The following is a 72089-nucleotide window of genomic DNA, read 5'->3' as shown; positions in this document are numbered from 1 at the left end:
TTTTCTGGAACTGTTTTTCAGTTTTTAGAATCAACTTCTCCATTAAAAATGTTCCATAGTATTTCATTACTCTACTTTTTCTGAAGTCCTACACAGTTACCAGGTCACTGCTTTCTGTTGCTGTTTTTTTTACTAGGCACTGTTTCAGATGCACTCCTCTTTCTTCTCCAGGACAACTATGACGTTGATCTTTCTAAGTCTAAAACCAACTGCATGCAGGGATGGACCCTTTTTATATCCACTCTAGCAAGTAATAATTTCAAACCTCAATGTTCAGGTACTGCATCAACAGACCAGGCTGCTGGCAGAAGGGAATTGTTATTCTATATCATGTTCAACTCAAACTGAATTTTATGTCAGGGTTCTGCTTATCTCCCATTCTGCTGTGGTGTTGCTGCACTTAAGCAATTGCAGTGCAGTCTGTTTTCTTGTTTGTGACACCTAATTATCTCATTTTAATATTTATTAAATATCATTAAGGATATTCATAAACCAGATTGTCCTATGAATTGTGACATACATCCAAAGTGCAACATATTTCCTTTTATTTTCTGGAAATCATCAAAGCTTCCATATATTTGTAAAACCAATAACCTTCTCGGGTGTTGTGAGGTGACCTGACATCTCATAGAGGCTAGATAACATAGTGAAAGGAGCAAGATGACAAAATGTTGTCAGGGAAACTGAGGATGCTTGTCCCTGGCATCTCTGCCTTACAAAGAGCTGAACATCATCAGTTGTAATGCTGAGGAAAATAACCTACACTGAGTACAGCAACTACTTTTGGGGGCATGGGGCAGGGGGGGAAGACAGCATACCTCTCTGGTTTAATGTATGTGGAAGAGCTGCTGCTTAGCTTCTTGGCAATCTAAGCACATCTGTTGCAGTGGAGCCAGGTAGGCTGCTGAAGAATGGGAAAGCAGCAAGGGCACATTCCTACCACTGAATTCAGTACCAGTAAAAGGGAAATCCCTGTGGCTGGCTATGAGAAATCCACATGGGATTAATGAAATTATCATGCTATCTGAATTTTCTATATGAAAGAAACTGATTTTCATGTACTTAATTTTTAAAATTCATTACGTCTGTAACTTTTACATATGCATATTCTACTACTAGCTTGGGATTTATGCAGCGGATTCCCAGACCCTTTTCAGTCCATAAATTAACACGCTGGACTGAGTCCAAGCAGGGACTTTTTCTGAGTTCAAGCCCAGTGCCTTAGAGAGCACTCATTAGCTTTCTGGCAGGCATACGTCTGGCCTTACGCTGCACTGCTTCCAGGGGTCATCGCTGCAGGGCAGATCATACAAATACACAAACCCGTGCTTACTTTTCTAAACAGAGGTCTTAAGCACCAGGGTACAGATTATTCTGTGTAATGACTCATGATTCATCACCTCCCCCTTTTAAAACTTAGTATTTGGCAACAAAGACTTGAGTAGCCGCTGTGCTAGATGATGAGTTTGAGGAGGAGCAAGGCTGTATAGATCAGCACAGTGTTCAGCTGGGAAGGGAAGACCTTCTAGAATCACTCCTTTATTTTGTCCAAGCTTTGTTGAATATGTATGGAATATGTATAAAATGGTCTTGATAGCAGGGACCCATGTACAGGACTTCCCTCTCCCAGTGGGGTGTTCTTCACGTTGACTGACCCGGAGTATTTTCTCTTGCTCGCTCTCTTTCCAGTGCCCTGTGTGCCTTACTCTGCGGTGGTAAAGCTTCGGAAGGAGAGGGGCTGAGTACCTCACTCTAGCATAGCAAGTCTCATAGTAGATAGATACTGATATAAAGTTCTTCAGACTGAGGCAAAATCCAGTTCTTTTCTTTCCTTGATGAGGGTAAGTTGCTAGGTAAGAGATGGCTGCCACTGTCATAGACTTCCTTGCCTCCTTCTACAGTTTTTAAAAGAAAAAAAATGTCACTATTCTACCTTAACATCTTCTAGCCGAAACACATTCATACTAATCAGACCTAACATACCAGATGTGTCAGACAGCTTAGGCAGATGAACATGTGGATTTCAAATCAACGATAAGGTAGGTGTCAGTTTACTCAGCTCTGAAGTGTTTCTGGGAATATGAACCCAGATACCTGGAGAACTTCAAAGTAAAAGAGTAAATTACATACAGAACCTGTGTCCTTTTAGCTTTAGGCGATCTGACCATTGAAATGGGGGTTTCTGGATCACAGCTTAGGATTTATGAAGTTAAATTCCATTTAAGTGTCATGTCACATGTGTAAGCCTTTTCCTGGATTTCATCCAGCCTCCTGGCTAGGAAGCTATTTGGCCTAGAGATTTAATGGGTATCTTACTGTGTGAAAGTTATCAGCACCCTGTAAAGCAGAATAAGTAAGCCAAGTTCTCTCAGTTCTACAGAAAAATTCCCTTAACCTCCTGAAGCCCTTTTACATTTACACTGATGTATCTGGGATCAGATTTTTCCCTCAGTTAAGTAATTTACTTTGACAAGCTTATTTATAACATTTCTTCGGTAAATGGCAAGAGAAGAGATAATTACTATATGTGAATGATGTATATTCATGCTTAAAGAAAATGTTAATAGATTATGTTTTGAGACTATAATAAAGCTATAACAAGGAGGAAGAACGTAGCTTGTTATCCTCGAAAGCCAGTCCCAGCATGCTGTGTTTGCATGGCTATGATGTATGTATATGTCAGTGATCTGCCAGATACAAACCGTTACCTCTCTGAGTATGCTTTCAGTGATGCACTCCAAGAAATGGTAGCCCTGATTACATCTTTGTAAAGAAACTATATTTAAGTTATTTGATTTCTGAGAAAGAACAGAGCTCCCTTCTATGCAGTGGGCTGTCTGGAGATTGTTCTAAAAAGAATGTCAGCATAAAAAGCTTCTGACCTCATTCTTATATGGAGTTACAATTAGTACATCTGAACCTCACTATAATGTAGGTGAAAGAGACCAAAAATGAATGGGGAGATTCCCAACTGGTGAACTTGTCCAATGTGACTGAGAGAATTATGGGCGATAGTCAGAAGAAAAGGTAAAAACTTGCTGTTTCGCTAAACTTGTTGAAGACTGGCAGTGCCTTTGTCTGATGCAAAGACTAAATGAATGCTTTTATCATCCATAAAGTTATGCAGCAGTTTGCAGTGGACTGGCAGTCCTGGTAAGATCACACAGAACAATGTGTGACATCTCGAGACATCTGAACTCTCTCTAAATGTACTTGTCTTTTTTTTTTTCTTTTTTTCTTTTTTCTTTTTTATTTTTTTATTTCTTTTTCTTTTTTTTTTTCCCCTGAAGTTGTCAGTGTAAGGTACCCAGAGTAAACGGGAGCAATCTTCTTTCTCAGTAGGGAGCTTTCTCTTCTCCAGGCTGAACAGTCCCAGCTCACTCAGCCTTTCCTCATATGGTATATGCTCCAGTCCCTTTATCATCTTCATGGGACTTCGCTGGTCTATCCCCAGTATGTCCATGTCTCTCTTGTACTGGGGAGCCCAGGACTACATGTAGCACTTCAGATGTGTCTCACCAGTGCTGAGAAGAGAAAGATCACCTCCCTTGACCTGCTGGTGATGCCTATTGCTAAGTAAAAGCTGCAGTTGCCAGGCTATTTTGGGAAGAATTCAGTCTGATGTGTCATATCATCTCAGATGTATTTGGCCTTTTGGGGGTTTAGAAGGAACATGACATTCCTATATCACAGGCAGAGTCAGCTGTGGGGCAGTTACCTTGCCAAGACTGAGGCATCTTTTGACCGACTCAGAATTTCACATGCTGGGGGAACTGTTGATTTGTAAAGTCAAAAATTACTGTGAAGTTTAGCAGCCTTCAATACTTGGCAGGAACTTAGGATGAGGGTAGGAATGATAACTCCGGATACAGGGGCCTAAATTCTGCTCATGTACCATTTTCTATAAGTGAACACTTATTAAAACCCAGTTCTTGATTAGGAGTTCAGTGATACTGGCAAAGTTTAGCTAGCATAGAGATTCCTGAGTTTCATTGTTAACGTTTTAGAAAAGGACAGCAGACAATGCCAGTAATGCAAATGTGCATTACAGTGTCATTAGTTCATTCTCTTTCGTTGGTATTTGGAAAAGGGTAAATGCTATTTTTACCTCTTTAAATGGGAAAGGAATTGATTTCCTTTCTACTAAGACATGGGGAATGTGATACTATTTGTAAAAATATTATCTTATGAAAGGTTAGGATATTTATCTACCCTTGTAACTTTGAGTTTTTCAATCTAGGCATACACTTTGAGTTACAAATCTTGATTTATTAAGGCTTCTGGAAAATTCAACCATGCAAGTTTAGTAAATCATTAGTTAAACATTTTTTTGCAGATCATTTCAAATGAAAAAGTATTGTGTCCTTCTTTAGTGAAATGACAATGAAATATTATCTTTGCCAACTTCGTAAACTTTGCGAGTGTAAAGGACCTCTGAAACCTCTGGTGCTGAGCTGAGGCCAATGTACTTAAAACATGTTTATACAACTCTGTGTTCAGAAATTTGCTCATTCTGTAGGTGAAGTGTCTAATTAGACTGTGATGGGACCACCAATGAATTCTTGGTGGGTGAGTGATAGAGTGTCTAAAATACATAAAACTGTACTTGCAGTGATATTATAACCTAGCTTGATTTTTTTTCCCCAATGACTATTGGATAAACAATCATCATCACATATTATTATAGCAGTTAGGTCCTCTGTCAGTTTGTGGCTTTTCACATGGTACTATGAAAATGCAGTTAAGGCTGTGCTAATGATTAACTTGTGGCTAATAAGCTGTGCTGAAAAATTTTTGAGGAATGAATCAATATAAAATGGAGTTCTTTTTTTTCTTTCTCAAATGAAAAATAAAACATAGTATGTCTAGGATCATAAAAATATTTTATAATAAAATCCTTCATTATTTTCAAATTATTTAATCAAATTTTGTCACTTTTTGTTCTGAAATGTCTTTTTAAAACACAAACTGAAAAGATCTGAAAATGCTGAAATAAACATTTCCTCCGTTTTTAATCAAAAGTATTGTGTGAGCTTGGTATGGATTTATATAGAGGATTAATCAAAATATAATAACAGATTTTGGTTTACTGTATTTGTTATTAATTTGAATACATTTCCCCCTTCCCATTAAACACTATTTTAGCTTAAATTTGGTCCTTTGAAGTTTTAAGTTCAAATCTAATGCAGATTAGCTGATGTGACTACAAATACATGGACAGAAGAGATCACAAGGTTCTTGAAGAATCCACAGCAGTAGGACAAATGAGTCATGAATCTTTTTATATCTCAACACAGTCTTGTATGGAATAATGAGACAGAGCTATTGGTCTGACCATTAGAATGGATCACGTAAGATTTCTGCTTCTTTCTTTAGAAGTTTTCTCTCAAAGTCTTTTTTGCATCCTTACTGTTCTCTGTGCTTTCTTTATCATTGTTATAGTTTCAGTTAAGAAAGTTTAGCTTGATGGGCCCACACGTGAACTAGAAAACATCCAAATTGGTATCAAGGAGATTCAAGTGACATATTTATTTCTTTGCTTTCCTACTTCCATTTGCCTTGACGAGCTGGGAGTGTATCACTTAAACTGACTTTTAAAATATCTCCCTCCTCTTCATCCAGTGAATTGTCAAGTTATTTGAGAAATAAATTGGTAGCCAAAAGTGGACAAATTGTTGTTGTACTCAATGCTGCAATGCCTAAAAGTCTGGTTCCTGGCTGTGGGATGAGAAGCGATGATCCTGGCCCCTACGGGGGAAGGAAGACCCTGTCTGGACCAGGAGGACTGTTTCCTGTTTGCCCTGTGAGAGCCCTAACACACAACCTGTGTTTCGAGCTGGATGCAGGGCTGCTGGTGGTGTGCTGGGTCAGCAAGCTACGCGCTCTGAAAGGCATGGCTAGTCCAGCCTTTGGGTTGGTACCTCCAAAGTTACATGGCCCAGCTGCAGAAAGCCGCTGAGCACTGGAGGCTGGAGGGAGGACTCCGCTGAAGTATTCACCTGCTGCCTTATTCACCGGGTCTCCTCTGGCTCTGCAAGTGCCGCAGCTGAAATCTCTTCCTTGTATTTGAGAAACTCCAGGCTCTTTGAATGATTTATGGGATTATGTGAAGCTATAAATCTTCTGCTACAGCTAAATGCAACAATGATACTGTTTGTATAATAATTTGCGTCAGCTTTGCTTGACCACATCTGTGTCAATGCTGAATTGCTGAACGACTGAGTAACGGCTGTATGGAGAGCGGGACTGAAATAACACTAGGCTCCCTGGCCACAGAAGGGGACTGTCCCAGCTGCTTCCCAAGTAATTACCATAGTTCGTATAAACAGAGCCACAAGAGCTTCAGTTAACCTCTAACAAAGTGACCTCCTTTGAAAAAGCTAAAATAAAAAATCCTAAGACTTACCTGGCAGAAATGTCCACCAGCAATGTCCAGCTGACCTCTCTGTATGGAAGAACATTCCCCTTCACAGGGTGGAATACGTTTCCCTCCTGCCCACCACCACCAGTGTCTGGGCCAGAATGCCAGAAAAACATCAAGAGCTCATTCTCCTTTTTCAGTGGCAAACCTGAACTGAAAATTCTTCAGTGTTTCTGAGGCTCGAATTTTTCTTCTTCACCTCTGAATTTTGGATTGCTGCCAAAAGGGGAAATACTTGACTACCATGAGGTGCTCTATTTAGCTTTTTCCCAGCTGAGAATAGAAGTAAAAGTGCCAGAAAACATATAAGAAGTACTGTACTTGGTGAAATTTACAACCTACTTCTGTAAACTAATAGACACTTGGATAAATATAACATTTGTATGAGCTTTTGTTTTAGAATAAAATATTTGGCCTGTGCTAGGGATGTGTATGATCTAATGGGTGTGTGCTAAGATTAGCCTTTGACAAAACGAACGTATTTTCACATGTTCCATAAGCTACCCATATAATACCTAATTGCAGGAGCAAAACAGTAAGTCTGAGATTGAATCAGTGCAGATTATTTCAAAGGCATATCAAGACAAACTTTTCCGATGTAACACACCATCTTGCTTTTTTTTTTTTTTTCTTTTTGCATGCTATATATGTAAACTATGCAAACTGTTTTAGGAACATTTAGAGAGCTTACAAGAAATGAGTGGCAATGCTATTTTTAATGTGGTTTTCTCCTTATATCCAGAAATTTTGTTACCTAGAAGAAAAAAACATTTTTTTAACATGAGTTGTAATTGACCATGCTCTCAGTTACAGTTCTCTTTGTTATTTACTATGTGCTAAAACATTGCTTCCTCCAGAACTTTTCCAGGATTGAAGTCCTTTTCCAGGATTGGACTGAATTCTATCCAATTAATAGGACTGAAAATTCCCATTTTCTGTTTTGTCCCTTTTTAAAAAGACTTTTGCCAGTACTTCACCCTTCTCCAAAAATTCTTCAAGATAATCTCTTTTTCTTCTGAGATTATGTCAGATTCTTTTATCTCCTAGAATGAAATTCATCAGGTCCAACCAATCTGAAGACATTAGATTTTCAAAGTATTTTTTTGTTCTGCTCTAGAGAAAGACCTTTGCTTTTTGTGACTGGAGTTAATCTAGATAGCAACTAGTCTGACCTGCCCAGGGAGCACCATTGCAAAGGATTACAAAAAGCATCAGGTTGGCTGACAGTTTTCCCTTCCAGTGTAACTGTAGGTTGACACTTCCATTGCTCTGTTTGCTGCTTAGGAACTCAGACATTGTGGAACTCTCACAGTGTTGCTGTCGTTCAGCTTTCTGCCTTGCCTTTTCTGATATATGCTCTGCGTAGTTGGATTGTTTTACAGTACTTGCCAGCAATTTCATCTTGTTTCCACTGTCGCTGTGTTTACTTCTTGTGCTGAAGGGGAATGAAGAGCTTTTATGCAAGTCAAGTTGCTGTCTTACTGCATTTTCTATTTTTTTAAGCATAGAAATATTTTGTACTTGTGTTGTTACCTTTAATTTCCTCTATGGAAGTGCCAGCTCCTTTAGCTTATTTTTCACATCTTTCATGTATCAATACTGTAACTTGTCACTATCCAAAGGATGAGACCAAAGACAATGCTCTCCAGTTATTAAACTTAGACCTGAAGCTCATATGGTCTGTCGAAATGAAGTTATTTTTGTCATTGCTTAATTTGAGAATAGAAACCCAAGGGGAAAAAAAAATATTGATAAACACTTTAAGAGTAAAAATAAAGAAGTTCCTAATCAGGGAAGGATTTTATTGGCAGGAAATAAAAATGGCAAAACCAAGGAAAACGAAATGCAAATTCATTTGCATTTGGGTACAAAAGCAAAACAACATTTCTCAGTAAGGAGTTGTTATGACTTAGTGAACTGTACAACCCAGAACGGGCAGAAGAACAAATATGACAAAGCATTAAATTACACTACTATTAGCTATTATAACATATTCATGCTGCATCTTTAAGACAGCAAACACACGCTGTAAACCAAAACCTACTGAAAACTGCCAGAAGCAGCTGCTCAAAGAGCTGAAAGGTGAATGTATATGAGTAATGAGAGATTTTTAAGGGACGTGGATGGTGTTTCAACAGCAGCTGAAGGTACCCATCACATGGCACAGCAGAGGTGTGTGCTTCTGACAAAGATGTGTGCAGATGTGGTATATCACTTATCCCAGAAGTCGTAAATGTAGAGGTAAGCAAACAGTACCGTGAATATATGACTTATGAGACCTGATGCCTGTGGCTTTCTCCCACATTCTTTCTATCTCTATAATGAAATATCTGAATTCATAACAGAGGAATCACACTGGTTTAGGCCTGCTTGGAGAAGTATTTTTAATCATACACCTTTATGGTTAAAACAGTTAAGACATGTTGTCCTGTCTCTTTGAACTCCTGTGATGAGAATTCTGGCTGAGGAAGACTTAATGATTGATGTAGGTAAAAGTACTAAATAAGAAATAATGAAGGAAAAGTTTGAAGCACTAAGCATCTTTTAGGGCACTGACAGATTTCTGTGTATTTCCTGGAACTGCATAATCGATTTTAGGCACTAAGATCCATGTAGATTCATGCTAATAATTTGTAACAAAAAAAAAAAAAAAAAAAATCACACCAGAACAAATGTACAGCTCATAATCATTTGATGAATCCAAAGTTTTGAGCAGGGAAATATTTAACCAGATATTGTTCTTTGACAATACATAAATAATTCCATAAACTCTTCAATGAAGTTTGATGCCGTGTTTTATTAGTTATATTACTGATTTCAAGTGTGAAACCATTAACTGTAAGTCATTGCTTTGAAATTATTTCTGTGGCATGTAAAATCAGAAAACAAAGTTATCAATTTCGCAAAAGTCCCTAGAGATGGAAAGGGAATCATTACACAGAAAAGTTCTATCAAAGTGGGAAAGTAAAACTGCAGCACATATGACGAAAATCTGTTTGTCTAAAATGCAGGACAAAAATAAAGCTGCGCAAAAACGTCTTGTCATAGAAAGTTTCCATTTCTTTGAGGGGAAAAATGGAATAATTCCGCACAAGTACAAAATATATTGGCTGAGAAATTCCCATGTTGATCTCTCCTGGAAACTGCGTAAAGGTACCTCACACGAGTGTCCTCCTGAGCCAGTCAGAAACATAGATTCATACTACCCACGGAGCATTGCGACAAAACCTGTTTCCATCAGCAGTTTTTGACCACTGCTTGGTGACTCCTTTACTGTGCAATTCACTGCTGTGGGGACACTGTCATCTATAATTAATGGTTCCACCTGCTGTAGGGTTTACTGTCTCCTGCACTGACAAGGAAAAACAGCTCTGGAGTACCACCATTTCTTGCACATCCTAGGGACAGGGTAACGGACAGTTGTGAGAAAGTGGCCCCATGAAGCTCCTGGATCCCAGCTGGCTGTCATATTTTCTAACAGTTCTTCTAATTATTGTTATTATTCAGTTTTATCTTGTGATTTTGTGAAGAAATATTAATTTTGTTGCTAAATATTTATGGTTTATGAAAGGAAAAAATGTAATTCAAAAGAACTGATCTCTTAATCATAAAAAAACTTGCTTAAAGAATATGATCTGATGAAAGAGGGAAAAAATAGCTTGTTTTTTATATAAACATGATAAGAACTTTCTTGGATGAGAATAAATACATGTCCTTTTCCACTACCAAACACTATTCAGGCATTGCAAAATCTCAGAGAGGCCAATTAACTTTAAAGAGGTGCTTTCTCAGGACAGACAGGATGGATGACTATAAATGAGAACTATAAAAGTTAAATGCACAATAGAGGCCAAAGAGCAGATTATTAATATTAAAATATAGACAGATCACTTGTTCAGCACAATTGTCCCGTGTCTTGGAGAAATGGCTTCAACGACATGCAGGAAATTAAATCAATTTGCAACAAAGGGTGCACTTAAAAAAAAAACAAAACAAAAAAGAGAATATCTGGCTGAAGGTGAAAGTATAAGAAACGATTACCAGTAATTTAAATTGATAAAATACTTATTAGTAGCTGAATTTAAAATGACAGCCTTTATATTGAAACAGAAACTTTCAGACTTGTCCTATGAATATATCAGCTCTGATATCTTTATACCCAGTTTTGGTTCAAATAAGTCATTGTGACTTATTTGTCATTGTGACTTATTTTAAAGCTTCCTGCTATTACTGCCTAGGTTAAAAGCTTGAACAACTTGTAAAATATGTGAATCAAACATACATAGCATGTGAATTAAATTGCATCTTTTATAGTGTTTTTTCTTTTTGGAAAGATTGATAGTAGTGGAAACTACTGTGACCAAAACACTGCAGATGTCAGCATTTTTGTTTAAGTCTGTGTATTGGGTATTATCCAACTAATTAGTGCTGTGTCTAAAATCCTCCCCACTAGAAGAACCCTTGACTAGTGAAGTATAGCCTCTCCATTGACTATCACTGCAGCTGTTTTGAGATGAATTGTCAGAATGCTCAAGAAAAAAATTACCTTTATTTTCTCTCACAGAGAATCTGGGCACTCAGATTTCTTTTTTTTTTTTTTTTTTTTTCCCTTTACTTACTCTTAGGATGTGACATATACTCTCTTACTCAATATGAAAAGCATATATGTTAGGCAAGGAGTAGCTTTTATAGTTTTCCTCTTTAACAAGCTAGGACAATGCATGAACCAGACATGGTCATAATTTTTGCACATGTAGTGTATATATAAAGTAGTTGTATCAGTGACCTCTAAGTATTTTTTGAGGCGATGAGGATTTATTATTATTATTACACTGAAGATAATACTCTTTACCAGAAACAAGAAAAACAATGGGGTTTTATTATTATTAATTATGTGTATAGGATTTGCTGGCTACCTTTCTTCATACAATTTCAAATTATAAACACTCCCCAAAACATTTTTACATTTTTACAGCTAGTTAAAAATTGAGACTGCCTAAATGTTTTGGCAATGAAGTCTAAATATTAAAGATTAATTCTGACACTGGATACCTTAAAAGACTTTAATGAAGATAGCCAAATAACGTGCACTCTGTGCATCAGACTTACGTTCATGTCTTTTCCTTTTCTGGGTGAAGAATACTCACTCAGGCCAAGTGAGACAAAGCATATTCCCAATTTAGAAACATGAAATATCCCGTGGATAACTCAAGTGTTTTTGTTGCTTACTGAAAAGGAGATTGAATTCACTATAGAGAGCCTCACTCTTGCGCAGATTTGCACATGACGGAAAGCCTTATTACCAAAGGTTATTGTGCCAAAGCGTTTCTTGTGGTCCAAGCTCTCTGGATCTGCAGGCAGAGTACACACGAGGTGATCACACCAGCACTTCCACACTGGCTTGTGGAAAAAGTCAGAAAGTGTGGGAGAATGTGTACATGAACACATTCATGCCACTCTGCAAGTCACTCAAAACTGCCATTTCAGCTAGCACCATCTATGGTGCATTTTCAGCTGAGACCAACTTGTATGATGAGTCTAAGCTAACTACGAACAAAAAATATAATGATACAAGCAATCTAACAATTTTGAGAATGGGCTGAATTAGAGGGAGCAGAAATCTTTCCCAAAGGAAGCATAAGGAGATATGACTTTAGGGATGAGGACATGCATCACACAATACAACCTGTCATAAGGGATGGGATCAGGGGTATGGTTTCTGTCTCCTTTTTTGCCACAGTATTAAATATCTATTCTGGCAAAAAAACGTAAGGCAAAATATTATGACAGAGTTTTCTGTCAGCATGTTGGAACTGTCCCTGCATGTGAAAATTGTACTGGATCATCTGGGATGCTTGGTCTCTTTACTACGTGTCTGGCTGACTGCATTATGGTGTACCTCGAAGTACCCCTGTAATCATGCAAACATCATGTCTTTATCTCTTCTGGTGCAGACTTGTAGGATTCACCTATCCTTAAATCACCTAATTTCCTCAGCTGGGTTTCACCCTTGAGACCCTTCCTTCCTTGCCTTTGTGGGTAGAGATGGATTTTGACTGTGTGGGGTGGAATTTGTGGTCTTCTCAGAGTTCTGATCTGCTGCTTGTCCACACCAGCTTACCTGATACAACTCATCACCATTCTTGTGCACATGTACCTGGATTTCCTTCTACTGGAAAACCTGAGCTTGTGAGATCATGGTATGTATTCAGATTTTGTCCCAGTTTCAGTAACAGTGTCACAAATGTACCCTCAGGTCTGAAAGTAGAAAGCTCTCCTAGGTTCCCCAGTTCAGGTATATGTATGAAGTTCTCCAAATCAAAGCATTGCTTAATTTTAACAGCAGAAAGAAGGTCTAGTGTAAGAGACAAGTGTTAAAAAATAGCTGGACAAATGTCTATTGTGTTGTAAGCTGTAGTAGATAATGATATTTAACCAGGCAGGTCTCCACAGGGAGCTCTGTGTGACCTTGTGTGATCGCCTGAGCAGCCTTGTGCTGGTTTGTTATCAAGCCTGAGCACCTGTGTTTTCTCAGCCCATAGCTTTCTGACTGTGCTGTTATGTAGTAGCTATAGACAAGTGAACAAACCTGCTTCAGGGAAGCCATGCTGTATGAGGACATGGGTTGTAACCATGCTGTTCAGGGCCAGCTTCCTTTGCAGTGGATTGGCTCATCCACACAGTGCGTGAATCCAAGCTTTCTCTTAACCTTGCAGTTATTTGGTCTGTGCTTTTCAGTCTAAAGTATCAAAACCAACGTGAAGTCGTCTGTGTTGCAACCCAGCAGAGCAACATGAAACTGAGGGCAGGTGCAGAATGTCATGGTGCATGGTATGAAATCATGTAACAAGGACTGAGGATGGAAAGCCCACTGTATGTCGTCTGTCTGTACATAGCACAGAGGGAGCACTCCTTGTATGCCAGCTCAGTAGTGCCCATGGACTGAGGACCCAGAGTGAACTATCAGCTGGTGACAGCCAATTTTTGTTTTGGAGGAAGCTCCAAAGAAACTCTAGAAGTAGACTAACACTTCTATGCAATGGACAATCAGGGAACTTAGAGAGAGCTGCTGAGATAGGGTTTTGATTGCATAGAAATACAAAACAATCAGTTCATAGTCTGCTTACCAGTGGCTCTCCAGTTTTCCGGTAATGATCCCTGTATGTTCTCTCAAGGATGCCTTCTCCTGAAGTATTGCTTGCTTTCTTTTTTTTTTCAGTAACACCATTTGTTCAACCTACATAACCCCACCATAAAATTTCCCATAACAAGGTTGGATCCAGTATTCATAAACTGTTACAGTTCCACATCTATCATATGACAGAAATCTGATGTGTTGACCTTAACCTCTTACAAGTATTTTTGCAAACATAGAAAAGATGTACTGCCAAGTTGCTAAGGATATTTGATGTGATGAAAAGGATGATTGGTTTTGGAGGAAAAATAATGATTGGTTTTGGAGGAAAAATAACCGTAAGGGTGAATTAGTTGTGCCTGTGAGCTCTGATACGTTGTTACCCAAAACAGATACTCTTTCTTCATTAGAAGCAACATCAGTAAATCAGATTCCCCGGTTTCCTGCTGTTTCAGTAAGTCATTCCCTTGAAAAAGCCCCTGGACATGAGTAATCTGCATCAAGCTGTGTTTTGACTAACCACATCTTAGACCATGACCCGAATGTTCTACTTCTCACACTGGTATTTGCATGCCAGTCACTTCTGCAACTTCATATAGGTGACAGTCATAACCACAGACCTTACTTTTTCCTGGATACTGTAAAGACCAAGAGCCATAATCTGTTTACTGTAAAGCAGATGACAGACCTGGATATCTACCTCAGTTTCTAAGTCCAAGAGGAGAGTGACATGAATCCAAACCACGCATCCTGCAGGACCTCCCACCCACACCTCCCTTTTTTGTAGTGAGCAAGTGCTGGGAGCAAGACTGTCTGATATATCAGCCCACTGACACCATGTGTTTAAAAGTTTTATTCAGATTCAGAGTCACAGTTCCTCCTCTTTAGGTAATATAATAAATGAAGATTGAAGAGACAGTATGTGTTGGGTTTGCGTGGCAAGGTTTAGGTAGCGGGGGGGGCTACAGGGGTGGCTTCTGTGAGAAGCTGCTAGAAGCTCCCCCTGTGTCTGACAGAGCCAATGCCAGCCGGCTCTAAGACGGGCCCGCCGCTGGCCAAGGCCAAGCCAATCAGCGCCTCTGTGATAACATATTTAAGAAGTAGAAAAACACTTAGAGAGAGAGAGCTTTTGCAGCCGGAGAGAGGAGTGAGAAGATGTAAGAAACTCTGCAGACACCAAGGTCAGTGCAGATGGAGGGGGAGGAGGTGCTCCAGGCGCTGGAGCAGAGATCCCCCTGCAGCCCATGGTGAAGGCCATGGTGAGGCAGGCTGTCCCCCTGCAGCCCATGGAGGAAGGATGAGGGGGTGTAGAGATTCCACCTGCAGCCCGTGGAGGACCCCACGCCGGAGCAGGTGGAGGCACCTGAAGGAGGCTGCGGCCCGTGGGAAGCCCACGCTGGAGCAAGTTCCTGGCCGGACTAGTGGACCCGTGAAGAGGGGAGCCCATGCCAGGGCAGGTTTGCTGGCAGGACTTGTGGCCCCGTGGGGGACCCCACGCTGGAGCAGTTTGCTCCTGAAGGTCTGCACCCTGTGAAAGAGACTCCATGCTGGAGCAGGGGAACGATGAGAGGAGTCCTCCCCCTGAGGATGAAGAAGCGGCAGAAACACCGTGTGATGAACTGACCGCAACCCCCATTCCCCGTCCCCCTGTGCCGCTGAGGGGGGAGGAGGTTGAAGCCGGGAGTGAAGTTGAGCCTGGGAAGATGAGAGGGGTGGGGGGAAGTGTTTTAAGAGCTGATTTTATTTTCTCATTCCTCTACTCTGTTTTGCCTAGTAATAAATTAGATGAATTCCCTCTCTAAGTTCGGTCTGTTTTGCTCGTGACAACAACTAGCGAGTGATCTCTTCCTGTCCTTATCTCGACCTACAAGCATTTCGTTATGCCTTTTCTCCCCTGTTTGGTGAATGAGGGGAGTGAGAGAGCGGCTCTGGTGGGCACCTGGCCTCCAGCCAGGGTCAACCCACCACACAGTACAAAAAGAAAGGAAAAAGACTATGATGTAATACTGCCTCCACTAAAATTAATGACAAAACTCCCACCAATGTCTGCAGGGGTAGAATTTCTCCTCCCCAATAATATCCACCTACTGTGTCTAATAAAATAGCTGATAAAATCTTTGCCCCAGCCATACTTTTTGCATTTCCCAAATTAAACTTTCGAAGTGACCTATCCTTCTAGTACTGCATGGCTCAGTTAATGAACGCTTCCACTTCAGCCCTGCTTGTCTGTTACTTGCGGCTATAGCCATTGCCCAAAGAAAAATCTCTTACTTTCCTGTAGATTGTTGAAAGTGCCAAAGAGAATATAAAAGCAATAATGGTATCAAAGAGGGAAACCTAAATAATTAAATTACAGAAGATTTACCATACTGAATAGTACAGAGAATCTCTGCCATGTATTAAGGAGGAGGTTAGTTAACCTCATCATGATGTTCTTCTCTGACTTCTATTCTGAGAGTACTTCTAAGGTGCTGGGCTTGTGTATGTCATGCCATCACCCCCATGTTGGGGTGAGCCTGGGTCATGCAGGGATTTGCTCCCCACACTCTAGTTTCCCTGAGAGGACGTGGTGACCAAGGGGGACAGAAGATCCAAGTCAGCTTCTGGTAGCGCCTCATTACCCATGAATGAATGAAAAACCATCCAGGCATGGAAGAGATACAAAAAGCCTGGTTTGTATCTTCAACATTGGTTATTCCTTACGTGGTGATTTTCCACTGCAAAATTATTTTTAATAGCATTCACACAGAAAGCACAAAGAGTTAGATCATAACCTCACAATCTGATTAGATGACAGTGTGTCAGCAATACTAGAAGGTGAGTCATAAATGTCATCAACTAAGCCCTGTCAGGATCCTTCTTGTTGACCTGGAATTTTGGATAGGGAGAAAAAGAAAGATCCAAAAGACCTGTTTAGCACTGGGTCTAGGATCTTAGTGCTGAAGGTGCCATCATTGACTGTGTAGTGCATTTTAATGGCTAAAACAGAATCTACCTTGAACTATCCTTGAACAGGAGGAGGACAGTCCATCACTAGTGGCTTGGTTGGGTTCTTCAGCATTTCGAAGCCACAGGCATACGGGTAGCCTCTTACTCTGGTTGCCTATATAAAATTTAGAGGAGTTTTGTTTTGTTTTTTTTTTTACTTTGTGCTTCAGAATATCTGGTTGTTGTCCTAAGCTCATTTGAAGCACACTATAGAACTGGGCTGCAAATTTTGACATTTGCAGTTCAGTACATGGTTACAAAATGCACAAAAATATCCACATGATAAATTCATTGTGACTGTGTACATGGTCTGCATGGATGGATGAGGCAGACACAATCTAAAGATTCCCAGTGAAGAAATTGCAGATGCATATACTTTGCACGTATGGCTTATTTCTTGTGTGTCTATGATCAGCTAATACAGACTGATTTTCTCTGTTATTTCATTCAGCTGTGCTCCTACTCACAGGCAATTCTGTCTGTGAAACCAAAAGCCTAGGGGCTTTCTGAACTTTGAATCTCAGGGTCTAGATGCCAAGAGCCAAATGACTTGGAAATGTTTTTTTGCTGCCTGATTCTTGGGGGCAGCCCAATATCATATCTTGGCTGTCAGGGGATGAAGACTCTAGGACTTTCAGACCAGTGAGGTTTTCAATGAGTAAGCTGTAAAGAATTCTAAATTTTACAGTCATCTACTGCCATACTTCTACTGACATAACTCTACTTGATCCACGAGGAGTGGCACTGATTACATGACATAGTTCCTCATTGCATTGGTGTTTGAAAAATACGTTTGATTTCAGGACAAGAAGGGAAATACATTGGGGCATTTCCAGCTCATAAGAAATTTTTCACAAATGCAACTGAGTCTTTAAGTATTTTTTAGGACTCTAATTGACCCTACTGGAGTAGAGGTTTTGGACCAGGTGACCTCCAGAGGTCCCTTAAACTAAATCAAAGTCAATAGTTTGTTCAACACCGAAACAGATCTCCAATTATACAGATGTTTCAGGAAAGTATGAGCAAGTTCATTACTGTCACATTAACAGGGATGTTCATTCTTGTTATGGTGAAAACAGCTGTCTTTTCTGCTGAAGGAATACTTGATGGAATATGGCTGTCTAGTCTGATGGCAGCTAAGCCAGAAAGGGGAGCAAAATATGGGAAAAGTAACTCTGAGGAGGGTGTGAGAGAATGACTGTGGGAAGGTACCACTCGCCTGGGCAAAGCATTACGGACTGTAACAGAGGGGAACAATCTCTCTTGGCAAGGAGATCGATAACATGATCTAATAAGACTTTTCCATCTGTAATGTCTCTGATCTGCAGCTGGAGAAATAATAAATACACATTTGATGTACAGCTGTTTTGTTCCAGACTCGCTTCTGTTTGGATTATGGCATGACATCTCCCTGGCTCATGTTTTCAGAGTCCTTTCTGAGGACTGGAGATGGAGGAGAGTACATATTCGGGTATTATCCCAATAGAGTTAGGGCATATTTGGGACATGCATGAAGATCCACTATCTTGGAAATGCTCCTGGGGCTTCTGCAGACTTGTACAGGAGGTGTGTGCCTTGCAGTGGTCACATGCTCTTTTGCCAAGGTCTTGGCACTGCAGAATCAGCCTTTCCGAAGACAACTTCATCCACACCCAATTTCATATGAAAATGCAAAATAAAAAAAAAATACAGCAATATACATCTTATTTTAAAAAGCTCTTTGCCAAGATTCCTCTTTAAAAATTGTACTTACTGTATTTCCTGTCTCTGACTAGCTGGGATCCAGAAATGAGTTATCCTTCTGCCCTCACTGGAGAGAACAGTCTTTCCCGATTAAATCATAGCTGCTTTTTTCTAGAGATGGAACAAGGGGGCCCAGCAGTCTCACTCATCACTCCATCTATATCTTCTACCACCACATGGGTACTTTGTAACCAAGATCCTCATAAAAGGCAGAAACAAGTCCTGCTAAGTCCTCCAGACAAATGGATCTAGCTGTCTGTGCACAGATGGATCTGTCCTTGCCATTGAGAACTGCAGGGTCTGGATTTGCTATAGATCGTGGTGGCAGACTGACAGTGACAGGCAGGCACTTTAACTCTGGAGGACTGCAGGGACACTGGCGACATTAAGAGGTCTCTTAGACCTCATTTGCAATGCAGTCAACAGCCTGAAGAGCCTGAGGTAGGCAAACTTCTGCAATTCATATGTCAAGTCACTCCTGTCTGTGCCCCTGAAAATGTCGCCATGTCTTGCCAGCAGTTTTTGCATTGATGCATTTTTCTCAATTAATAAACATGCTGTTTTAATTCTGTTTAGCATCACATTCACATCACATGGATTCCGTGTGGTCCTGACTCAGGCCACATGTTCCACTGTGGGAAATACAGCTGTTGAAATAACTGTTAAATATTTGGCTGAGAAAAAAAAAATAAAGATAATTGGACTAGTAATTAGAGGGATAAATGTCTGTGATTCAACCCAGATATGATTAAAACAACCCTAAAGATTATCAGCAGGAATTATAATGAAATGCATGATTATAAAACAGGCATGCAGTAAGCAGCGTTCCTCATAGCTTAAACATCCAACACACCATGACCCACAGCATCTTTCATTTCTTAGTGTATATCCCAGGGGTCAGTACTGGGCCCAGTATTGTTCAACATCTGCATTAATGACTTGGACAATGGGACAGAGCATACCCTCAGTAAGTTTGCAGAGACTACAAAATGAGGAGCAGTGATGGATACACTAGATGGCTGTTACGCCACTCAGGAGACAGGCTGGAGAAATTGGCCAACGGGGATCTCATGAAGTTCAACAAAGGGAAAAGCCAAGTCCTGCACCTGGGGAGGAATAATCCTAGGAACCAGTATAGGCTGTGGGCTAACTGAGGGCCACAAAGATGGTCAGAGGGCTGGAGCACCTCACCCATGAGGACAGGCTGAGAGAGTTGGGGTTGTTCAGCCTGGAGAAGAGAAGGTTCCGGGGAGACCTTCTAGCAGCCTTCCAGTACCTGAAGGGGGCCTACAGGGACATGGAGTGATAGGACAAGGGATAATGGCTTTAAACTGAAAGAGGGTAGATTTAGATTAGATGTTAGGAAGAAATTCTTCCCTGTGAGAGTGGTGAGGCACTGGAACAGGTTGCCCGGAGAAATTGTGGATGCCCCATCCCTGGAAGTGTTCAAGGCCAGGTTGGATGGAGCTTTGAGCAGCAGTAGGATGTCCCTGCTCATGGCAAGGGTGGTGGAACTAGATGATCTTTAAGGTCCCTTCCAAGCCAAACCATTCTGTGATTCTATGATTCTATGATTCTAAGTGGCTGCAGAGGAGGACATTGGGTCCTGTTGGACAACACATCAGCCATGGGTCAGCAATGTGCCCTCGTGGAACAAGTGAACCAACAGCCTCCTGGGATGCATTAGGAAAAGCACTGTCAACATGTCAAAGGAGCCGATCCTTCCCCTCTATTCAGCACTGGTTAGGCCACACCTGGAGTACTGTGTCCAGTTTTGGTCTCTCCAGTACAAGAGAGAAATGGAGTGACTGGAGTAGGTATAGCAAGTGGCCACTAAGATGATGAAGGGACTGGAGCATCTGACATGAAGAGAGGCTGAGAGAGCTGGGACTGTTCAGCCTGGAGAAGAGAAGGCTCAGAGGGATCTCAGCAAAGTTCATAAATCCCTGAAGAGAAAGTGTAACAGAGATGGAGCCAGGCTCTTCTCAGAGGTTAGCAGGAACAGGACAAGAGGCACTGGGCGAAAACTGAAATACAAGAAATGCCATTTAAACATAAAAAAAAATCTTTTTTTTTTTATTGTAAAGGTGATCAATAACTGGCAGAGGCTGTCCAGAGAGATTGTGGAGTCTCCATCCTTGAAGACATTCAACACCTGACTGGACACAGACCCAAGCAATTTGCTCCAGCTGCGCTTGCTTAGCCAGGGGGGTTGAAGTAGACGATCTCCAGAGATGTCTCCCATCTTCAAACATTCCATGATTCTGTGATGTCCAGGGGAAGCGAAAAGTTTACATTTTTTTCTACAAATACCCTAAACAGTGTGGTTTGTAGATAAAAGTGATCACCTCTCACACAGGTGAATCTCACACATTTATTACAAGAGAGAATTATTCAAAATTAAAAAGAAAGACAGGCTGGGCAGTTGACAAAAGGATATCTGAAACTAGTATTTTTTCTTTTTTTTTTTTTCCCCCATACATTTGAGTATGCCAACCTATACAAATATTACAGCACCTAATTTACACTGGCTTAGATGAGGTTAAACATGAGGTAAGGTATACAAAAAGAGGGAATTCCAACTACCCTAGTCCATAGCTACATATATAATAAAAATTCTATATGGGAACGAGACAAAGAACTGGACACAATACTCTGCTGATAGAACACTCCATAGCATGATTTTGGCCCACGCCAGCTTGCACTTTTTGGGCCAATCCCATGCATTAATCTATGACTAACAGATTCCAGGAAATGTTCCAACGGACAGTGTAGACAAGGCTGCACAGATTTTGCTTTCTCTCTTCCTCCAGCACTGCCCCAGCAGGCTTTGCACTCCCAGTTAACTCCTGCACACTTTACCACAGTGCATACAATGCAAAACTTCTGTGTCATGTTAAAACAGCATCTTCAAAAGCACTATGTTATTTCACACACTCTAAAGCAGGAAGGAAAAAAAAAAAAGGCATTCCTCCCCAGCCCCTGCCAAGAAAATTAAACTAAAAGGGCACCAGCTGGTTAAAGAAGCTGAGGACAAAGTGCTGTGTAGTGTGGATGCAGACTGCATGTGCTACTGGATCTAAATACATGAGCAAAGTCTTTAGTTCTGTTTTTATTTAAAAATCTGAGCAGGCAAGAGATGCATCAGATCAGAAAGTGATGCAAGAACGCAAAACCCAACACATGAGGATGGGTGAACTTTATGATCTAAAGTGTAAGTGCTGATGCCATTCCTCTGAGTTGCACATTCCATCATAGAGGTTACTTCTGTTTAACAAGCAAGAAATCTGTAAAAGAAAGCTTGAGCTCTGTGGTATTTAAAAGGTGCCAGTTAAAGCAGCATGGAAAGAAACATTTTAATCTAGTATGACATTAGGAATAAATTGCTATGGCTGTAAAAGAGAGTGCAAAGTCTCCTGAATAAAAAGTACTGCTAGCTTTAATCCATACTGTGCTTAGCTCCTAGTGATATAGCGTCTTCCTGACGATCTTTTACTAATTCCTTCTACCATGAGGAATTATCCTCCTCCCCGTGTAGAATCTGTAGCTAGTATTTCCTCTTCTGTGCTAGCAGTTAGACACAAAACATACATATTAGTTAAAAAAAAAGTTAATATACTGATGCGAAAATTTTTGTATATGTCAAAAATAGATTCTTGCTACACTGAAAAAAAAACCCTGGGCAAATGTTGGAAAGCTTTTATATTTTCATACTTGCATTTTCTTGAAATGCTATAAAAACATACATTTGGAGAAAGGTGACAAAGGAGAAGGTGAGCTTTTGAAATCTTCACACTTGTGGCTTACACAGAAGAGAAGCGGAGGCAAACCTTCCGTTAATGATTGAACACGAAGCCATCATGAATTTCAAAAAGACTTTCATTAGAATTACAAAGAGGAGGCCCTATGTGTCTCATGTTATCACCAGGAATTTCTGCAGCTCAAAGGAATCAAGTCTTCTTCTATTTGAGCTGTCCCTAGACTTTGGTATCCCTACTCAGACCCTCCATCTGGGATTGGCATTTAGCAATTCTGAGCTTCAGACTGTAAAAAGAATAAGTCACAATACACATTTATCTCTCAGGACTGCTGCCTCCACCAATTATCTTACTAAAATACTTTGTGGACAAAAAGTGGAATTCATTAATTCAGTGTTGCTATTCTAGATATTTTGACAGATGAATGACATGAAGAGAGATACTGAACTTATGTTGAAGGTGGTCACTTGCATAGTACGTTTTCATTTGTCAAAATGGAAATGGTAAAAAAAAAATCCTTCCTGACATTATTTAAGATTTCACACTGTAGTCTTTATAAAGGAATCAAACTATACATTAGATTTTACTTGGTGGCTTTTTATAGTTATTTCTTACATGTTAAAAACTTGATTTGCAGACTTAAAACTCGTTGGACATTATTCATCCAACAGAAACATTAGAGTAGTATGTGGAGGTATCTAGTGTTTACCTGGCACCCACTGGCAAAAAATTTAAGGAAAAGTAGGCCTGTCTGATGACGATGTGTCCAGCTAAAGGATATAATCTGCTACCAAACACACCAGGACAGACAGTCTACACATTGCCCATGCAGCACCCAGATGGATCAGATGCAGAAGATCAGGAGGCATGTCACCTCTACCAATTGTCCTGTTAGTATAGCTGCTCTCATAAAACCACACAGAGTACCACCATCAGAGTAATAAAATGTCTAATTTTTATGGTGTTTCGATGTCAAGTGTTAGCTAGTGATGAGGAAACCAGAGAAATGTGATCTGGAAAACTGTGAAATGAACTGGAACTCAGAAGAGAAGATTTAATATTTTCTGTGACTAACTGTCTCCATCTGTAAAATTGAGACAATGACGTTGATTTTTTTTTTTTTTGGTAAGATGCTTGAGGATCTGTTGACTAAAAAATGTAACTAATTTTCTCATCTTTTCCACGCGTGAGAACAACTATTTTAATTTCTATTTAATATTTGTCTTACTAAAAATTAATCTCAAAACACATGTACTAAAATGGAAAGAATGCCTTTGAGATTTTTATCATTTATTTCCAGGTTTATTAGATCATTAGACAAATGGATTTTTGACTGTTTCAACCAATTTTATTGCTAGTAATAAACACTGTTTGGCAATTAGTAGCAATATTAAAGGAATAACTTTGTGTCAGTTTGACTAATACTTGTTGAGAGAGTCTGCAAGAAGAATGCAACTGTAATATACAGTTTTGTTATAAGAAGTCTTTTGTCTTGTCCCTTCATATAGTTAATGTAGAACCTGCAAACATTCAGTCTAGTGTTTTCCTAAAAAACTGCTGCATTATTTTGGTATATAGCTAACTTCAAAAGCCTCCACTTTTTACACAAAATATATTTAATTGGAGCACAAAGTCCATGAAACAATGCAAACCATATTTCTTTATAAAATATCAGTTTAATGTTTCTAAAAGTAATATTTTTGAAAATTGTTGCTGGTTTAAAAAAAAAAAAAAAAGGCAAGCCAACACTGAATGTGCATGGCTGAAGTAGGCATTTAAAATGCACTAATGAATAGAGCTACTCAATTTTCCATGTAGAAGAATATCACAGATGGCATTTTTCCTATTCACTATTTAAAAAAAAAAAAAAATCAACATCATTGACTTTTTCAATTTTATAATATTTTTTTAATATATTTCTTGGGAGGCTGAATTAAAGTAATTTAGAGGGGTTTTTTTCTGGCTTTTTACAAATATCACATATGCCTTTAATGCTAGAGCTCCTACAGCTGCTGTGTGAGCAGTTCATGGCGAGAGCCCTGCGATGCCACCACAGGTAATTCTAAAGATCTTCAAAGAAACAACAAAAGGATAAGAAAGTGAGATAAAATGCAAAGCATAGTGTCTATAGAGATAGAACAATTTACTCTCCTCAGACAGTATCAATATTAACAGAGTAATTTTTAAGCTTAAAAATGTGAACCCTGAAAGGAAAAGGTAGTATAAGCAGTTTAAGGCTGACATCCATGTGATGCAGATATCAGGCTGTACAATACAGTGCTCTTGTTCAAACTGGAGAGGGGAAAAATAGGACTGGGTGAAACTTCGTGCTGAATCATGTAAAGAAAGAATCAGGCACTATTAAGAATAATTTTTCTCCTTTTTTAGGCCTTGTTTCATCAGTCTTGTGGTCATGGGTGAGGGTACACTGATGGGAATGTATGTAAGAGTATGGAAAGGTTTCTACATGGATGTCCGTCATCTATTAAATTTTGGACCTCTTAGGAAATTTCAGATTTGTCAAAGAGGTATTAAACACAGAAGACAGAAATCTATATGAAACAGCATATGATTTGTGGTGAAGCTTTTAAGGGTATTTTATGTCTTTGATCCATTTAATTTTCACCTTTAAGGGAAATAATGAAGTTTTGTTTTGGAGAAGTCGATTTTAGTTATTTTGTCTTGTTCTTTATCGCAGGCAAATTTGGGAAGCAAGCTTTATATGTATTAAACTAAGCAGAGTTAGCATGACTGCAAAGGTCAGAGGCCCAGTTTAGGAATGTCGTGATGACATAGATCCATGCCAAAGAAGTGTTCAGGCATCCTTGCTGGTCATTTAACAGGGGAGATGAGAGACAGAAGACAGAAGTGACCATTTTACATTAAAAAACCCCATCTTCAGTGACCTAGAATAAGGCCTATTTTCTGCCATTGCTTGGTCAGGTATTTGATCATCTCTCAAGCCTCCTCCAACAGTAACTGAGGTCATAAGAAGCTACTTATATTTTCAGTCTTCTCCTTTGACATATTTGTTGTATAAGTATTGGTCTGCACCTTAAGTCTATCTGAAAAACTTTCTATGCTGAAACCTTTACTCATCACTCTCAACCCTGTCAATATGTATTTTTGCTTTACTCCTTAGGGCTAGACTGAATTATTTCAGTGACATTGAAAGAGACTCTATTGCTGTGACAAGTTCAAGGTCCTTGGCCATCAACCTAAGGGCTGCTACTATGATGATATCCATTTTGTGGTCTATCACAATTTGAAGTCATTTTGCTCTAGTGGTCTATGGAAGAACCCTATATTATGATGGCTTTGTGGTACAGGCTTGTACTTGTAGTTTCTTGAAATGTTATTACTGGCATTCTCTCATGGGTATCAATGCAGATATATGTCAGTGTCCTCTGTCCCTCCCCTCCTGCTGTTTTGTTGCTTATATGGCATAGGTTAAATGAAAGGAGATGGAAGAACTGTTATTATGAGTCTGGCAAATACAGACAATGAAGGCCTTCATAACGAAGAACAAAGATGAAGAATTAAGTATAGGATGATATTTAAACGTTACATACTGTTAATTCCAGGGCAGTTTTGTCATGCCCCTATAATGTCTCTGCCCTGTAGCTTCCACTTTTCTTTATCATATCCAATATATGAAAAACATTCACCATGTTGTCCTATGTTCAATACTTGTCAAATTATGAATATTTATGAATATTCACCCTCCTACATCTCAAAGAAAAGCATGTAGATATGAATCCTAGTTTCTATAAAATCACAGTGTAACTTCCACTTACTAATTCTTTGGTGTCAGTTTCTCATACAGGATACCAAAGGAAGCAGTTAAAGTACTTTGAGAATTCCATCATGAATTCAGCTGGGTATTCCTGCTTATAAATCCCTAAGAGATTATAAGGAAGCACCAAAGAAAAGAGTGATTTATCTGTTATTAGTAAGCATTCTGACTTGGTAGTATGCTAATCTCTTGTTTAGTGCCCTGGTTTCAACAGGGACAGAGTTAATTTTCTTCCTAGCAGCTGGCATAGTGCTGTGTTTTGGATGTAGGATGAGAATAATGTTGATTACACACTGATGTTTTAGTTGTTGCCAAGCAGTCAAGGACTTTTCAGCTTCTCATACTGGCCTGCCAACGAGAAGGTGGGGGGTGCCCAAGAAGCCGGGAAGGGACACAGCCAGGGCAGCTAACCCAAACTGGCCAAAGGGGTATTCCATACCATAACTGGGGAGCTGGCTGGGAGATGGGGCAGCTCAAGAACCAGCTAAGCATCAGCATCAGGTGGTGAGAAATTGTGCTGTTCATTGCTTGTTTTTTATATTTTATCATCATCACCATCATCATCATCATTTTCTGTTCCATTAAACTGTCTTTATCTCAAGCCACGAGTTTTACTTTTTTTTTTCCTTTTCCTTTTCGATTCTCTCCCCAATCCCACTGGGGGAGTGGGGGCGCACAAACAGCTATGTGGTTGTTTTAGCTGCCTGCTGGGTTAAACCATGACATTTAGTCACATTAGTTTAAAATGACTATAAAGTGAGGGGAAATGGGTAACAGAGGGTAGGTGGTGGGGTCACATTCACATAAGTTCTTCAGATCTGCTCTTTGGTAAAAGACTGTCTGTGCTGAGCCAGAAATTACTATCTATATGAAAAGCAATTAAAAGAACACATTGATTTTCTTTTTACATGATGTTTTGGAAGGATTCTTGTTCAGAAAAACAGAAAAAAGCCACTCCATCAAAAGAGATGTCCATGTACATTGAAGCTCGGCAGACACCTTCTGTGGTCAAGGAAGGACTCAGAGGGATGGACTGTATCAGGGAAACAAGTGTTCATGGAGGAGAGCCCTCTATATATTGTTGTATTTCACCTGGTGTTGTATTTCACCTGTACAATTATGTATTTTACATAAGTGAATATTAAAGTACAGAAAAGTATTTCAGTGACTACCAGAGGCTTTAAAATGTCATCGAAGCAGAAAATATACAAAATTTGTATGTTAGAAATTTATTCCCACTTGAAAAGTTAAAAATTTCCTACCACAGGATAGGTTCTAATCCATTATCTTGTCTCCTTCTGCTTCCTCCCCAGTTCCTGTACATACTGTATCTGTTAGTTCCATTCCATTTTCTTCCACATCTCCTGTTCTGTTTTGGGAGGGGAGAGCACAGACACATTCCTCCTCTAACATAATTGCTGTCCTTTAAAATCTTACTTGACTGACAGCTCACAGTGGCACAGCAGTGAGGAAAGCAGATTAGTTAGTGATTTAATGACAGTCAAAGGCCCCAGGGAAAGGTGACAGCTTCACTTCACCCATTAGGCAGTCCTAAGAGCTCTCATTCTTGCCTAAAAGCTATCTAGCTCTTACCAGGATTAAAAGCTGTCCTTCGACCAGACCACTATGATAGTAGATACTTGAGGTCACCTTAATGAGAAAGTCTGACAGCCCAGTAAGGCTACACAACCTATCCATCCGATGCTCAGATAGCTTTACCAGTCAGAGAGTAGTGCTCATGGTACGTGATTATGGAATTAGGGAAGGTTTTTAATTGTGTGTAAGGAGAGTGATGCAATTTAAGTGCATTAGCACGTGGTAAGTGAGAAAGGGAAGCATCAGTCTGCCTCTGTGAAAGCATATTTATTAACTAAAAACTACACTAAAAACTTGAGAATATTTAGAATTTGCTTTACTATTAAAAAGAAGTGTTTAAGACCAGGTTGGATGAGGCTTTGGGCAATGTGGTCTAGTGGACGGTGTCCCTGCCCACAGCAGGGGGGTTGGAACTAGATGATCTTTAAGGTCCCTTCCAACCCAAACCATTCTATGATTCTATAATATTTACAAATGAAAGCAAACACAGTTCAGCCAAATTCTTTATTGAGTATTTGTTTCAAAACAGAAGTATAAAAGCACATTAGGTAACTCCTCTGAAACTTTGGTCTGCAGAATTAAGGCACTTTGAACAGTTTTTTCTTACTCCATGAGTAATTGTTTTCCAACTTTTGTTAATAAAGGCAAACAACTTTTATGAGTACAAAACTAGAGTTACAAAACTGACATAATTTACAGACAATTCCACATTAGTACCAGACATTAGCAAAGTATGTTTTGATATAAAAGCTTTCAGACCTAGCCTAATTATTGTAAAACCTTTTTCCATGCTGAGTTAACTGTTTGCATGCATTTTATTTATCCCTTTTATAATCCACTTTAATAATCAAAAGACACATTTAGGGAAAAGTGGGAAAACACTTAAGAATCTCAGTATATGTGTTGGTATAGGATTCCTTTAATGGGAATGATTTTTCTTATAAATAAAGAAGTCAACATGATCTCAAATACATTTCAAGAAGCTCATAATGTTTGCTTTTTTTCTTTTTAAGAGCTTCCATTAGCCACTTACTAGAAGGCATTTGGATATGTTATGTAGGAAAAAAAAAAAAGAAGATACATTTAATATAAGGCATATTTATTTGTTTAGAAAAGGTAACATTACTGGTGTCATTATGACATTAAACACATGATGAATTTTGATTTATAAAAAGCATACAATACTACTGAACCAAAAGTGCTATGTTAACATCTCATATTTCCTTAGATTACTCTAAAAGTCACCTGAAATGATTCTTTTTATTTCTAGAAATGATCTAATTTCATTTATATTTCTTATTTAGTGGAAATAATAATAATAAAAAAATACACTCTGTATTGTTCCCTGCTCTTTTTGAATCCAATCCTGCAAATACTTACTAGCCAGCATAAGAAGGAATCCTGGTTCTACAGAAGTTTGATGGCCTTCAGCACTTCGAGGATTCCACCCTGCATAATGCTTACTATCAGGAGCAGTTAAAGCACCCCCAATGGACTACTCCTCCTAGTGAGCACTGTGCTAGCAGTGAGTATCTGCAGCTTCACATCTTTTTGTGGATTCGTGGTTCAGTTTACTTTGTGTTATCAAGACAACGTCATTTTCAAATGTTCTCGTTTTTTTAAAAGGAGTTTCATTTCCTCTCAAAGAGCGTGCTATTAATTTGTAATTCTGTGGATTCTGTCTTGGAAAGCTTTTAGGAATGAACTAGTCTTGTCCTCCTTCTTCCTGTTCCCCGTGGAAAAAATGGAAAAAGAACCATAATTATTGCCTATAATTATATATAATATACTTACACTATATACTGTATTTACGTGTGAAACGGACATGTGAAGAGGAAAATTGAAGCCTGAAGTTGGATCTTTCACTCTTGTGCTAGCAGTTAGGAAATTACAATGATCTCACAGCTTCTTAATTGATCAAAATAATGTAGAAACACTGAGTTACAAATCCCATGGTGGGGAATCCCACAGTGCCATTTTCACAGTGTTAGAGTCCAGAGTCAGATCTCACTTTGACAGCTTTATTCTAATCCAAAACACTGTTTGACCAAAGCACATAATCTAAGTTGTTTTCAGATAGAATTATATATAAGGAAAAAACCCTAGAAATCCAGTAATTAACAATGCTTTTTCTAAAAGCATTCATGCAACTCTTTCCTTCTGAACTCTGTTTTCTTCAGGGTATTTTTTTCCCTCCTGACTTTTAATGTAACTGAGAATAATATTTGATGCATGTTAAAATGTTTAAATATATGTTTTGCTTTTACCTTGTGTCCTCCTGGTTGGTTGTACTTTCCGTACAGGTGCTTCTAGAAAACAGAAATGCTGCAGTCAGAAGTTATTTGTAAGAGCCTTTTAATTAAAACTCATTAGAAATGTTGGAAACCCATTGCTGACTTGCGAAGTTTGTTCTTTAAGGTTTTCAGTAAATTAATAATTTTCTCCCATTGGCATGTTGACTTGATCACCTGAAACATGAATGCTTATAATACAATTCACACATTTCTTTCATGTGCAATCACCCATCAAATCTTACCAACATTTCAAAAGTATTTTCACATTTTAACAGTATAATTTAATCAATTATTCACACTGATCTCCTACAGATGGTTACATGATGTAGGCAGGTACCAGGACGTTTTGCCCATGCTCTTCATTCAGCAGACACCATCTGACACTGTCAGTGACGTATAAGTTAATGAACAGCCCAGGACTCAGTCTCAGCTTTTGGTAGAGGGTTTCCAGGTCTGCTGTACAGACGTTACTTCAGGTACTATTTATAAGTGATATGCTTGAAACTCAACCATCACAAGATGTTGGCCACATTTCCAGCTGTGTCTGGGGCTTGATGTGTCACTGCATTGTGAGTCCACAGTATGATTCCACATTTAGAGTTCAGTTAATTCTCTCAGAGACTTCTGCTTTAAAGTGTAGAGTAGAGCAAGGGCTATTGAACAGGCACCAGCCTCATTAGCAGATATATGTGTTTTCCAAAATACTGACTCAGTGAAACTACGGACATTTTTTCCTCTTTCTCATCAAACCTTGAGACATTTTTAAAACCAGCTGTTTCCTCATTGGGAGGAAAAACATTTCACAAGCATAACAGATAATTCTTCTGTTACTGTCACAGAAATGTTACTCTGGTATTTTTCCTTCTTTACAACCATGAAGTACTTGCATCTTCGCTAAACCAGCTGCAGTCAGTTGTCCTTTCATCCTGAGGTATGGGGTATATAAATGCATAGCCCTGAGACACAGGTTTCACCTCATTACAGATGGGGCTAAACACTGGGTATCTGTACCAACGGGATAGAAAATTTGAAGCTCTGCACTGCCCTGACAAGGGCAGAACATGGTCCATCAATAGTATGCTTTCCATACTTATATGCTGTGCATACAACTATGCTTTCAGGCAAACCCCATGGTCGAAGATCACACCTGTCTGAAATTTTCAGGCAATAGTTGACTTACCTGCATGCCTTGTAGTACTCAACATTGAAGTTATACAAACACTATGATATACCTTCAGTATTTAGCATAGACTTCAAAATTTTAAAAGTAGAAACTTATTAACTTCATTCTCCATGAGTCACAGTATTTTTTCCTATGAATTTAGTTCAAAGGCTGACAGAATAAATTATTCTACATTATTAGAATCAGAATTGGAAAAGGACATACATACAAATGCAAAAGAAACCCTAAACAAGCTACGTCTTAAATTTGAATGAAGATCATTAAAAAATGATTGTTAAACTTGGAGAACAAATTCCTAATATAAAGCCAGGTTGAATTGTATTTGTCTCTTAAGAGATTCATTTTGGACCTTGACACCATTCAACTTTTTCAAACCCAAGAGCTTCCCTCATTTAAGAACAGGATAAGGGTAAAGAAATTCCAAGACCCTGTGAGATATTTACTCAACCCCAGAGGTTATATTCCCTCCACCCTACTCCCCCTTAACCAAGTTGAGAACCCCTCACATCAACAGATCACATTAACACTGACAAGAAATAACTCAAGTTGAAAACAACTCACGTGGTCTTCTTCTGGATGTGCTGCTTAGAGAAAAGGCAATTCTTATGGTGCGTGTTCCTTCAAATGTTCTACCTAAGCTTTGTGGTTAGATATTTCCTCTTGTCTACTATGCTTGCCAAATCTTTTAGCTACTTTTAGCCACAAGATAAGCCTCAACATTTTTGTCTGCAATGTCAGTAAAAGAATTCTTTTCCAAAACAATTATAAAACTCTTCTTGCTAAAATACTGGCTTCTGACCTAAGTTATTTTTGTGAATAGATACTATAAAACTGTACCTGGAATGATCACTTCAGACAAAGCAGGTCTTAGTGCTACTGGAATTTTAGACAAACTAACCTTCCAGATGGACTTTCTTGATTTCTCTCTCGATAATCTGTGGCTCTCCCTCAATTACTTTAGTAACCTTGGTGTACTCAGTTCCAGCTATGATAAGCATCAAAAACAAATGAGTTAAATCTGGCATAGCATTTTTCCATATGCTAGGAATCTTCATTGGAAACAACGTCATTTTGGGGGTCTAGGTGTATGCAGGCCACCATGTTATTCATGCCAAAAAGTCCTGCTGATTTCCTTGGCCCTGCCACAAGTGATTCCTTCTCTAGGGCTGAGAGTCATTCATTGCAATCTTGGCTTGAAGTTTTGGTTCAGCAAAGATTGCCAGTTGTAATAAGCAGCGCTGGATATTGTCTGAGTAGAATTACAGCCCATATGAAATCATTCTTTTACTTTAGTCAGTGGGAATACATTCATTTGTGATTGGATTCAGATTTAAATGCTTAGAAAATTTTCAGTAAAACAGAAATAATTTGATGTAGACAAGAGGGACATAAAGCATTATCACCATTATCACCAACAGCCATAAAGCAGCATGTGTATCTGCTTTTATTGGCTAAATGTATGGTAAGGTATTATCATGGCAGCCAAGGGTAGCTGACTGGATAAATCATAGAAAAGATAGAGAAAAATCAAATTAAAACAAGAGACAAATCTGCCTATTTGTTCCATTCTGTGAAGCAGGATGCTTATGCAAACTAACATATAATAGCAAGGGAAAAATAGCAAGAATTCAAGAGACAATATCATCTTTCCCAAATTTACTACAGAGAAACTATGTCTTTTCCATACACCTATAGGATCACTTTAAGATGTATCTCTACAGATTATATCTATTTAATTGTACACCTCTGAAGATGATTACAATTGCAATTGTAATTATTGGATTCTGGCATCAGAACTGTCACCAGAATTTTGAATAGTTCTACAGATAAAGTTTGCTCCTCCTCTTTATTCTCTGGTTGATGCCAGTAGAACATAGTCCAATACATGGAGGGATTTTCTCTTTCATTTTCAACTTTTCTTTTGAATATTCAACACTGACATAGGCATCTCCAGAGAGCAACTCTTTTCACATGGCTGGGACACGTAAGACAGAATAAGATGAAAAACCCTCTGGAAGTTCCTATTTCTCTCCAATGTTTATAGGAATATCCTGGCTTAGATCTGTAAAACTAAGATTTCGATGTTTAAAACAGAAGAGAGAAATACAGTCAACAATATTCATAGCCATATTTTGGCTTGTATCTAAGACTAGTTGTATTATCAACTAGCATGGTTTTATTTGGTGGAAAGCTGTTCAGCCATTCAGCCATCACTAAATTTTTCACTTAACTAAAGTTTAAGTCACAATTACAGAATAGTGCTTTTGAAGGACTACAAGATTTAGTTCAGTGAACACACAGCTGGCTGTGAGCTACTTCACTGGTATTCAAGTTTGTAACTTACTAAAAAGTGAACATAAAATTACGTTGATTCAATTAATTTATGCCAAGAGATATCCATACATATTTCTGAGCTTCTGACTCAGGTTTACACTTACATTTACTAAAAAAACCAATACTTGAATTCTCTTTTTTTATTCCCCATTGCTATTATAGATAGTTTTTTCTAATCTACATTAAGCAGAGAACATTCCAAATTCATAGGTAAAGATTAATTGAATAAGCACAAGTTCTTTTACCAGTTTTCTACAGCTACTGGTTATGTATTGCAAAAACTGTTAGAATTAAGAGAGCAAGAAGGAAAGAAAATCATTCCTTGGAATGCTATATTTGAAGAGAATTAAAGTTAATGCCTTCATATCCATCACCTGTAAGCATCGAAAGGAGGATGTTAAACATGCCTTTAATTATTAACTTGAGGGCAATGAATATTCATTTCTGAAGAATTGATAAGTAAGATGAATTTGGCCTATCACAATACTTTCCACTTTATCAGTGTCTTTTGCAGATTTAAATTTGCTGAAAAAAGAGAGTTCACAGCTAGTGGAATAAATCTTCATTGCTCCCCTGAGTTTTCATTAGGTAACTTTTTAAAGACTGAAAAAACCCAAATAATTTTCTTTTTTCATGATCATTGTAATAAAAAAAATGATTAATCAAACTTTGGTACTTATTTCCATTTCACAGACATCTGGCACTTCATATATGGCATTCTATTTTTTCTCCCATTAAAATTACAGTTTCGCTAGGTCAGTCTTTAAAATGTTGAGATCAATATATCCAAGAAGGGGTTTCAGTTATCATAACCTGTTGCAAAAAGGTTAGTTATAATACACTGAATTACCTCCCTGCAGAAGTCTTTTGATTTCTTCATCTTCAAGTAAATGACCATCACCTTCAATAAATTTGGTCACCTTGGTAACCTCTGATAGGATACAGGTTATGGCAAAAAATTGATTTACAGAAAACATTTGACAATCCTATAACAGCATATTACTGAATTAATTGTGTCACAGCATTTTGCTGAATTACAAAATTCATCTGTTATGATACTGAATTCCATGTAAACACTGAAAACACCATATTACATGACAAACACAGCATACTATATATTAGACTCAGGCAGCCTCAACTCTGGAGCTGATTCAAATGTGAAGATCAGAGACTCAAACCAGACCATTAGATTTGGACATTTCTCAGGTTCTGAGGTTTAATCTCTGGGTATGATTTTGCTGTATGAGCACCTTTGCTGAAAACATGGAGTATGCACTCAGTAATTACTTAGGTAATATAATTTTTAATTCTCTTTTTAAAGGAAGGAAAGAAAACAAGGATACTAACCTTCTTCAAGCAATTTCTTTAACTTTTCTTCATTGTCTGAACCACCTGCAGTAATTCTGGTATATTTTATTTCAGGACCTGGAAAAAAAGATGTGTAAGACAGTGACTTCAATCAGATATAATCCTTGCCTTTTAAGCTATTTTTTCCTATTTAACACTTACGATAGTTCTGTCTTTAGCATGCTTTAACCTGCTTTTGTGGTTATTTTACCTTTCACTGTGTCTCAAATGAAACTGAAAGAGGGTTACAGATAGTATTTAGAGCTATTCAGGAGAGTAATTAGACAAATTTAACATGCTAATAGTAAATATCTGCTCACATTCTTAAGGTAAGACACAGTTTTAATCACTTTGTTGTATTAGGTCAGAGGTCAGATATTCCTAAGTGCAAAAAGAGTCTGAGTCCCCTGTTGTAAATAGACGTTGTTGCTTTTATTACTGCTATGAATCATTTGAGAGCTTAACATTTGAGATTCTTTATCATTTGAGATTCTAGTACAGAGGGAACAGAAGGAAATACCAGGTCTGAAACACTGGCATTTTACATCATATTGGCCATTTTATGTGAGATATTAGTGAAACTTGAATTTCAGATATGAGAAAATGGTATTTTATTTTTACCCCCAGAAATTTTGTATTAGAAAATAGTCCCAGATTCATTCAGAAACCACCAATGTTTTTCATTAAGTTATTTTCATTGTAGTAAATAGTTGTATGAGAATACTTAAATTTGGTTCGTTATTTCTCCTTTAATGACTTAGTTAAATTAAATTTTAAGATTTTCTAAATAAACTGAATATTAATACTTTCTGCTAAGTCAATATGTTCCTATAACACCGTCTTTTCCTTACAACTGCTCTGGCAGACAGAAGCATTCAAACTGGTATTTAACCAAGGGGATCAAAATGTGTTAACACAGAATTTGTGACTGCTTAAATATGCTTCACTTGGCTTTTCAATTCCTGTGACGTTTCTAGGATTCTTAAAGAAACATCTCTGTATTAGGTCAAATATAATTTAAATTGGCCAAAGAGTTTGAAAGTTACTGTGGGAGAAGATCGAGGGACATAGATGCACCTTAATTTTATCCTATATTAGCTGAAACAAATTTCTAACTTGTGGATGTCAGATCAATCTAGGCCCCTAATTACAGAGAAATCAAGAAGTTCTTTTTCTGAAATGATTGTCAAGGGAGCCTGGGATGACATGCAGAAGTAGGTATCCACACACTGAATGTCTACCTTTGGTCAAATGAAACCTACCTGGAGATACGCAACCCAAAATTTCATTGTTTTACATGCTCTTAAAATATTGTTGCCATTTCTGTATATGTTTGTGTAGCACACACAGCTAGAATTTGAGCCATAAGTAGGTAGTGGGAAGCATTAGGGAAAATTTATCTCTCCTGGAAATGCAGTTTAGGCGTTATGACAGAACTTAAGATGTGTTACTTCTGTATGTAATGATGAACTTCACTAAGTATGAATAGCTCAGCATAATTTACCTTGAATAATTCTTTCTTCTGTTACTTTTTTCTCTGTCACTTCCACAGGTCGCCCATCAATGATTTTGGTATATGTTTTAATAATTGGTTCTACAAGGATTTTTAAATTGAAGACATTAATCAACTGATGAACAGTGTTACAAGTGCTGGTTTTGAGAGGCTGAAACCTACTGAAGCACACAAAGAAATACCATAGTCTATTTTGCAAAAAATAAAAATGTTCAGAGAAGACCAAGAACTAAGTTTCCCTCAAATTTAGGATGGCCACATGCTATTTTTCTTTTGAAAGCACCCTAGATGTGAACTTCTCAATGCTCTTAGAGGCAAAGTTTACCTCTCTGTCTGATAAAATTGCCTTTCTAACACAGAATCTCCTACTGCATTTTTGATTGCAGGACAACAACCAGTAAACAATTATTAACTGAGATAGATGTTATGTTAGCATGCAGAGCATTCCTAACACTGTCTTGACTGTAGCTACAGGACACAGCTAGACAAAAAAAAAAAAAAAAGAAAAAAAGAAAAAATTCTTTTGAAATGTGTGAAAAGTGAGAATCATAGATTAAATGATACAATAAAATTACAATACTTCCAGAAGTTCTTGTTAAAAACAGAACAGTTGCCTAACATATCACATGAATCACCTACATTAAAGTAGAAACTGAGTGGGAATAATGTATGTTTCAAATTTTAACTAATACAAATTGAGTTTCTGAAAGCATACCAACCTCCATGAATCACTTTAGTTATTGTCTCCCCTTCCCTGACTATTTTGAACTCAGGTTCCCCTTCAATTAATTTAGTGAGCTGTGTGATAGATGGGTCTGTGGCATAGGAAAAAAACAACACATTACAAATAGTCATAAAAATATTTATGGTATTCCATGGCGTTGAGATGAAGCTAGCATTATCCCCCCTGCCCTTAATAAACCAGATGACTGTAATGGGGGATTTTTGAAATCTGACAAGCCATTTGCAACAATACTCTACAAACTTGCACTTCCTCCCAGGCAATCTTAAATTTAGATCTTGTTGCACAGTTACTATTTACAGCTATTTTTTTTACTTTTCTGTATCTGATATTTTTAATATCTGTTGACAAGTCTCAGGCAAAAACCAGATCCTCAGCAGCTGAAAGGAAGTCTTCCTCTGTACATGTTGGTAAGAAGCCTACTCTACGGCATTACTGGAATCTTATAGCTATTGCTCTGCTTGTGATGAGCATTCAAACTATTGCATGCACACTTAGAAAATAACTAGAGAGAGAAAAGTTTGTCATATTATTTCTTACTAACTGTACAGATATCCAAGAGGAAATGAGGTCTTTAAAATTCCCTTATGGTGTTTTTATTTGTTGTGTTGGGGGGGTATTTGTTGTTTGGGGGGGGATTTATTCAGCTTTTTTTTTTTTTTTTCTTTTTTTAAGCTACCAAGATTTGGCCAGCGGTCACCCAGCTTAAGGAAAAAATAAATACACTTCAGAGATCAGCTGGAACAGCTGTAAGGATATTTGTCAGCATTAATAGCTATCATTAGTTGCACAGGAATGGTTATCTTTATTTCAATGGCCAAAACAAACCTCTTAATCTTGTGCAATCCCTGTAGAGCACACTGATCCAAATGTATCTCTGACTGGCAGTTAGAAACGTAACACAGTCCATCTCTCTCACCTTCCTTAAAAATCCCTTTAAAATCTTTCTTTATATGAATTTATGTAGAAGTCAATACTGCATAGGGTTTTTTCATAAATTACTGATCAGCATGTAACAATAGTTTTTAATATGGTGTTAATTGTTGAAAACAGTACAATTCAGGTTAACTAGTGTCCTTTGACAGTAACAAATCCAAGCATAAATTTTAATTTGCTTTTGCAACAGAAGATGATTTTATAAGTTGGACTTTAGAGCTAAATAATTCATTTATTTGCAACAGATGAGATGATAGGATCATAATGATGCCTAGTTATTGTAGAATAGATTATTCATCTACTCAGAATTTTAAATAGCTGAACAATCCATTGCTTTTTCTTTTATTTTCTAACAAGTCTGGCTGAAAAACATTCCTAAAGATTGTAAAGAAGCAATCTTACAAGATTTGTTCACTTCTGTTCTAAATTTAGAGGCATTTTTGCATGCTAGGAAACGATTAAATACTAACATATATTGATACAAGTGATGAATAGTAATGAAAATATGTCAAAGGTATGTTTTTGAATGTTTATAATTTTATTTTTTTTCTTAAGATTTCTAAATTGCTGTACCTTCCTATGTGATTCATACAGCAGATATAGGCAAAACAAAAGGTAAAGCCATAGTTTGCTATACTGCCTAGTCTAGGATCATTCCTTTGAATATTTTACAGAATCATAAAATTGTTTAGGTTGGAAAAGACCTTTAAGATTATCAAGTCAAACTGTTAACCTAACACTGCCCAGTCCACCACTAAACCATGTCCCTAAGCACCACATCTATGTGTCTTTTAAATACTTCCAGGGATGGCGACTCAACCACTTCCCTGGGCAGCCTGTTCCAATGATAACCCTTTTGGTGAAGAAATTTTTCCTAATATCAAATCTAAACCTCCCCCATTAATCCATTAAGGTTTGTGTTTCAATCAGATTTAATCCTTTAGGTCCCCTTAACTTGCCTATGTATGGACAATGGAAGCACAACTCAGGTAGAAAACATTGAGACAGGAAAGGGCAGACATCACCCTCTAAACTTGGGGGTGGTAGTGGTGGGGTTTTTTTTACTGAAATCACCTTTCCATCCCGATCTGCTAGAACTTTCTGACATATGTTGCAAAAATTAACATGCAACTTTGCCAGCTTTTTTCTGCAGATGGTTGTGGGCTTACGTGGTTTTGATGGGAGCTGCTGCTCACTACTGTTACAGCTAGCAAGCTCAAAGGGCCAGAATTGGCTTTATTAGGACTATTTCTGAATCATCAGCAGAAAGGCTGTGTTGGCCAGAGATTGTTTCCTGGAGTGCGTCCCAAAGCAGAAACACTGTGCTGGCAATGGAAAGGAGTAACTTTTCAATACTCACTAACTTCTTATAAAGTTATTTTTTCTCTCTCTTGTGACTAACACTTAGTTGTACATTTGACTATAGAAGTGCTCAGACATTTCATTTTTTTTTTCTTTAAAAGACAGTTTTGTTTGAGTTAACTTTCAACTTCTAAAGGTCATGTAAATCACCTAAACTATATGCCCTGTCTCTGGATTTAACACAGAAAAACAGGTACTTTCAGAGAATGATTTCCCTTCATCATAGGAAGATTTCTAAAATATCTTGGATGAATTACCATATGGAATCCTCTATCCATTTATATTCTGTGGATCTGATTTAATGATGGAGACTGGGCAACAAAGATCAGCATCTGTGCTAAATGGTGTCTAATCCTAGGTGGGATGAAGAGCAGACAAGCTGTTGAAAAAGCAAGCTCATGTCACTTCTGCTGGGAGGAAGTCCTACCAAAAACAATGACTAAACAGTCTGGATAAAATTTTTGCAAGATATTTTTAACTGCCTTTCTCCTCAATTGAGCTTAAGTAGATTCCCTTTGAGCATTTTTATTTCAATGGGAAACTGGAGCTCATTAACAGTGTGCCCAGTCTAGTGAAACCAATGGGTGTTTTAGTTAAGTTACGCATCACAAGTGATTTTGACAGTCCCAGGCCTACTTTTTATTCTCTTCAGTCCCACCACTAATCTTCAGTTCATGCTTTTACCTCAAGAAATTAAAAGAGAAAGTTTGGCTAACCATCCTTTCCAGGCATATGACAGATATTGGTATTTAGAACTGATTGAAAACTATAGAAAAATAAACTCCTTTTTTTCCCCTTCAAAATATAAGAAATAAATCTACTTCATTTTTTAAAAAAACTGTTTTAATATTTTAAAAAAGGAATTTTTTTAAATTGAAAGTATAGTAATATCTGGGGCACTTAAATTGTTTGAAAAAAAGATTATTTAAAAAATATTTTAAAAATACCCACAGAAAAAGGAGAAAATTCATTTGGGAGTAACAACTGTGGGTAATCTTTTTATAAAAAATATTTCAGCCAGTTCTAATTGCAATATATGTATCTTTGCTTTTCCAGCAAAGTGCTGAACGTCCTGGAGCTGTTATGTACAAAATGCATCCTGTTACAGAAATAGATACTATATATATTTTGTATATGTATGGAGGCATATACAGAAATATATATTCTAATGGCCTCATTTACCTTCCTTTCTGATGATGGGCTGGACGTTGCTTTCAATTATGTTAATTTCTGAAAGTATAGAAAATGGAATATAAAGCACATTCCATTCTTACAGTTTCTTTTCTGGTAATGATCAGTTAGATTTGGTCTGGTTATAAAGATGTGGATAAAATCACAGATATTAATGGATGGAAAAGTAACTCAAAAGGATCTAGAGTATGGATTTCAGTTCTAGCTACTAAATGGTGGTGTATACAAGTCACCTGCTGACGGAGTCTGCTGGCATGCTATTTGTCTTTTGTGCCTTACGAAATCCACTGGTTATGAAACCCATGAGAATGTAAGGTACATTATGGCTCATGAAATTCCCTGCATAAAGATATGCACAATTCCCTAGTGTACCTTAAGTTCAAATCTTGTCCTTTCCTTTTCATTAGGGAGCTGACCTGGTAAACAGAGGAAACTCTCTGACATTCAGAACTATTCTTACACTTGATAGAATGTCATGGAGAGTATGACTGTGGTGCCCTTCGGAGATCAAGTTTTCCCACTACACCTAAGATAGGCTCCAGTATTCCTTCAACATCTCTGATGGATCATTATTGGACTCATATCCATTCACTGGTAGAGAAGCCTTCACTGGTAGGGGTCCCAGCCTTCCCATTCCCACATTCAACTAAACCAACAGTTAAAACTTTCTTGATGTCTGACATTGACCTCCCTTGCTTCAGTTTGCAGACATTGCCTCTCATGCTATTCTCACTGGCCGTCGAAGATAGAATCATAGAATATCTCAAGTTGGAAGGGACCCATAAGGATCATCGAGTCCAAATTCCTGCTCCTCACAAGACTACCTAAAACTAAACCATATGACTAAAAGCATTGTCCAGATGCTCCTTGAACTCTGACAGGTTTGGTGCCATGACCACTTTCCCTGGAGACCCTGTTCCAGTGACCAACCACCTTTTCCTAATGTCCAGTCTGACCTTCCCCTGATGCAGCTTCATTCCATTACCTCATGTCCTATAACTGGTCACCACAGAGAGGAGATCAGCACCTCCCCCTCCACTGTTCTCCTCGAGGAAGCTGTAGAGTGTGATGAGGCTTAGCTTTCTCTTCTCCAAGCTGAACAAACCAAATGACCTCTGCCATTCCTCGTAAGTCTTGCCCTTGAGACCGTTCATCTTGGTTGCTCTCCTCTGGACACACTCTAATAGTTTGGTGTCCTCATACTGAGGCACCCAAAACTGCACACAGTACTTGAGGTGGGGCAGCACCAGTGCAGTGTAGAGTGGGACAATCACCTGCCTCGACCAGCTAGCTATGCTGCGCTTGATGCACCCCAGGACTCGGTTGGCCCTTTTGGCTGCCAGGGCACACTGCTGACTCATTTTCAAGTTGCCATCAAGATAGATTGTTCCATTCTTTGTTCCAAGAGTCTTTTAACTTCAATATACCCATTCTCAATTTTCAAAAGCCTAATGTGATGTTCTCCATTTCTACTGAGAAATGTGGGTAGAATCCTATAGATATTTAATCATCTGCCATATTCCCTCACAAGCCAAAGCTTCTGCAGGATCTTTGTCTAACAGTTTGCTTCAACAGGTTCCACTTTATATGCAAAAACTAAATGCAAACCCTGAGAATAGCTGCAAGAGATCAAAAATAGTTCCTTTTTTACATTTACTCCCTTAAACAGAAAATGGTCAGAACAACTGCCTTCCATACAAGCGTCGTATTTGCATGTATGGGAAATAGGTGCAACAGGTACGCTCTGGCCCTCTGGAAGCATTTATGAAAAAGAAAGTATCTCAGTGCAGAGTTTGGTCAATGTTAAATCTTGGAGAGTCAGTATGGTACAATGCTACGTGTTGGAGAGAGAGGCAGTACAACTCTGCTATGCACCAAACACTGAACCTTGGCTAAAAACTGAAAACAATCTTTTCCATATGTATCTCGCCTATTCCAAAGAGTTTGAACAGCTTACTTCAGGGTTACTTTCCTGTACATCTGGAAAGGGGAAAAAAATACATACAGTAGCACAATAGCCAGAAACATTCTACTTTGGGTCTTTCTCTTCCTGTGCTTCATTGGCACATCTTACTTTCCCAGAAATTGCTTTCTTTTTTATTGAAAAAAAAGATCTACAATTCAATATTGGAAATGGCAACATTTAAAAAGCAATCTCAAATCCATCTGGAAGTATTTTAAATGAACTTACTGTAAAACGTCAGTGGAATCTCTTTGAAGGTACTGTCACGAACAAACTATAAATACAGAAAAGTAATGTTAAAATTTAAAAGAAAGAATTTGCCTTCTTGTTTCCTAATGAATGTGGGCAGGATTCAGTGCTTCATTGATCTAAATATTAGGCTATGCAATTTGCCTAGGTCCTCACTCATTACTGAGGGAGAATGCAGTCTCAAGAGAATAGCTGAGATGATAGGTCAGGAGGCCTATGTTTCTCCACAGGCTATTGAGGCTGGTGGGTTTAATGACGTAGCAATTTACTCACTCAGTATTTCTTTCAAAGAGAGATTGCCTCAAGGATTTAGAAGTGATTTATTTCGCTGGAGTGATAAAGTGTAGCTGAATCAAAGAGCAGATTTGGGCTAGTTCACATTGGATTTATCCAAATGCAAATATTCTACAATTATTTGGTGTTGAAAAACATATATTCTAACTGTTGAGTGCAGAGTATCATTCATGATTATTTTTAGGTAAATGGAAGCTACTGAGTACCTTAATTTGAATGTACTTAATCAACTTCTTCAGGATTGTGAGCAATTGATCATTTCCGACAGGCAGATCTGACAAAAGAAATAGGCATGTAAGAGGAAACATACGTTTACAGTGACCAGGAGATATAATCATCTCAAACACTCATACAAGCATGTACTTGTACATATACATTCTTCCATATTAGTGGAAAAGATAGCCTAAGGCATCTTGTCTTCCACTTGACTCATAAAATTTCAAACAGTTGCCATGGTTTCAAGCACAAGCCTTCCACAAAATTAGTAGTAAGGTAAATTTCTTGTTTCTTACTCCACATAGGAATTGTCTCCTTAAAGGAATTAACTTTAAGTTATTGCACCTACATAACATGTAAACAGATTCAGAAGAGTGGGTATAAGTTACATGAACTAATACTCACCTGCTGGATATAGCAGTTTATCAATAACATGAATGACACCATTGGTTGCCATGAGATCAGATTCTCTTGATTTGAGTTCATTAACCAGAAGAGTATCATTCACCTGGTATAGGATAAAAAGAGAACACAGGTTATATGGGACATTAAAAAACAAATCCCAAACTCTAATACAATGTTCAGAGAAATTAATTCTGTTCTGTAATGTGGATAGACATGGAACATAAAATCCCTGTTACAAAGTTGTATCAAGGAGACTTCAACACTTAACTGTTTTCAAGTAGAGTTTCCCTCCTTGGATAGTTTTAAGAATGTTTGTCACACCAGGCTCAAAGCCACTTCCAATGAAAACTCCTTGTGTCAAGTGGTAAAGGAGAATGTTCCTGAGAGCATTTTTGTCTCCTATTTAAAAAGAAACAAAAAGTAGGAGTAAAAATTAAATGGTAATGGATAATTCTTTCTGGAAATTCTAAGGATTCACACAGGCTTGAGCCTGAATCAAGCATGATATGAATGAAGCTACCATTACATATTTTAATGTCTAATTTTTATGGAGAAAGCAACTTAATGTCTTTAAAGAAAGCCAAGACAGAATTCCGGAAAGTAATCTGACACAAGAAATGGACGTTCTGCTGCAAAAAAATAATGAGGGTAATTTAAAATCTCATCTGCCAAGGAAAGTAAGTAGAAACTGAGTCACAATGATAGAAAAAACTAGTACATAAAACCCCTTGAAAAGCAGAATGGCAAATATAATTGTATTCTTAATTATAGAAATAATCCAAAATGGTATGGGCCTTGGGTACAATGTCAAGCTGTGAATTGAAGACAAAAAACAATAGACCTGATAAACTCAATATTAGTTAACAAAATAACTATATTCTCCAATAAAAACAGAACAATGGCATTTATCCAGTTACTTCAGTTCACAGCCTTGAGACAAGCTTCATTTAATTTCATTTTGTAGCTATCTAATGTTAGCCATTTAGGCTGTTTGTTAATTTACTGTTAGTCACTAGAGACACACTGCACTAGAAGGCAATTTAGACCACTGTCATAATGTTAAATGGCTGAAGAGATAAATCAAATTCACAGTGCCTCATTAGTGATTAAATCTGAATGGAGCTGGGGTTGCTACTTATCAACGCTCTGAGCTGGACTCTGCAGTCATTAAGGATTCATGGGATTTGGCTTCATGTCTTTGAACTTTGATCTGAGAAGTGCAGGAACAGAAAATGTGACTGACCTTCTGGATGTGGGATTCAAGACAACCACTCCTCCCACACTTGTGCACAGGCCAGATTCACATTACCCTCAAGTAAAGTAAAAATATTTAGAGTGCTGTGGCCACAGCCTACCCCTCTAGTGGGAAATTCTGCAGGAGAGTTTGAAGTATTCACTGTGCATTCTTTCTCTTATGGAAAGAAAACATGACATTAAAGAACTACTTTTAAATCATGTGAAAAATCTATATAATTCCAGCGTTTGAAAGATCTCTAGGTAATCCTGCTTTAGCAAGAGCCTTGGACTAGATGATCTCCAGAGGTCCCTTCCAACCCCTACCATTCTGTGATTCTGTAAGATGGAAAGAAATTGTGTAAATTGGCATTTAGCAATATATATTCAATATCTGACTTGTGGAGCACAGGTGATATCAGAGATCACTGGGTAGAGGCAGAGAAGAGAAAGGAAAGGAAAGATAAGAAAGTCAATACTGCATATCTTTTAATGCAATATTCAGTACTGGAAATGTGGTATAAGAGACTTTTCAGTTTAATAAATCTATAGCAAGGTTGAATGATGAAAAGTTGAAGCTAATTAAATGAATGCAGATTTTAATTTGGAAGGTAATTATACATTGGAATAATATATCAAAGAATGAAATTGAAATTTAAATTCAGGCTGGATGCTTTTTTTCCAAAAAAGATGTTTTCTCTATCCCCCAAGAAGGAATTAATTTAGGGAAGTCCTATGACCTGCTCTATGCAAAATATAAGCTATTTCATCAGACACCTTTTGTGTAAGAAATGCACTAGCCACCATTCCCATCAATTTTACCTTTGCTTGTATTTTAGTTTTCTTATGTTACTTACTTATCAATATATCCTTATCGTCATCAGTCAAACCTTTAAAGGCATCATTAGTTGGAACAAACAGAGTCCATTCTCCAGGCCGTGACAGAACATCATCTAAATCTGCAGCTTTCACCAGACTGAGGAAAACGCTGTTTACAACAAACAGACAAAACACAAATACATTCTGTTGAAAGGTAGTAACTATACTTGGGTCCAGGCACTTAGTTTCCTCATTTTTTCTGACAGTGCTTCAATCTTCAAACACGCTTACTATTTCCCAGAAACAAAGAGAGTAGAGGAGGAAAATCTTAAGTCTTAAGAGTAGCAGACTGAGGAAAAAGAATTTGAGGAAAAAAAATAATTATTGGCAGCCTGGATCAGAGCAGAGTTCATCAGATAAAACCTCCACAGATCAAAGACAAGAAGGAAGGATGACAAGGGCAGTTGGTCTCTCTAGGAATGTTGAGATGCTTGCAGACAGATGACCGAAATATATACTGGAAGGGTGTGCAATCATGCTGCACTCATATGAAATTGTACTACTAATTAATTAAGCCTCCAGACCCTGCTGCATTTATAGCTCTGGATGTATTAGCCAATCCCCTTTGTCCTCTTATTTCTCTCATTCTGATGTCTTACTGACTTCTATGTGTCATTAACCACCTACTGTAAAATCTGGGAGCCCTTTCAGCATACAGCTGGAGAAGTTCACTTTTCTTTTCAGTTCTCCACTCCTTTTTTTTTTTTCCCCAGGTAGTAATAACCCCTTCCCTGCCCTCCTTGCTCCCCAAAATCCAACAACTCACAGTCTGCAACTATTTCTCAGACCAGCTGTGCTATACATACAGTTACCTTCTGCAGGAAAATCTCAGTGCTGTCAAAACTGCTACTCACCTAAACCGTTTATCATTTCTTAGCATTTCATGCAATGTCTTTTCTGCTGGATTGATGATCTGTCTGAAAATGTGAATAAAACCATTCCTTCCTTCTTTACTTCCTCTGACCATGCATGAATTTTCAATACATACAGCCTGATTAAAAGACAAAAAAAGTGTAGGTATTCACACAATGATACACATTTAAACATATTTGAGAAAATGAGATGGATGCATACTTCCCAACAGAATCCTAAATTTAAAAATAATATTCAAATATATTTCATACAGTCAAATTGTGTGTTCTTGCCAGGAAATCTGGTATTGCTTGAGAAAGCAAAAGTAGCAAAATCTGGAGTATGTTAATATGGTGTAAATATTTCCAAACTTGATTTTTTTTTTTGTTTGTTTATCTTGAGAATGTTCTTAAACAGTTCTAAAAATGAACTTTAAAAAATTATAATTAATGGAGTGCTAAATCTGGAATCCTGTTTCGTTTCCCAGAAGAGTCTTCCATGCAAACAGAGTTCCCATCGATAAAGATCAGATTTTCATTTTTTGCTAGCTTAAAAGCTTAAAGGTTTTTGCTAGATAGTTGTAATGGTAAATGTTGGAGGTTTAATTCATCTTTCTTTCATGACACTTCATTTTCATTGTTGGGATACATATTGTTAGAAAGCCCCATTCACTTACTGTGCGATACACAAAGACTCTAAGCAGTTTTCCTCCAATAGTCTCCAGCTCTTGTCCATTGTACAGTTCATTGAGCCCAACTTTCACTTTTATAATGTGATTCTGCAGGATCGTTTTAAGAAGGCGTTGATCCATCCTTAAGGTGTCGTCTACAAAGCCATTTAGATATTAATATATAGTGATTTATATAATGAATTTTCATTCAGATAAGGTTAACTGTGGATGCTATATTAAAAGATCATGGAAATACTGAAACTTTCTTTGAAATGCTTGAGTTAAGGCTTCAACAGATCTGTGTACACAGAAAATGAATTGTTAAATTGTTTCTGCAAATTACCATTCCTTAAATTCACACATGAACTTTTGACATAGCCCTGATTAATTACTATAAATAATATGGCAGATGATTTATATGTGGTCCTGCTCCATCTTCTGAATTACTGCTGAAGTTCTTAATACAACTTTTCGTTTCTGCATGTGCACCTTAAAAAACTTTTACACATTTGCTTCTGTGCTGGTTAGTTAACACGCAGATTCTTGGGGGAAGGGCAGGATGCCCATGTGGTGACTTCTGCAAATATGCAAACACCTGTTTTCTAGTATATTTGTATCAGTTTCTCTCTGCGTTAATGTACTGGAAAATACCAACCTTTCTGTATAAATTTTTTCAGAATAAAGAAGTTGTGGATATAATGCAAGTAAGGCAAAGATTAAGAGAACTGGCAGTTCGTTAATATATTTTCTTTCCCACAATCTCTCTGTGCATATTTAGTATCTTAATTTAGTGATACTATTTACATTAACTTATTATACCACTAAAAACAAGCTGTGCAGCCTGGTGGTTAGGCTTGTTTTGTCTTTCTGCATGGTATGTATTTTGAAAGGATGAAGTATCTGTATTTCTCTATGTCTTTCTTTCCTTGGGACTTAGAACAAGTACTGAGGCTTATTTGGAAAACTGTCAGGGTAGCATATATTCCTGTTTATTTTGACATTCAGAGCATAATCTTTTAAGGCTACTGACCTGAGAAAGCACCATTCAGAGGTGCCAGGAGAGTGTATTGGCCTTCTGGTCTTAGAGAAGATGCCAGTCCTAGCTGTGCCACCAGGTCTGTAAAAGTAGTCTGCTGGGCACCCCCAAGCTCAATGACTTGCTTGGCTGCAAATAAAGGAATAAGGAAAGGTATTTTAACACACACTTTCTTTTTTCTTTTCCTGATTTGGATTTTTCATGCTTATCCATAACAATATATCTGAAGGAATCTAGGTAAGATTGTAGAAAACATCTTCAGTGTAAGAAGTTTTTCATACACATCACTGACCAGAATCAGGAATTAGCACTTCATCAATGAGGTGGATAACGCCGTTGCTTGTCACAATATCTTTGCGTTTCACCATCTTCACTCCATTCACAGTCAGGCTTTCACCATCACAACCAACTTCAACTGTGTTTCCTTCCAAGGTTTCATAGACAGCTCCACCTGTGATGGCTTCAGAGCACTGGAGAGTATTTAAAATATGGAACTTCACAAGAGCTGTGGAGAAAAGAGTAGGAAGTTCATATATAAGTGTTTGGACATATATATTTTTATATATATATAAAATTTATATATTGGTCAGGATAAATTATTTCATCTACACTATTTTTAATAGTTTACTAGCTTATCTAACATATTTGCTTATTTGCACTCATAGATTCTTTAATGGGTGCTACTTATACGAGAATTCTATAGGCCTCTAAATCCTCTAGACAACATCTATGGTCAAAAATCTTCAGCATGCTTTATATTATGAAAACTATGCTGGTTATGCTGTGATCTGCATGTAACAAAGTATATAACTTGTTGAATACACATGATATGCTCCAAATGGACCTCTAAGTACAAAGTCAGCCCCAGATTTATATTTTGTTATGCCTGACTATACAAGTGAGATTCAGTATACTATCCTCTGTGGGTACCAAAAGAATCAGCTAAAAATTCCTGAAAGCAAACTGAAAAAAAGAGGCACAACCATGTTATTTTAGGACTCCATTTTTAGTCATTGCCTCACATTAAAATGAGCCCAGATTCCTCTCTTCACCATCCTCCATTGAGATACTGCACAGTGACTTAATCAGGCTACAATGAAATAATGGAGAACTTTAGTGCAGTGGAGCTCATAAAGGAGAACAGAAACGTAGCCTTCCATTTCTTAGTGGTTCGTTACATTAATTTTCACGTAACAGACTGATTCAGTTATTATTCAGTTTTATTGTAGTTCTCAGAAGAATAAGTGTTCTGACTGTCAGGGCAGAACTTGCCTTTTACAAGAACATGTTCTTTTTGTATGAAAAAGCTGTTCATGAGAAAGCTATGAGAGAATCCCACATTCAGATAGCCCTGCATTCTCTATTGGAACTATGCAGCTGAACTATCAGAAACATCAATGTGCCTATATTTTCAGTTTCCTCTAAAATATTTTGGAAACTAAGTTTTCAGTTAATTTGAATCCTTAGGTAACTGGAAGAATCAGAGACAGAAGAAGTAACAACTCCTATATGTATGAAAGTACAGGTCCTTAAGTTCAGTGCTACTAGAATGTTTCTACCTCCTGATCTATTCACTTGTATTTCTTATTTGGGAAAAAAAGTTACATACCTTCAGAAGCCACCTTGTCACCCATGATCCTTTCTAAGACTCCCCTTGGAAGTCTCTCAAAAGCTTCATTAGTGGGAGCAAAAAGTGTGTAATGACCAGGCCTTCCAAGAATATCCAAAACATCCGATGTAATGGCAGCAGCCTGGAAAATAAATTTGGTTACTAATACTGGTTATTTAAAATATAATCAAAATACAATAGTTGTCTAGTTTCACCTACTGCCCACAGGTACTTTAATGCTAGACTGAGTTCAATGTTATAGAAAGATGTGTTAAAAAATTACATGACAAAAAGGAAGAGAAAATTAATTTTGTGGGAAAAATGTGTCTTGATATACCGAGGTACCTCCTTAATTTAGCACACAGTAATCAATACATTCTGATACAGGTGACAACAGGGCAGAGATTTTTATTATTATGGCTCAAATTTTTAATGAAAAATGTGAACATATAGGTTTTGATAAATTAGATAAAAAGAAATTGTCCATCAAAGCTAATTATTTGCCCCTGGAAAAAAATTAAAATATTACAGATGTATGATTAATTACATTAAATACAAGGAGGAGGTTTTGAATCACAACAGGAGGCTGAGGGGGCACATCATTGCTCTCTACAGCTTCCTGAGGAAGGGAAGTGGAAAGGGAGGTGCTGATCTCTTCTCCTTGGGATCTTGTGATAGGATGCATGGGAATGGCTCAAAGCTGTGTCAGGGGAGGTTCAGAATTGACATCAGGAAGCATTCCTTTATTGAGAGGGTGGTCAAACACTGAAACAGGCTTCCTAGAGAGGTTGTCAATGTCCCAAGCCTGTTAATGTTTAAGAGGCATTTGGACAATGTCCTTAATAACATGCTTTAACTTTTGGTCAGCCCTGAAGTGGTCAAGCAGTTGGACTAGATGATTATTGTAGGTCTCTTCCAACTGTCATAGTCCTATTCTATTCTATTCCATTCCATTCCATTCTTGGGCTTTGAAGCCAGGAAAAATTATCTCTGGGTTTTTAATCCCTAAAATGTTACTTAGGACGTAAAAAAAAGTAAATTTAAACATATTTGATGAAAAATTCTCTATTTTCTAGTAATGAAGCAGAGGTAAGCAGTCTGAACTAAATAAAATCCAATTCAATATTTTTCAAAAAATATAATTTCCCTTTTGTTCCTTAAATAAATCTTCTTAACTTGCTTATAAAATCCCTCTGTACAACCTCAAAATTTGGCTGTTTCCCTTACTGGATGAATCCTAAAAGAGAATACTATAACAATATTTATTTCTTTGATGTCTGCAACCTGTAATGAAAGATATTGTGAGCATATATGATGGATTAAAAGGGTAATATGAAATATGCCAATATAAATTAAGAACAGATTTTCTAGAAAAAAGCCATACATAAAAATGAACATATATGGACTTGAGTAAAGAATTTGCCTGGTTAAATATGAAATACTATTAGCTCAACCTAGGACAGAAAGATAAAGTGCATATGAAACTGGCAAACTGGAAGACGGGAATAACCATCCTGGAAAAAAAAGTCATATTTGAGTCCCAGGGCTGATTTTATTTAATCGTTTCATTAGCACACTTGCTTTTGGACCCAAAGTCATTAAAGCAGTCTGAAGTGCAGAGGCATGCACACAGGAATTAACAGGTGTATGTGCTATAAACAAGGACTCCATCCTTTGAAAGTCGGAAAGGCAGAGTGCAATGTGATGGAACTGAAAGAAAAACCAAGCTTGATACTAGCATGTATCCTGGATACCAGTAAGTTTTTTCCCAAGCAGAGGTATCAAAGTCAATATAAAAGGAATAGGTAAGATGTTATCTAGGATTAGGTGAAAATGTCTGCTTAGAGTTCACAAAAGTTAAACCCAAATAGAAGAGATACAAGAATGAAAGCACAGGAAAAAATAAAATAGAGAGGGCTTCTTTTTCAGCTCGAAACTAGAGAGGGCTGGCTTTTATATTTAATTTTTTAAAGGGATTAAATGATGTGGTTGCCTATAACTGTTATGGACTGGATTTGAGAGATTCAGAGGGTCTTTTCCACTTTTATGCCTCTGCATTTTATTTATTTATTTATTTATTTATTTATTTATTGAGGAGATGGAGGAGGAAAAAGGACAACAGCCATTTGCAAAACCATGGTGTATTTTTTTAAACATGCACAGCATGAAATCCAATCACAATAAGCAGACATATCTTCTACAAGAAGGAGAAATTAGAAACTTAGGCAGAAAAAAAATCTGCTTCCTCTCTGCAAGAAAAATCCTTCCTACATGTATCTACTAGTGTTCTGAAACTTGCTATGAGTCAGGTAGTGGAATTTAATTGGGTTTTTTTAGCATTTTCTATCATCCATTTTGAAATTATTCTTATTTATGTAGCACCAGTCACTGTAACTTCTTCTCGCATGTTTCATTACCTCAGTACTTGAAGAGAAGACACAATTTTTTATGTACAGGGGACACATACTGTCCTATTGCTGTGGTCCTATTTGATCCACAGAAGAGAAGAAGCAGACTGCTTATGTAAAATGTACTTTGCCTTTTTATATAACTAGATTTGCAATATTAGCTGGAATTCTTAATTTAATTTATTTATACCTCTTACTGAACTAACCCTTCTTACCTTCCGGTATCATACACAAATACAAAAGAAAGAAGAAAAAACTAAAAGACCAGAGAAGTGTTTTTGGTTTTGTCCACTTACTCGAAGAGATGAAAGATCGTCCTCAACTTCAATGAAATCTTGAATGGTATTTCCAACAGCGGTCAGGACACGATCAATAACATGAACAACACCATTGGTAGCAATCTGGTTTCCATGGATGATCCTGGCACAGTTAACAGTAACAACCTATATTTGAAGAATCAAGCAGTAGAAGATTAAGCATTAATTTGATCATACACATGGAATTTGATTCCTACAGACTGGTAATGTATGTACTGTACATTATGTATTCATTGTTGTTATTTTAGTTTTTATTTTAAATTTTAAGCAAAACCTTATAAGATTTGAGAAGCTGACTAAACTTTCAGAAAGCTATCAGCAGATGTTGATTTCATATTCAGGTTTTATTTGTTATTGCAACTATTCATATTTGTTTTCCATATCTGCTTCATATGGTGATTGTATTGGGTTTTACTGTAAACTGTAGTCCAATATAAACATTTCCATGCATTTAAGGCAACAAAGATGAGTGACTTGACTGGGAGATTTCTAGCATTTATAAAAATGACTTTTTTTCCAGCCAAATAATGGATGTGTGTCCCATACAATGTTAAATGATTTTACTGTGCACTCCAATTCAAATAAAAGATCTGATTTAATATTATTTCATAAACACATGAAGATTAATAGTAGACTTTTCTCTCAAATTTATTATGATTATATATTTTGGCCACAAAAGGCTTTTTCTTTTAGGAAGCAAGTTCATTCTTATCTGAACTTTGATTTCTAAACAGCAAACAGCACATATTCATTAAATCTTTCTTAGTGATTTGTCTGCACAGCAGATAAAATTTCTTCAAGAGAAAATTTAACTTGCTATATGTTAAACTTCATATAACTTATTTTCTTAGCTATAGAAGGAAACAGAGGAAAGAGTAATGTCTATAATTGAATAATTATATTAGGGAAGAAAAAAAAAAAGAATAGACTTACTCCATTAGGATAATGGTTAATTAGCAATTTCTGGTTATTATACATAGACACCAGAGTCATGCCATTCTTAAGATCTTTTGTCAACATGCGCTTGTTTACCATGTGATGGTGGAGAGCGTTATATAGTTCAATATTTACATTGTCAACCAAATTTCTGTGAATTTCCTGAAGAAGAAAGGATTGTAATTAATGAGAAGCTTCAAAACATTCTTCCAGTCAGAAAGATCTACATATTGCTTTATCTTAACATATGCTTTCAATATATTCAACAATGGATATTTCCTGTTAGGAGAGACAACTTTCATACCTATCCGTCTGGCTCTACTTAAACGATGCTTTAGTCTGATTTGCTTACAAATAGAAGACAAGAGGTCTCACTAAAGACAGGTCATGGGAGGAGCTTTGATTCAATATTTATTTAACTAAAAACATTACTAAAAGAAGGACACCTGAATCACTGACAAAGTACAATTATACTCTATATCATGCAATTGCTATAATTCCTGTCATTTTCCCCAAAACTATGCTAATAACACTAACAATATTAGTATTTGTCATGCAAAGGCTTAAATAAGAAAGATTTACAGTTACTTAGTATTCCTGAAAATAAATTCAGACTCTCTAGCTTCAGCAGTGCATGTTAAACATATAAATTCTTTTATTATAACTTGTGTAATGTCCTTTTATATCTAAAATATTAATATTGTTTCTAGTCTACCTTATCATAGATTCACTGTTGCAGCTAAAATAATGTTAGCTGAAAGAGAAAAACACTTTAACACATGTGCATACGCACACACACACACTTACTGAATTTAATTGCTCCCAGGCTTCATTGCTTGGTGCAAAGAAAGTGAATGATCCTCGTCCCTCAATCTCTTCTCTCAGCTTTGATATGTCAGAATACTCCTGAGTGGAGGTAGCTCCCACAATACCAAGTGTGCCATATACGTGATCAATAGGAGCAACTAAAATAAACATGAGAGAAGAATACTGTAAACTCTCAGTCATCCAGTTTCTCACAATCGAATATATTTTGTTTATTTTGGTTGGACAATAGTATTGACTTTCTGAAACTGTTTAAATCAACATTAAAACAATATGCTTGGATTAAAATTCCATTCTCCACATACTCAAAAAACATCCAAACACATCTGCTTGTTATTTATTTTTGTGGCTTGCTTAATGAAAAAATTAGATCAAATAAAACCGAATATTGTAATGTTTTCTTTAGAAGAGTTGTCTTGTTTTGTGCCAACCCAACCTGAAATGGGAGGGTATCTATTGAGGACAGGAGTAAATTCCATCTATAATCACAAAGATTTCAATAGAGTGGGTCTCATTTGGTCATGGTGGACTGGAATTCTTCTTGTGAGGCCTCTTGCTCTTCTTCCACTCTGTGGTTTGTGCATATATTGATTCATCCAGACAGTAAGAATGGCCATAGTCTCACAGTAAAAACATTGCTACATGTGAACAGGATTAAACTCTCTTAATTCTAGGCACGTGGAAGTGAGCCATTTGCATGCAAACTAGTTCTCAACTTAAACTGCATGAACAAATTCAGTGCTGACTTATTTTTAACTGTGTTGGCTATACGCAAATGAAGCTTTATATTCTCAGGCAGTAATTCTTAAAAAGAGGCAATCTTTTCTCAAGATGACTTCCTCTGAAAGTCTCCTGTGTTGTAATGCTTCTCATATACTGACTCATCCATATGAAAATAAGCTTGTACCTGCAGGACATCCTCTCATACCATCCATCTTCATATAGCCAGGACAGCACTCATATAAGACGGTTCTGTGGGATATAGACAAAAGCACTATTAAATAATATACAGGACAAGCGTATAGCAATTTTAGCTGAGTGTAATTTTTATTTTTTTTTATTATTAATTTTTCATTGCTAAGTACACATTCTCCTGATCTTCATCCCTTTTTTATCATTCAACTTTTTGTGTATAGACTACAAATTGGTTGTATTTTACTAAATGCAAAGCTTTTGAATTTACAGAATGACTGCCATCATTAAGTTTAAGTGCTAGGAAGGAACATGGGAGGGGATGTAGAACTCATGTAGAGTTATTAAAAAATGATGTGACTAGAACAGCAGCTGAAGAAAATTAATTTAATTGGTCTATTTTCAAAAGATTAGATGGGATTGAAGAAAGGGAAAAATAAAGAAAGTGGGGACATTGAGAGAGACACTGGTGGTGGCAGAGTTGGAAAGGAAAAAGAAAAAATTAAACAAACTGAACAGAAATTAAAATGACAAAACTACCTGAGGTCACCTACATACTGGATATAGGAACTAAACAGGTATTTAGGAAAAGGTCCTGTGGATTGTGTGGTAGTAGAAAGTGGGAAGACAGAGCCTCAGTTTTTCAAGGAAGACTTTGAAGAAGCTCAGGGACAAGGGAGAGAAGTAATGAAGAATAGATATAAAGCAGGTTATGGAGAAGGAAGTCACTAAAGACCAGATGGATGAACACAAGGGAAGGTTCACTGGTAAATGTAGTGAAGATGAAAACCAGACTGCAAGAAATCAGAGTATGTCATCACAGAATACATAGTATTTAGCAATACCAGGGACCAGGAACTGTTATATAATGATGTCACTAAAATATTCTCATTCTCGAATACATAGAAACTATACATAACAGCAAACCAGGGCTAACTGATAATCCTATACTGTAATGCTCAATTTAGTGTTGATGGTCTTATAAGATATAATATCTTCTTAAATAATATGACAGAAATAAAAGTTCTATCATAGATCTGCTTGGCAAATTCTCCTCTTACATGAAAGTGCAAATTCACTAAACTTATCACAGAGTTGATTTTGGCTCCTCAGGAAAGGGAATGCCAACAAATTATACAATCTTACCAAAGTCTAAAACATAAACTTTAAGATGTTAGACTTCAGATATTACTTTTCAAATTATGGTACACTGTGAATGACAAGGAAAAATTGCCATCATGGTTTTACATAATAGATTTATTTTTATAGGTGTGGCTGATGTTGGCAGCGCTAGAGTTCTGAACACTAATTCCTTGAAAGTTTTTGCTGAGTCTTTACCACTACATTCCAGTTTTTAATTTGTAGACTGAGGTGGCAGCTGAGTACACGTCTCTCATTTTTCATAAACTAAAGCTGACAAAACATTAATCAAAAGTACATTAAAATGAACAGCTTATTCAAATGAAAAGTTGGATTTCAGACCTTCAATATCTAAACTATTTGAGGAGATTAAAAAATGAAAGTAGACTGGAAGAACAATAGCATTAGAAAGCATGACTTTAAAACTGAGGATTATAATTCCGTAATTGACAGCAATCTGATAGAACTGGTGAAGATTAAAGAATTTTTTGAAAAAACACAGTCTTTCATTTCTCTGTGCCATGAAAATATTTTGTCTCCATTCCCTCATCTACATATACACACATGACATATTCTCTTCTGCCATGTGCATCTTTTCAACTGAGAAACCATATATCAAAAGTATTTGTAAAGTTCTTTTTAATACATCTATTTCTGTAAAGCAATTCACTGAATTGCTATTTCTTGGGAATGCAAGAGTAGCACACAGTTTAGGTTACAGATTTTCTAATAATGAAATAAACCTTATACTCTTTCTTCTTGTTGCATCCCTGCCAGAAGCTAATGAAAAAAAAAATCTGATTAAAGAAAACTGTGTAGCAGAATAAAAGTCAGAATGTTCTCCCAACTGTGTGAACTGCTTTGTCATGAGAAAATATTTTTTTCTTCCATGGAATAGAAAATATCTCCCCCTCATCCCCTGAGCAGCTATGAGAGACTGCGGTCTTAATTATCTCCTGAGAAAAGGAAAGAGGAAGCTTAGTTATAAGCACAGCATTAAGACATGGCAAGTTTAGTCTTCTTACCATATCCAACAATGACACAATTAATGAAAGGCAGAAAACTGGCTGAAGAACATAGTTAAGAAAGAAAATGCTTCTTCAGCCAAGCATTACAGGATCAGTTCCTTTTTTTTGACATGTAACTTGTTATGTACAGCCCAGGCTTTTTTTTTTTTTTTTTCCCCCAGTCATAAAAGGTTACTGTTAAGTTCCTGCTTACAGTACTCACGTTTCCTTACAGTTGATTGCAATTAGAAGGTTCGTGTATCAGCTGTGGTCAGAATGTAGTGAGAAAGATGGAATGGGAGAAAAGGGATCTATATGGAGAATCCCGTGATAAGGTTAGAACCAGATAAAAGTCAGTGCAAGATGCAGTTCCTCAGCACCACACATACATCCCCACAGTGTGCAGGGGAAGTACGATCTCACATCAGATGAGTCATCCTCATCTGTATCTCCCTACTAGTTCAATACAAGTTGGTGCCCAGGTGAAGAAAGCAGTTACCTAGATAACAAGCAATGCTGGAATATTAAGTTTTTGGAGGTTTGAGAGTTTCAGTTTGTTTTGTTGTTGTTGTTCTGGGGGGGTGGGGTGTGTTTTGGGGTAATTTTTTTTTTTTTGGTTGGTTGGTTGTTGGGGGGGGGGGGGGGTTAGCACAAAGTTGTTCTGATCTCATCCAAAGGAGTATATTCCAGAGGAAAAAGGAGCAGAGCTACACTACCTTATGTCCTTGTTATTCTTGGCTAACAGAGCCAGTTTTCAGTTTATTCAGATCAGCTCTGTGACTCATCTGTTTCTACCTCTTGCTGACATGGAGATAAAATACTGCTTAGAAACAGTGGAAAGACTTCTGGTCTAATAGACTTTGATTTTAGCAAATCTTTGAGTTGCATCCCAACTGGAAATTTACAGTAGCAGATAGGAAGTGTAAATAATAAAAGCATTCTTAAATCAACATTTTATAGATCATATATACAAGTTAGGGAGGACTTGTTAACATGGAGATATTAACAGAAGAGCCACTGTCCTTTGGATTAGCATTCTTATTAGCCTCTTTAGTCATATCTACATTTCTATTTTCAGTACACAGAGTATAAAACTCCCATTAACAGCTAAGGCTAAATTATAACAGATGCTCTACTACAGCCACAAAAAAACCACCAGGAGTTCTATGACTTAACTTTTAGTCTCATACACACAGTTTTCCTCCTCTAGTCTTGCTCTGTGAGTGTTTGTACAAAGTTAGTGTTGAAAGAGAAGGGAGGAGGTAAGTGATTGTTGTGTAGGCTCTCATGCCCAAGTCCACCCAGCCCCACTGCTGAACATCTTCCTCTGGTTGGATGTAACAGGCTTCTTGCTTAGGGTCTTACAGAGGCTCTGTAAAATGTTTTACAGCTTACATTCTTCTAAATTATAGTCAGTGAAGAGAACAAAGTCACCACCTGATTTCAGTTTACTAAGTCCAAACTGTCTGTTGCTTCAAGGTATATGAAGGTATACATCACTGCATAACTTGTTTTACTACTGGAGCTTAGCAAAATAATGAATTCCCTGTCAGATTTGTGCTGAGAGCAGACTTTCTTTCATGGGAAGACATGACATCTATCTAGGAATAAAACCACAGGAGTAGGTTGTTTTCCAAAACTGACTTTGAGAATATCCAAGTTTCAGTCTAAGTCATTTTCTGTAAATACCCTTCTTCCCAATGTGTCTGTAGTGGAATAAAATGGAGTGCCAAAGAAGTCAGTGGTATGGCAGACTTTATGCAAAAGGTGAAGTATTTTGGATGACTTGCAGCATGTTCACTGAAGGAAAAGGGAAGTCAGTATTATAATGCCACCTGGAGGAGAACAAAAGATTCTGATAAAAACAATAAACCTATGAGTCCTGAAAACATTGAAGGTGGAGACGGCGCAAATGACCACACATCAGTCTAGTTTGACTGGAAATTGATCATTATTGCCATTAACAAATGCATACAAATCTGCAATTTGTATGAAAAATGGGTTCTAACCTGTCTGGATTTGCTTATAAAAACAAAGCCACAATCAAAATGGGAGAGATTGGTTAGGATTCCAGACAGTCAATTATGTTCCAAAGAAACTTCTGGGGATTTAGAATAATCAGATTGCCTGTCTGGGTAGGATGTTCATTATGATTTGTGCTACACCCACTCTAACTTACTGCTGTTACTTCCTTAAGGAGGTGGAAGAAAGTAAGTAATTACTAACCAATAAAGTTTACAATGGCACAAAGCTTAGCATGACAGCTTGACCCATGAAAATCAGGTCTTTCCCTCAGCTCTGGTGGTGCCATGGTATCATTCTTCATGTCTAGACTGACTTCAGAGTTGAGACTTCAAAGCCATGGCAGTGCTTGAAAGGCAAGACTGTGCTGGAATCAGTGTTTCACTGTATCGGAAGTATAACTCAGCTCCACTAATTTATGGTATGCTGGCAGAGCACTGAAAACATTTTCGCAGAAAGAAAATGGATGAAAACTTCCTCCTACTACACCTTCCCTCACTCTTTTTCCTAAAGGTTCTTTCCAACACTGTGTTATGTCATGTAGCATCTTCCAGGAATCTCAAAAAAACGCAAAGCCTCTGACACCCAACAGGAACAGTAGAAACCACAATCCAAGCCCATTTCAAATACTTGCCTGACTACTGTCTGATTTACATGTCTCATTTTAACAGTGCAAAAATCATTACTAGCGGCATTTTTCCCACCGAAATAATAATTTGGGAGTCTTAATCAGTTTTACATTAATAAGTATAGGGATTATGCTCAAGAAGAACTATGAATATAATTCTTTTTCAGCCGGGACAGCTGAATCAGCTGAAAAATGACACAAAATGTAAAGCTGGTTTTGAAGAAAAATTAAAAAAAAAACCCCACAAATAGGAAAAGGATACTTTTTTAAGTATGAAAGTGTCATACATGTCGATGCACTGAAGAGAGTATGAGAGACTGTCGCCATATTAGCACTGTTGGTGATGCATGCACACTCTGCATCATTTTTTGTGCCCTTCCCCCATTCCCCATCACAAACTCAGATTGTGTCTGTATCTAATTCTTTGTCAATATAGAATTCTTTGACTTTTTTGAAAGATCCATCCAATGAATTTCATACAAGTTTAAAAATTCTTATAGTTGCAGTTTTAACTTAAAAGTACTCTGTTTGTAAAAGCTCACTTGGATTCAATGTGAGCTATGGGTAATTATTTAAAGTTCAATATGTCTTTTTTTTTTCTTTCTTTCTTCTCCAGAATCTGTCACTGTTTCTATATTTAGAAACTTTTTTTTTAAACCTGAAAGGACTGGAAAATGTGGATCCTATTTACTCATGACTTTGACATTCAACAGAGTAAAAATACAATGCAAATTTTCAGTTACTTGGTATTCAGGCTCTCCTTTCTAGTTTATTTAGTGAATTATTTTTGAGCAGAAAAACATTTTCAAGAGAATTCAAGAGTGATTACAAAAGGAGTCATCTTCAACTGCCTTATGTGGCTAACAGTGTGGATATTTTTCTTCCATATTAACCTCTATTAACAAAGCCTTTGGCACAGAGACAGAAAATCTCTATTCCACATTATATTAACATCTAAAACAGTGGTTGATGTTCATTAGGAAAGTTTTAAATACAAATCTTACTTTAAATGGAGTTAAGTTCCTCATACACATAATCTGCAACTTGTAGCAATATAACTGAACATCTTTGTCTTAGAGCACACAATCTCTCAGTGACTTTTCAAGTTGTGTACTTAAACATTTCTTGGCCATTTGGAAGAGTTTTATGGGCTTTCACTAAGAGACTCCTAGTACTCTAAGACAGAGTTGTAACTGAAACCCAGACTCCCTGTTCCCTCAAGACTTTCAGAAAATGTCACCCCAGACCTATTTGGACCCTGTAAGAGAATAATGGGAAAATAAAAATAATGATTTCCTGTGACAATTGCTGAGAAATTTATCCAAGTAATTTCATGACATCAAGAGAAAATGTGGTACATGAGAAAAACATTATTTTACTGGGTAAACAAGGTCAGTCTCTGTTAAATTACTTAATTCTAAGTGAGGCAAGTGGGGAAGACCAAGTTCAGGACTCGGGTTTTTTTATGTGTTCACACTCTGCAGCTACTCTGTGGCTGATGAAGCAGTAGTGACTCTGACACTATTGACTTTTTTGTCACAGAGAAGGCAAGAACTTGCATTCTGAGAAGAAGTGGCAATTGAAATACACACACAGATTCCAAAAGAATGCCAAACCCACTCAGACTTAATCTCTATCCACAAACATCTTTTGATTTTATTTTTTTTATTTGTGGAGAGGTGTGATCTGAGCACACAGCTCTGCTGGGTAGTGTTGAGTTCTTTTCACAACTGGCCTATTAGGTCCCTATGTGTTTTTGGGTAGGTCACTTAACCTCATATCTCTTTGTGTTTAAAATAGAGCTATGAATACTTGACTCAGAGAGGTACTACTGAAACCAAAAACTTAAAAAGGACTACATACTATGCTGTCATTTTCAGACTTTCCACTCCTTTTGTGATTATTTTTGGCAACAATTATTCGATCAGTTATCCAGGTGGTTTTAGAAGCAACTAAAGAGAAGCTGTAACCCTGTAAAATTATGAACTCAATTCTTCCTGTCTGCATTTGAAACAAACAGTTAGTCTGCCTCTGAGGAAAGGAGAGTTTTCTAATTGTACATTATACTATCTCAATGAATGGGGAGTTGGTTTGAAACATAGGATACTTACGCTTTCTTTCCACAGATGGCTCCCTGGTACCAGTTTCTGCAGGTGCTGAAGTATTTCTTTTTTGTTCCCATAACTTGCTGAAGGGCACAGACATTTGGACTGTGGGTAAGAGTGAGAAACATTTTTAAAAGAAGTTTCTGTACATGTTTGGAAAAGTTTTCTACAAAATAGCAGCAAATACATTTTCTGTTGAGCAAGAGTAAGAAATGAACATCTGGCTTCAGTTCCCAGGGCAGGTGTGTTTTCAAGCAACCACAACGCAAGCTCCTGGGACTGCCCAGCTGGGTTCCATGGCAAGCCCACCCTCCCAGCAGGGACAGAAGATTCCCCTCCATTCTGGTTTGACCTTCTGTCTCTGATGGGCAGCAATTGCCAGCTGTGCCGCCTCAAGTCTCAATACGCCTAACATTTCTCCCTTCCCCCTGCAAAGTGAATTAATTACCAGCCACCAGGGACCAAGCTGTGAATACCATCAGGCTCTTTTCATTAAAGTTTTTGTCTTGTACACATCTGTGCAGCTGAAGGTCATGGGGAGATGGGGAAGAAAAGTGCCTTGTTCCTTATGTAGAAGGAAACCCTGTCCTCTGTAAATCAATCAGCTATTTTGATTACCAGCCTTTCAGAGTACCGCAGGCACCTAAGTAAACATTCTGGGAATTACTGGGGACCAAAGGGTAAATTGGCATGTAAATAAAAGGAGTCACAGATTTCAAACGAGGAATACTTTTTCCTTAGCATGGTAGTGTACAGAAAAAGAATTTCTTGAGGGCAAATTCCATAGAGCAAAAGTGTTTTGTCACTATTTTTAATACTTATATAATTAAAAAATTAATGAGCTCAAAGTTTAGAACATATATTTTACAAGAGTGGGAAGTCAGTGAACTTTTTTATTTAAAAAGCTCAGGGAGTGTGTGTGTATGTGTATAGCAGGCAGAGGGAATTCAACAAAGGAAGATAGGATGGTAAAAAATTCTTATTCACAGAAAGTTTTTTACTTAAGAAGACTGAAGGGAAATATGTTTAGACACATGTGTCTCGCTGACACCAACTGTTCAAATTATTTCCATGTCTCTGAGCAGCCTGGCTTGTAAGCATTGTCTTTTGGGTACCCTGCCGAGCAGCTTGCTGCATTGCTCCAGTGGGAACAGAACTTTTACAAAGGGCTCCCAGTATATAATCCCATGTTAGAAAACATTTAAATGGAGTTCATGATTTTCATTAGGGTGGAATAAAGAGAGCAAATGCTGTGGAATAGGTGTCAACTCTATTCAAACATTTGAAAACATATATTAAACATATCTGATGTCCAACTAAATTAATTGTGAACTGTAATTAACTTCAGTGATTCTAAACCACATTCATTTTATTCATTGAGCAGGGTGATTTTAGATCCACATTTTATGAAGTTTAACAGTATTCTGTCTCCTTTTGAAACACCCCAGAAAGCTTTTTGTTTAGGAACAATTCTCGTAAAATTAATTGAGAAAGTTCTACTTGAATGATAGGAAGAATTTATAGTGAAAAATCATATTTAATATAATGTCAGAAGAAAGAGGAGAATAAAAATTAACAAGTACCCTTTTAAAATAGAAATAAAGCCCAGTTACTTACCCTTGGTCGCGTGCCCTTATTCGACTATGAGTTAAAATCTTGTCATAGTGAGCAGAAGCAGCCGCTTGTTCAAAAGCAGACAACAAAAAAATGGAAAAGGTGACTAAGAAAAAGATCTTCATCTTTAGTCCTCTGTTGCTTCTGGCAAGTCTAGAAGAGAGAACTGGCAAAGGGTCTGGAGAGCTGACAATTTATATACATGCTGGAAGGTGGTGGGAGGGAACCACAGGATCAACCTGAAACTTCGTACCACCCTCCTTAGAACAGCAGCTTTTGCTGCCAGCTTCAGTAACCTAAATTAGTACCATACATTAACCATATAAACCATTTTTTTTAAATCCCCAATTGACTAATTTCTTCCTTATTACAGAAGGCTTAGCATTTTATTCTGCTGACACAACAGCAGAGAAAGTTTGAGAAGTTTAGACGTTGACTTATGATTTGGTATTTATAGCACTGAAGCATCCAAAGGTCATGATCATTGCGTGTGGTTTTGTTCAAACCCAGAGGAAGACGTTGTCTGTTCCCATAAGAACTGCACTGCTTTCCTTTGTTTTCCATGTCCTCACGGTTATCAGCTATGAGCTTTTTATCTAGTGAAGTTGATGAAAGTTCCAAACAATACTGTTGTCAGTAATGTGGAATAGCATTTTTGTCTTGAGGAAAAAAAGCTGCATTGATACACATTCTGATTATGAAGTAGTTACACAATCAAATGCAGTATTAGCTTAAATATTCATTTTAATTCTAATAATAATACTTTTATTCAGAGCTTTATGTAATCATATAAAAATCACTGAGTATCTGAAAATTTGAATATATACCTTTTTATACTTATTAGTGAGTCCTTGGGAGCCTCTTGTGAAGTAAATGTAAAATGTAATTTTGAGCTGTAAATGACAGAACTGAGGCAGAACAGTGAAGTGACAGGCTCAAGCCTCTGCTGAAGTGACAGTCTTAAGGCTCCAGGGACAGCTGGTGTTTGGACTGCAATCCGGCACTTTGCAATTTTCATGTCAAGGAAAAAATTCTGCTATTTATATAGAAGTGTTTGCATGTGAATACAATTTCAAGGTATAGTCTATAGATCATTTCAAATCTTATGAGGGTAAGGTCAGTTCTTATGACAGTACTTTCCTGTAGTTTCTTTCTCCAAACTGGAGCAAGTAGTGAGATGAATAACTGGAAATGGATGCAGTATTGGACTGACATACCTGAGACCAATCTCTCATTATAGAACAGAGACAAATGGGGCAAAGAGCAGTGAGCAGAAACAATGACTACTTCCTATATATCATTATAGGTAAAGGTTATAACTAGGCATGGGTATATAGACATTTGATGATTAAGATCATGCCTTACATAACCATAGCACTTAAAGGTTTCTAAGGTTAAGAGCAAGGTCATTTGGTTAAATGGTAGGGGGACTTTATTTCTACTGTGACCTGTTCTCATCCTACCTGCAAATGACTCGAGATGGCTCATGGAGGTATCAGAATCTCTAGACTCGCTGTGCATGAACTCAGTAAAACTTCACGCCTGAAACCATCACTGTCTGATCAGCTGATGGAGGTGACAGGTCAACTCTGTGATGCAATATTACAAGTTTGAAGAGAATGTCACTGCTGTGCTCCTTCTATTCCTCTCAGAGCTTTTTATCTCTTTCTGGTCTTTGCAGAAGAAATACAGTGAGAAATATCACCTCTTAGATGTCTAGCTACGACATTTCAAGTTGCTAATTGACCTCAGTTGATTACCCTTTGCAGTTCTCATTCTACAGATGAAAAAATTAGAAGATACTCTATTAAAGTAACTTGACAAACTTCTGAAATTCCCGGAAATGTCCCAGTAATCTGTCTTCTCAGGAGTGCCTGCCTCCTGAGTCTCTCAGCTCTCAGCATAGCTCATGCTCCTCTCTTCCACACTTAACATGCAGCATCAAAAAATGAGTAGACACTAATGCTTCCGCATGCACTGAACTCCTGTTGTTTACAGAGCTATCCACCAAGGACCAATATGAACAGGGCAAGCATTTTTATTTCCAGATTTTTCCAGCTTTCTCTTTAGTGACTCAGTCTTAAATTGCACAGAGCCCCATTTGTTAATGTGAGTGCCCACGTAGAGTAGACTATAATTCTTAAACTGGTAATTCTTATTAATAACAGCTTACCCTTCACTGTTTCCACTTGTCTTTGATTCTGATAGGTGCTGGACATAATGGGAAGAAATAGTGATTCTACAACCATTCATCTTCCCACTTCCATACATTAATGTTAGGACTCTTCCCTTTCAACTTCAGAGGTATAGAAGAAAAGGTCTGAAGGATTGTTATATGTCAAACATATAATAGAAGTACAGAAAATTGTGATGAAGAAATATGAAAATATGAAGTCATATTAATTAACCAAATTAAAGGATAATCAACATTAAACCTCATATGGAAATTGCAAAAACTTGTAATTTGAAAACTTCTGGTAAAAAAACCCAAACAACAAAATGACGGAAAGCATCAAGAAGAAAAAACAGTCCAACTACATGAACCCTATTCCTCATTTATTTTTATATTAGCCCAAATATAAAAACAAATAATGAAGCCATGTATGTGAATTATTATTGTAGTAATAGGACTTTTCATTATTCACATCAGAAGACGCATATCCAAAGAAATACCTGGAACATGTATAGAACAAGTGCTGATTTTCAACTTCCACGAAATGTAAATAGTGTCAAGAAGAAAAGTCTAAGGTATCTGCTGTTCTGAATTGTTTCTTGTATTTCTCTAGAGACCTCTAGTGGAGAGAACGCTGTAAAAGTAATTTTCTCAAAGCTGCATGAGTGTTTACACTAGTAACCACATTAGTGTTTACACTAAGGATTTATCATATGATAAAGCATTTTTATTATTATTATTCCTAAAGAGGATTATTTTCATTATATGATGCAAGAATCCTTGCATTCAAATATTTAGGGGTTTGAATAAGTGCCTTTATATCAGATTGAAGTTATAGAAACATCTATCTATTCGTCACTTGTGGCTAATTCCGATGATGTGCAGAAATTTAACAAATAAGAATGGAAGGAAATGAAAGGCTTTCGAACATTCCCTTTCTTGTTAAAACATGTAGAAGTTTCAGATCATTTGCAAAGCATGTCACGTTATATATATTCTGCTTCATTATTTTGTAACTACTTTATGTGTTTACTTTTTGTTTTGTGAGTGTGCATGCTCAGTGGAAAGAGCAAATGGGCAAAAACTTTTTGAGATTAAAAGAGAGGCTCCCTCTATCTTGCAGTTTTTGCTTCAATCCTTACGTTTCCTCGGAAACTTTGATTCAGCAAATTTGGGGTTTTTGTCATTAACTTCACTTAGATCAGCAATTTGCATCTGGAGTAACATTCAGTGTGTCTTCCTAATAAGTTGTTTGTTTTCAGCAATGCCATTGATACGTACTAGAAGAACCCAAGCAACCCTTTGTCCTTTTGGAAAAACTAAGAGGCTGACTGTAACAGGTGTATAAGAAATTTATTGTTGGTAAGTGCAAGGTCATACATCTTAGAAGTAAAGGGTTTAGTTGTAGAAGAGTTCTGAGCTAGTCACAGCTGGGGTGCGTGGCTTCTCTGCCTATCTGTCTTACAAGAGTGTTGTAAGGGAGCTGCAGTCAGGGAAAAAAAATTAACACCTGGTGGTTTACTGCAGCATCACTTAGTAACCTCTTCAAATAAAGAGTGAAAAAGCCATGTAAAAATTCCTCTGTTTCCTTGAGAGTAAGTAACAGAGAACCACTGGGGATAAAGATCTAAAGTTTAATCAGTTTAATTCCATAAGAATTTGTACCTTCTGGAGATTTAGATCAATTAAAAAAATGGCACAGTAAGCCCGGCCACCAACACAAATTACCAAGGGAAGGGAGTTCCCCTGATGTAGTGAAGGACTCAAAAATGCTTAGACCAGATGCAGCCTGGTTTCCACACAAACTCATATAGTATGTGGGGGTTTTGAATATCAGATAGAGGGAAGAGGGCTTACATGGATACACAGAAACTCTTAGCTATACAGTAAATACTAATACTAATAATGGAAAATTTGTAAGGGAACAAAATCAAGCTTGGTTTGACTGAAGGCAAAATCCAAAATAGAATCATAGAATCATGGAATGGTTTGGGTTGGAAAGGAATTTAAAGATCATCTAGTTCCAACCCCCCTGCTGCGGGCACGGACACCCTCCAGTAGACCACATTGCCCAAAGCCTCATCCAACCTGGTCTTCAACACTTCCAGGGAGGGGGAATCCACAGCCTCTCTGGGCAACCTGTTCCAGTGCCTCACCACCCTCACAGTGAAGAATTCCTTTCTAACATCTCATCTAAATCGACCCTCCTTCAGCTTGAACCCATTACCCCTTGTCCTGTCACTACACTCCCTCATAAACAGTCCCTCACCATCTTTCCTGTAGGCCCCTTCAGGTACTGGTAAGCCGCAATTAGATCTCCCTGGAGCCTTCTCCTCTCCAGGCTGAACAATCCCAACTCTCTCAGCCTGTCCTAACAGGAGAGGTGCTCCAGCCCTCTGATCAGCTTCGTGGCCCTCCTCTGGACTCACTCCAACAGCTCCATGTCTCTCCTGTACTGGGGCCCCCAGAGCTGGATGCAGTACTCCAGGTGGGGTCTCACAAGAGTGGAGTAGAGGGGCAGGATCACCTCCCTTGACCTGCTGGTCACACTTCTTGTGATGCAGCCCAGGACACGGTTGGCTTTCTGGGCTGCAAGCGCACACTGCCGGCTCATGTGGAGCCTCTCATCAATCAACACCCCCAAGTCCTTCTCCTCAGGGCTGCTTTCAATCCACTCCTCACCCAGCCTATAGTCGTGCTTGGGATTGTGCTGACCCATGTGCAGGACCTTGCATTTGACCTTGTTGAACTTCATGCATTTCGCACGGGCCCACCTCTCCAGCCTGCCAAGGTGCTTCTGGATGGCATCCCTTCTCTCCAGCGCGTTGACCACACCACACAGCTTAGTGCTGTTGGCAAACTTGCTGAGGGTGCACTTGATCCCACTGTCCATGTCGCTGACAAAGATCTTGAACAGTGCCCGTCCCAGTACTGACCCCTGAGGAACACCACTCGTCACCGTTCTCCACTTGGACATTGAGCCGTTGACCACAACTCTTTGAGTGTGACCATCCAGACAATTCCTTACCTGCCTAGTGGTCCATCCATCGAATCCATGTCTCTCCAATTTAGCTGCAAGGATGTTGTGCGGGACAGCGTCAAATGCCTTGCACAAGTCCAGGTAGATGACGTCAGTTGCCCTTCCCTTATCCACTGATGCTGTAACCCCATCATAGAAGGCCACCAAGTTTGTCAGGCATGATTGCCCCTAGTGAAGCCCTGTTGGCTGTCACCAATCACCTCATCTTCCATGTGCTTGAGCATGTTGTGTTTCTAAGGGGATGGATTATCCCCAAAACATTCACTGCAGGATTTCTGATGTAACTGCCTGGAAAAGGTTTGCTGCTCTCAGCTATCTCTTTCCTTTGCTAACCTATTTTAGTCAAGATGAATCCATATACAACTATCACCACAAATGAGAAATGGAAATAAACCTCAAGGAAGTAACTAGGAAAGACCTGATGGTGGGTCCTGTGAAGATGATCATGACTGCATTGGTTCATAGTCATAGTCACTCCTGTTGGGAAATTAAAATAAAATAGTCAAAGAAGGCTCATTATTTTTTCCTCCGTTATCACCAGTATTTAGATACTAATAAACCTTCTTAAGTTACAGGCTTATTTTATTTCACATCAGGTTTTTACTTTAAGGTATCCTAACTTACTTCTGAAACATCATGACCCTGCTCAACTGATAATTTTTGATGTGATCGCTTTTCAAAACAGAGTTTACATCACCTAAATTTAGCCATCTCAAAGTCAAAGTGAGTCATCTAGGCTCCTTTTTTATCCCAGATGGGGAGAGGACAAGTCAGATTTTAGGTGTGGATGATATGTGTTCTGCATCTCTCTCCTTTAACAGCAGAGCAGATGAGGTGACTATGTTGAAGTAGATGCCTAATGTTGAGACAGCCCAATCTCACGTGAGAAGAATCCCACCCTTCGCATCTTTTCCTGGGTGGTTTGTTTTTCAGGGAATAGACACTTAGAAATACATTATGTTGAATAAGATTACTTTACAGTACCATATGTTTCCTGGGGATCAGCTGGGTTAATAGCTTTTTCTTCTGTTATTTCCCAATCTAATGACTATCCCCTCAGGGCCTGTTGCTGGTATTCTGCCTAAATTTTCACTTTTATTAAGGTCATCCTATTAAGCATAGCTACACCACACCTGCAGGAGCTAATTAATTTTCCTCCTACTGTTGGGTTTATTTATTCAAATGCTTTTACACTCTTTTCATAAATCTCATTAGGTTTCTCATTGCCAAGCTATACAGTTTGAATCTTCTAATTTTTCCCCATTACCCAATTCTTCCAATCATTATGTTGCTCTTCTCTGAACTTAGCCTCCCTTGTTAAAAATCTTTCAGCCAACAAGATATACAAAAGTGAAAACAAATCTCAACATGATTGCTTTATGGTTCAAAAGAAGCCAGTACTAATTATGGACTCATTTTGCTCTGGTCATTTACTGCAGGACTTAGACAAAGGACTCTGCTCCTACATATCAATTACTTTTGGATTAAGATTTAAATTTCATTTGGCACACCTCTGCAAATGATTTTTCCCCTCATATTACCACTATTTTTCACTAACTAAGCTTATTCTATGTATTACTCTGTCTTCACAAGCTTAATAAACATATTAAGTAAGGTACTGAGCAAAGTAATTTTGTATTACTCTTCCTCATGACATCCCCCGATGACTGCGTGACATAGCATGTATACGTATATGGGAATAAAAATCACAGACAGGATTGCTAGATGGAGAAACACCAAGACAGCTCTAAGCCATCTGAATTTGGGAGAAAAGGAAGGGAGAAAGGAAGACTCAAAGTTGTTATTACTAAGACTTGGAGATACCAATCAATACTTTGGCTTCTGCAATATGTATGGAAACACCCATCCTTGGATATCCTTGGAAGCTATGGGTGTCTAATTTTTAGGCAAGTCAACAGAAGCTGTGAAATCAATCTCATCTCTTAGATAGTGTTATTTTATAGTCATATTTTGATGGAAGAAGAGATATTGCTAAATTTTATAATATCATGGTACATATTACAGGTTTTGTTCATTATGAAATTATTTGATAAAGTTTATACATAACGATTAAATTTAAAACGTAATGTTCCTAGACATGACTCTAAACTAAGGCTTATAGTATATAATATGCTATTTTTTTTTTTTTTTCCTTTAGGAAACAATTATTAATGTTATTTAGAAACCCAGGGAAGGATTATTTCTAATACGTACCTCACAAGATTTTGTGGTATGGACTGAGCCTTCTTATGTAGTTTCGAAAAATCTACAGTCCTAAACATCAAAATATTCTGCATTCTGTTTGTCAAAGTGACACTAGAGATCTTAACATATGAATTGTTATTTGCTGACAAAGTTATGTGCACATGACAATCTTTTATAAAAAATGGCAGTTTAGCATGAGTTATATGGTCTTCTTCCTCAATCCTGATCTGCATATTCAGCTCAGTGTCCCTGAAAAATAAAATAAGCATTAGGCAAACTACTCAGGTAATGGGAATGTTGATTCCACATCCAACAGCAGGTGATGCTCTTGCCATAGGCAAAGTTTTTCTTCTTCAGAGAATGAGCACATCATCTGATAATGCAGCTTGTGATAAGATCCACAATATTCCCAAGTTCTTGTGCTTATACAGCACATGGTAAGCGTCAGTGCAACACTGAGGTAAGAGCCGAGTGAACTAATCAATAGGAGTTAATAAACAATTCAGGCAGCAGTGGTCCCGAGGAAGCAGCAAAAGCCTACATCAAGGGTGCCTGTGCTGTCTCCCACTAATACTTCAAGGTTGCCCTGGTATTAGACAGTGTGATAGTGAACTACACTGTGTCCTCAATCTCTATTCTTTACTGCTTAAAGGAAAAAAACACAGAAACAAAAAAATTCCTACAAGTCAGCCAGTACCATCCAGTTTTTTAGTTAGTTAATACATCTCTCTGCAAATATTTTTTTTTTTTTTGTTGAGGTTGAAATGAAATGAAATTGCCAGTAATATGCATTCTAAATGGCCCAATTAAATGCTTATTTACTCTGATGGAAAGCTTTTACGGATTTCAAAGGTCATTTAATCCACTTCAGTGCAGGTAAAAGTTACCATACTTCTAGCTAACAAAAAGGCCATTTGTTGTAGTGTCTGCATTGTCAGGAACACTAAGGAGGGGTCACCAGAATATATATTACAAAAATGTTAGCTATTTCATCTGCTTTGAATTTCATGAT

At 37.6% G+C, this 72089-nt stretch overlaps 1 protein-coding gene across 18 annotated transcripts; it reads right to left on the bottom strand.

The window, feature by feature from the left end:
* Positions 1-27927: 27927 nt before the first annotated feature.
* POSTN (periostin) lies at positions 27928-64081 on the bottom strand. Of its 18 annotated transcripts, XM_054842143.1 has the most exons (24): positions 63663-63953; positions 62052-62150; positions 55139-55203; positions 54214-54371; positions 53404-53568; positions 52450-52596; positions 49746-49887; positions 48429-48641; positions 48131-48265; positions 47107-47255; positions 46433-46569; positions 45557-45687; positions 43735-43865; positions 43467-43569; positions 43052-43119; positions 42531-42576; positions 40331-40378; positions 36828-36923; positions 36100-36189; positions 34596-34673; positions 34099-34179; positions 31813-31899; positions 29705-29746; positions 27928-29163 (listed from the first exon to the last, which is right to left on the bottom strand). In XM_054842143.1, the coding sequence occupies exons 1-24, from the start codon at positions 63782-63784 to the stop codon at positions 29132-29134; spliced, it is 2565 nt and encodes an 854-aa protein (XP_054698118.1). In that variant the 5' UTR covers positions 63785-63953; the 3' UTR covers positions 27928-29131. The 18 variants fall into 18 exon arrangements, with proteins under 18 accessions (XP_054698118.1, XP_054698127.1, XP_054698143.1 ...); XM_054842152.1 differs by lacking the exon at positions 40331-40378 and having other exon boundaries at positions 63663-63954; XM_054842168.1 differs by lacking the exon at positions 36100-36189.
* Between the last annotated feature and the right edge of the window lie 8008 nt (positions 64082-72089).

Source organism: Grus americana, chromosome 1 (genome assembly GCF_028858705.1).
Source record: "Grus americana isolate bGruAme1 chromosome 1, bGruAme1.mat, whole genome shotgun sequence".
Taxonomy (NCBI): domain Eukaryota; kingdom Metazoa; phylum Chordata; class Aves; order Gruiformes; family Gruidae; genus Grus; species Grus americana.
The sequence above is the reverse complement of the archived record's forward strand: the minus strand, read 5'-3'. Positions and strand labels throughout refer to the sequence as shown.

Coding starts and splice junctions, on each gene's coding strand:
- POSTN (XM_054842143.1), bottom strand. CDS start 63,784: ATGAAGATCTTTTTCTTAGTCACCTTTTCCATTTTTTTGTTGTCTGCT. Junction 55,204..62,051: donor GCCATCTGTGGAAAGAAAGC/GTAAGTATCCTA, acceptor TATATCCCACAG/AACCGTCTTATATGAGTGCT. Junction 29,164..29,704: donor ACCAACCAGGAGGACACAAG/GTAAAAGCAAAA, acceptor CACGGGGAACAG/GAAGAAGGAGGACAAGACTA.